The 64397-nt window shown below is 34.7% G+C and overlaps 1 protein-coding gene across 4 annotated transcripts; it reads left to right on the top strand.

Moving 5' to 3' along the window:
- Positions 1 to 4302: 4302 nt before the first annotated feature.
- LOC102524969 (UDP-glucuronosyltransferase 2A2) lies at positions 4303 to 47747 on the top strand. 4 transcript variants are annotated; one of them, XM_031689646.2, is made up of 7 exons: positions 4303 to 5115; positions 14965 to 15594; positions 38404 to 38552; positions 41047 to 41178; positions 42680 to 42767; positions 43221 to 43440; positions 47458 to 47737. In XM_031689646.2, exons 1-7 carry the CDS (start codon positions 4398 to 4400, stop codon positions 47735 to 47737), a joined length of 2217 nt encoding a protein of 738 aa, XP_031545506.1. In that variant the 5' UTR covers positions 4303 to 4397. The 4 variants fall into 4 exon arrangements, with proteins under 4 accessions (XP_031545506.1, XP_072829165.1, XP_006212559.1 ...); XM_006212497.4 differs by lacking the exons at positions 4303 to 5115; positions 14965 to 15594 and adding an exon at positions 27669 to 28392 and having other exon boundaries at positions 47458 to 47747; XM_072973065.1 differs by lacking the exons at positions 4303 to 5115; positions 14965 to 15594 and adding an exon at positions 28056 to 28144 and having other exon boundaries at positions 38408 to 38552; positions 47458 to 47747.
- The last annotated feature ends 16650 nt before the right edge of the window (positions 47748 to 64397 follow it).

The following is a 64397-nucleotide window of genomic DNA, read 5'->3' as shown; positions in this document are numbered from 1 at the left end:
GCAAAGGCAATACTCACATCAAATAGTTTCCAGGGAATTAACAGAAGGGTACACCTTTAACAAAGTGTTAATCTGCTTTTGACGTAATGGGTGGGGAATGAAAAGAGTAAAATGATCTGTATAAACTTTTCTCCAATTAAGATCGTATTTCTCATCATAAATACTTACTCAACTAGTACCTGCCTAAGTTCAACTTCTTCCTAATGGCAAATAAGCACTATTAAAGCTCTGGCTGGAAACTGCAGGTAAGAAATTTTACAATCTCCTGATAAGAAATACATAAGCAATGTGTACTATATATTTGGATTACTTTATATTTCCTTCTAAAAGAAGTATCAATCATTACAAGGTTGTGAAGGTTGTGGATTAGCTTTGGGATGTTTCACTATCCTTTGAAATAGTTTTCAGCCTTCTTTTTTTTTTTAATACCTTGATTTTTATTTTTAAATACCTTGGTTTTCTACCACCACTCCCTGCCCCGGTGTTACACTTCACAATAATTTTATAAATATTGAAGGAATTATTTTATAGAAGAGTAAATTGAAAGTTTTATCCAAATGTGAGCTCATTGGCCTCTTGAAAGGCTCAGTTCTGACATATAAAGTAACAAATAAGATTTATACTGATGTATGGTGAAGGCAAAATTAATTTTCACAAGTGACTGCTATGGTCTTTAACATAGAGCACATATAAAAATGGAGATGCCATCCTTTGGTGGGTATTTTATTTTCTCAATACTCTGCACTACATTTTTTATATCAATTTATTTTAAATAAATAAATAAATATATACACACACACACACACACACACATATACTACATATCCAAATAAGTTTTATGTAAAGTCAAATTTATTTATTAAAAAAGAAAATTTTAAGTTTCTCTAAAGAAAATCCTGTTGTAAAAACAATAACCAATTTTGGTAATGTAAATACTATGTTTGCTCCTTTTTGTGCAATTAGGGAAAGGACTTTTTTATTATCATTATCTATGATAAAAATATTTATATATACTAGCTTCTTTTCAAATATGTTAGCTTTTTCATTGAATGCAACTGGTTTTGCGCATATCTCTCTCTCTCTATATATATATATAAATCATATTTTTAGCTGTAGTCTCTCAAAAACTTTCTGCAAAGTAACTTTTAGCTTTTCAGTCATCTTAAGGTCAGAATAATTAAAGTCACAATTTCAGACCCTCATTTTTGGAAAAAACTTTTTTGACAACCTCTTTAAACCTCTTTGGTCAATATAATTTCTTCTTTCGGTTTTCTATTAAATTTATAAACTCAAACAAATCTAAAAATTAACCTCAATAGTTTAACAAATTTCTTAATACTTGTCACATTACTAAGTTTTTTTTTAAATCAAAATTTTATGACATGACATTGGTTTCCTCTGTGCATGTTACTTGTCACTAGCATCCAGATACCTCAAACTCCAAAATGAGTGTCATACACTATGTCTCTGATGAAGACTTTCCTATTCTTACCCCTGCCCCAACCCCAAAAAACTGAAAACAATCTCTGCTTTATAGAGCTCTGAACGTTTATTTTGCCTGTGTCATTTCATCTGAAGGCACTTAGCACTTTCTCTAATTAAGATAAGGAGAAGGAAGGAGAGAAAGATGATAGATTTTAAGCATGTCCTTTACTCCAGGCACTATGCTTGTTGCTTAATCAATATTATTTTATTTATTTAATGTAGGAGCCCATGATTGGGTTAATAAATTGTAACAGACCCCAGTGGCCTGTCAGCTTTAAGAACAAATGTACTTAGTAACTGCTTTGCTAGCAGGCGCCTATGCATCCGCACTCCTATCTGCTTGCCATAAAAAGCAGAGACAATGCCTTGCTTGCATAGTTGAGGTTTTAGCTAGCACTCAGCTCTTTGCAAAGCGACGACCCAGGACCTCAGCTATAAACGCTGGGCGTGCCTGCTGTTTAGATGATCTATTATCCCCAAGGCAAGGAACTGGCTGGTCTGGTGGTCTGCTTCGTAATTAACATATCAGAAGAATGTATCTTGTTACCTTCTCCCTGTGACTTCCTTAAAGATAAACTAAGCCTTTGTACTCATTGTGGATTCTCCAATCTCTATCCCACCCTGTCTTTCCCTAAATTCCTGCATTCCATCACACAGCTGTTAGTGAGTTTTCCTTTGATTGTACACAAAAAATGTGGGAGCACTTAAGAAGCTCCTGGAGTCGGTCTTGGACTCCCTCTTGATCTCTTGACTTTCCACAGAGTCTCAAGTAATTCATTCCATCTCTTTGGGACTTCTGCTGGTCAGAACCCACATTTAAATATACATTTATCTTATATATTGTACATATAATTATGTACTGTATAGTATTTATTATGTAGTTATTCATTATGTATTAATAAATATTTTATTATTTATTTTGTTATATTATTTTATAGTCACAAAAAAATCCTAAATTGTTTTTAATTTTCATTTTCCAGATGAAAAACTGAGTCTCATAAATCTTAAGAAGCATAATGTTAGGCCAAGATTTTTTGGCCTAATTAATTCTAAAAACTAAATTCTTTTCATAATGTCCAGCTGAATTTAATATACTATGCTGATTTTTGTGCTGGTTATGTATGAAATTTTCTTATCCCCTGATAGACTGTAAAATAGATAGGAGAAGTATCTCTTTGATTCATCTTTTGCCTTGTAGGGAATTCAGTGTCGAGTAGGTACCCAATAAACACATACAATCTGAATAAATGACTACATTTTACTTGTCTGAAACTGGATCTGACTCCCTGCTAGTAAACAAAGTGAGTGAAATAGCAGTACCCTGTGACAAATTGTTTATCCTAGTGGATCAACTATTTTAATAAGTCTCCTGGCAGGTAATTTTGAACCAGGTTGACAGCACCAGGCAGAAAGTTTGTGCATACCGTAGAATCCTATTGCTCAGAGCCTTGAATTGAAATCCACCCCATGAACGGTATGATTACTCTGCTAAGCTTCGAGTGGTATTTTGTGAAAGTAACTGTTTTAAAGAAGTAGTTAATGCTTCACACAGATTATCTTTAGTGATTAAGAGCTCAAAAGGGACACCAATAAAAACAAATAGGATTTCTAATTTCAATAGACTTATTAAGCAAAAAGAATCATCTCTGCTTATTCACAGACACATGCATACATATGCAGTTTTCATAGCGATTATTTTACTGGGATGACTTGCTCCTACATTTTTCGGTGCCAGTCACACAAATTTATATTGTGCAGTTTATACTGTGTCAGCATGTTTGGGGCAGTCTGTGGTTCATATAGGTAGGTGACTTGGTGCTGACACGAGGACATGATACACTCTGATGGGACAACTATCCTAGTGGTTAATACAACAGACACTGGGAGGCAAAGAGCCTTAAGGCTGCTAACACCAGTTCCTTCTTTATTTTGCTGTAAGAACTTGGCAAGTTACTCAATTCCTCTGAGCGATTGTTCCTTCTTTGATGTGGGAATAATTATAGGACTTACCTCGTTGGATCTTTATTTTTTAAGTGAGAAATAAATGAGATTAACATATATAAAACACTTTGCAAGATGTTTGACACAGAGTGAGGACTTAACTACTTGCAATTTTAAAAAGCTGAGTCCAGATGTAAAGCAGTTGTTATTCACATAGCCTGGCTACCTTTTGAGCAGCACTTTTGATAGAAGCAATTCCTTTCAGATAGCTCTTATTCACTAGTAATATTACCCATCATCTCTTGGATATATTAATTGTACACAGTTTGTTTATTTACTTGTTATTTTTTTCTCAGTGATTCATTAACATAAAATATTTCTTAAACATATTATTAGAGTAGCAACAAACATTACACTTATATTTGTTTGTACTTTGTATTTTTGTAAGTGTTCTCTTTGCAATAACCGAATCTATTAATAACTAGGAACTATAAAAATTAATTGTTGTTAATGACCTTTGTAAAATATATTAAATATTGGAAAACCTATAGCATTAGCATCTTTATATTTCTGTGTAATTTCTGGCCCTATCTGAGGTTTTGGTACCCAGGCCTGAGTGTAGATTTGAGCTAAACAGTGGCTTTAAGCAGTTAAATAGTAATAACTTAACAATTATAAGATGCAAAGAAAGGGTTGAAGGATCAAGTTCAAGAAAAAGATCAGAGAGTAAGAATAACAACCAAAACTAAAGCAAAGGTTGAGAGGTCAGACACTTTACCCCTAAATCTGTAATTATCACAAAATTATCATCATGGAGCTACCGTGACCAATATCATTTGGTAGAGAGAAGGCTTTTAAGAGTATCAGTCATTTTAATCAAAACTGAGAACTAATTTGTTTTTCTTTTTTGCTTAAAAAGCAGAGAAATTCATTTCTGTCATCTAATCTAATCTTCTACATCAAGCCACATCATGTTGAACAAGAACATTCTACTGTTGTCTCTTCAGATAAGTCTTCTAGGAACCACTCTTGGTGGGAATGTCCTGATTTGGCCAATGGAAGGTAGTCATTGGCTAAATGTTAAGATAATTATAGATGAGCTGATTAGGAAAGAGCATAATGTGACTGTCCTAGTCGCTTCTGGTGCACTTTTCATCACACCGACCTCTCACCCATCTCTGACATTTGAAATATATAATGTGCCCTTTGGCAAAGAAAGAATAGAAGGAGTGATCAAGGACTTTGTTTTGACATGGATGGAAAATAGACCATCTCCGTTAACCATCTGGAGATTCTATCAGAAGATGGCCACAGTCATCAAAGACTTCCACATGGTGTCTAGAGAAATCTGTGACGGTGTTCTCAAAAACCAAAAGCTAATGGAAAAGATGAAGAAGAGCAAATTTGAGGTCTTGGTATCAGATCCAGTATTTCCTTGTGGTGATATAATTGCTTTAAAACTGGGAATTCCATTCGTATATTCTTTGAGGTTTTCTCCAGCCTCAACAGTGGAAAAACACTGTGGGAAGGTACCATACCCACCTTCCTATGTTCCTGCTATTTTATCAGAACTCACTGACCAGATGTCTTTCAGTGACAGAATAAGAAATTTCATTTCCTACCATCTACAGGACTACATGTTTAATACTCTTTGGAAATCGTGGGATTCCTACTACAGTAAAGCTTTGGGTATGTTACATTTTTTTATTATTTGAATTTGAACAAACACTTCTTTACTTCCCTATGGCTATTATTCTTCAATCCTACATGTTGATTAATATCATTTGATAGCAGGGAAGATGATAAAAGATACTATCCTTTGGAAATACAGTGTGTTGTTTTCTAATTTTATGGACTTGAAGATATCACCTAAATTCTTTTATGGATAACAAACATATGGTGACAAATATAAGTTTAAAAATAGGACTAAATTCCCATTTAGATATTACATTGAAAATAGAAATTGCCTAGAAACTTCAGTGGGTGGGCTGTGGGGAAAGCTGGAAGAGATTCAGCTTTCTACAAGCCTATTATTATAGACATTTGTGTGTGTTTAAACCCATATATGTTTATGGATATGATTATTGCACATAGATGTCCTACTACTTACTATCTACTAGGCACTTCCTTCAACAGGGAAGTTACAACAAAGACTAAGATAAAGCTCCTGGCTTCAAGAAATTTGCAGTCAAGCAGAGAAGTCAGACATGAAAAGGAATATTTACAGTATGACTAATGTGGGTAATGGACATATGTATAAAGGACAGAGGTAGTATAAAGGAAACAGGCAAGTGAGATGAGAGAGTGGTATTCCAAAAAATTTAAAGAGTTAAGGTGATGCACAAGGAAATTTTTAAACAGTGAATATGAATTTTCCTACAAACTAAGTGTGGGGGAGGAAAACAGTATGTTCCATGTTGTGGAGTCTTAAAATAGCAGTCTCAGTATTTATGAAGGTCAAAGTATAAAGTTGGGAGGCACGGGAAAGAATGCTAGAGATGTCAAAATTGCAAGAATGAATTTATTCAATAAGTATTCACAAAGTCTCTTGCATGTCATGCTAAGCATCTTGGTTTTTATCTAATAAGGAACTGGGGAATGTTGAAAGGGATGTATTATGACTGGATCACATTTTATTTAAAATACCTGGACAGATGTGGACCTAGAGTGGAGGGCAGTTAGACTGTAGGCTACTGTATCATGCCTGGAAAGATGCGATAGGAGCACGTACTAGTGAAGTAGCTTATAAACAGAGAAAAATAATGCAGATGAGTCCACAAAGTAACAACTAGGAGAGCAGGCTGTTGATAACTGGTTCCCAGTTAGGAGTGTGTGACCATGGAGGTGTAATTAAGTTTCTTTGCACCTGCATTTATTTATCCCATCTCTAATAGGACTACTGAAAGAACTAAATTAGTTAACATATGAAAGGATTTTAAGACAGTGTTTAGGAGCTAATAACCATTCAATTAGAGTTTATCAGATAAAATTAATAAAAGCTGATAATTGGTGAGGAGTGTTAAAGGGGGGATGAGGAAGAGATTAAAATGGTTTATTTTTGTGATATAACTGACAAATAACATTGATTAGTTTTGGGTGTACAATACAATGACTTGGTATTTGTATATACTGCTACATGATGACCACAATAAGTCTGGGTAGCATCTGTCACCACACATAGTTCCAATTTACTTTTCTTTAATAAGAATTTAAAGCTCTGCTCTTTTAGCAACCTTCAAAAATGCAATACAGTTTATCAGTAACTACAGTCATCATGCTGTACATTAGATCCCCAGGACTTATTTATTTAATAACTGGAAGTTTGCACATTTTGACCACCTTCACACATTTCACTGACTCTCTACCCCTCACCTCTGGCAACCACCAGTCTGTTCTTTGTATATACGAGTTAAGGTTTTGTTTTGTTTTGTTTTAAGGTTCCACTTATAAGTGAGATCGTATAGTATTTGCCTTTCTGTCTGACTTATTTTACTTGGCATGTCCTCAAGCTCCAACCATGTTGTTCCAAATGATAGGATTTCCTCCTTTGTTATCACTAAATAATATTTCATTGTGTGTGTGTGTTTGCGTGCGCACGCACAAGCCATGGAAACAATCTAAGCGTCTATCGTTGGATAAATAAAGAAAATGTACTACCGTACGTGACTATTGTAAATAATGCTGCAATGAACATGGGGGTATAGATATCTTTCCAAGTTGGTTTTCATTTTCTTTGGATAAATATTCAGAATTGGAATTTCTGGATCATATGGTAGTTCTATTTTTTATTTTTTCAGTAGCCTCTATACTGTTTTCCTTAGTGGCTGTACCAATTTATATTCCCAACAACAGGGTGTGAGGATTCCCTTTTCTCCATAGCCTCACCAACATTAATCTTTTAGTTTTTTTTATAACAGCTGTCCTAACTGGTGTGAGTTGATATTGTGTTTTTGATTTGCATTTCCTTGATGGTTAGTGTTGTTGAGCATTTTTTCATGTATCTGTTGGCCATTTGTATGTTTTCTTTGGAAAAATGTCAATTCAGATCCTCTGCCCATTTTTAGCCTTTTTTTTTCCTACTAGGTTGGATAAATTTTTATATATATTTTGGATATTAGCCCCTTATCAGATATATGATTTGCAAATATTTTTCTCCCTTTTGGTAGGCTGTCTTTTTATTTTGTTGATGGTTTCCTTTGTTGTGCAGAGGCTTTTTAATTTGATGTAGTCCCACCTGTTTATTTTTGCTTTTGTTGCCTTTGCTTTTGGGTGTCAAATCCAAAAAATCACTGCCAAGATCTGTGTCAAGGAACTTACTGCCTGTATTTTCTTCTAAGAGTTTTGTAGTTTCAGTTCAGTGAGAATAAAAGTCTTTAATCCAATCTGAGTTAATTTTTCTATAAAGTGTAAGATAGTGGTTCAGTTTTCTTCTTTCCCATGTGGGTGTCCAGTTTTCCCAACACCATTTATTGAAGAGACTGTTTTTCTTCTACTTTCTACTTGGCTCCTTTGTTACAAATCAGTTGACCACATATGAGTGGATTTATTAAAGAGGAGTGTCAAGAAGGATGTAAGTTACAGTTGATGCATCATCTCCTCTGGATATGTTCAATAGTTTCCCCCTAATTCAAAAACAGATATTTATCCCCTGGAATGTAAACAAAGACCCAGCTGTTCTGACATTAAGAGAGAATATTCATAGCTACTATGGTGATTATAAACTACCCTCTGAAGATAAAAGTGAACAGTCAACATTGGAGGACTAAAGCTGGACCTTAAAAATAAAGAAGATAAAGAAATGGCAACTTTATGAAGCAATGAAGCTGTCAAGATCTTCAAAAACTCTTTAGTCTCCTCATGCACGTCGTTAACTAAGTGACATCTGAATACATGCAGCATCTAAGTTAATAAACTAGAGGAACGTGTATGGAGACTTCCTTGGTCACAATATATGTCCACATTTTTATCTCATCACTTATATTTTTATCAACTACTTGTTCTCAACCTTGGAATAATAATTATCAGGATTACAATGCTCCTTATTAAGTTGGTGAAATTACCCTTAGGTAAACCTTCCCCATGCTGGCAGTCTCAGAATCACGTTTCATTCTATTTTACTTGTAAGTTAATGCTGGTAATAAAACCACACTATTTTCCTAGTCCTAACACATGAGAATAATCTTTCCTAACAATTTGTTCATGGGAATGTAATGAAGATTTCTAAAAATGTTCTTACTCTCTGATTTTGATAATATCATGTTTCTAATCAAATTACAATCTTCCAACTTAGAATGACTATTTAAGTTTGTTTTACTAAAACACAATATTATTGATGCCCAGGGACATGAGCACATATATTCAAAAGATCAGGTAAGAAGTAGAAATACTGATAAGTCAGAGTAATTTATTTTTGTGCAAGACTTTGCACAAATGAAATGATAAATGAGGGTGATGAATGGACCTGACTTGTAAAAAGAGCTTATTTCCAACTTGTAATTTGAATTTACATTTCACTTTAGCTTGAACGCTCTAATCAAAGTCATTGCAACAAATCGACATCTTCTCAGGCCTCAAATTGTCACACCTGAGTAAATAAATAGAGGACAATTTTCTGGGAGATTATTTTTCTTCAAGGAATGCTATAAGAACCACAGAGTGAGTCCTTAATCTCTGCTAATTGCTAGGAATTGGATATTATGATGTGGAAATTACTTCTTTTATTTCAGGTCATGGGTATTTGGTTTGAACTCATGAATATCATTATAGTAATAGCAGGTAATATTTGTTGATCTCTTTTGCACTGGACACCATAAGTGCTTCACATATAATATATCTCTTAATCCTTGCAATGAATTTGTGAAGAGAAAATTAGTATCTAGACCAGTTTTTCTCTCCTTTTAAAATTTCAGGTGTAAATCCATTAGTTATTCAGAATATTTTTAGTTTAAACTTTCTTTGGTACTTTTCTTCTTCCTTTCAATGTACTTAGTTTTTGAAATCATTACTCTATTTCTCGCCTATTTTAATTTGCCAAATGGTGTTTAATTGGGCCATGTTATCACTAGGTAGCCTGCTCTTCCTTAAGGCATAAAACGCCAGGTGACTGTTGCCTGGGGCGATTTGCCTGAGCATAGCTTTCTGGTCCTAAGAGCCTCACTTCAACTGAAAATAAGAAAAGGCTTCTGCAGAATTTAAATAGTATTTGTTTAAAGTTGAACCAGGCAAATTCTATTTTTATGTTTATGTTAACAAAAATACCATCAAAATTGAGGAAACATTTAAGAAAATAATGATATAGCATTTTAATGCCAATAAAAATATTTATAAACCATAAATATCATCTATTGCTACCAGACAGTTTTATCCTGTGGCCATTATAAAAACAAATGGGTTTTGTTGTGAGTAAGCTTTATATATTAGATTTATACAAATATCTAATGTATTATTATATACAAATAATTAGGTGAACAACTTCTAAATTAATAAATTAATTTTTAAAAACTAATGCCATCTATAACAATATATCTTGAAAATATGTTAAATTCAGTAGGAAAAACAGCAGACCTCCAAAAAAGAAAAAAAAAATGACCATAATATTCAGCTCTTTACATGAACTAGGTACTCGCTGAGCACAAGTAATTAATGTAAAATAAAGTGTTAGAAATGAAACAAATTTGAGTGTATATCTACCTCTCCATTAGTGCTTGATTTTCACTGTTCATTTGAAAGAAGATAAAAAATGTATTGGAGTCTTTCCTTTGAAGGGCAATACATTTTTGTTTGGATCTTTCTTTTTCTTTCTTTCTTTTTTTTTTCCCCCCCTCTTCCTAGCTTTTTCTTTGCTTCCCTCTCTCATTCCTTCCTTTCTGTTTCTATTTTTTAATTTAAGTTAAACTTGGTTGGTTAGGATTTTCCAAATCACCACCGGTAGCATTCCCTTTTCCACAATTACCCGTGAGCCGGACAACAGCCATGGGCATGACATCCGAGACGGAATTTGCAGGGGGACCTGCACAATTTCCAGGGAGAGATTTCTCTCGTTATTTGCTCCCACTCATTGGAAGGGAATGAAGCTCAATCTTTATGCATATAAGCTTGAATTTTATGTTTGCTTATTTCTTAAATCACTTGTAAACTTTGGTACTGAATACATTGTTAGTAATAAATCGTTTGTGGTATGTCCGGAGACTGAGCGTGACTGACGCTCGTGAAGGGACTTGCCCCTGGTTGGCACATCCGCACCAAAGCTCAGGTGCCCCCGGGGAGCCATTGTGTGAGGGGTGGAAGAGAGGAGGTGGAACTAGGTGATGAAATCTGTTTAAACTGGTCATTTTTAAAGTCAGATTCTCTCCCTACAATAGCATGTATAGCTAACATTCATTGAGCACAAATGCTGTTCGGAAGAATTTACATGCATTGTTTCACTCTGTCCTCACAATTTTACAGGAAATACACATCGTCATTCTCCCCCACTTTGTAATCTGGAGGCTAGAAACTTGCCTGAGGTTACAATTAAGGAAGTGGTGAAGCATTTGATGGCAGTCCTGGGGCGAAAAAGAAAGCTTTAGAAGATACTCAGTTTATATAGAGTAAAACAAAGAGAAAAAGAAGAGAGCGCACCTAAATTTAAAATTTCAAAGGAATTAAATAAATGCCAATCAAGGAACTCAAATGAAATGTAAGCATTAATGTAAGGCTAAAACTATAAGGTTACTAACGACTCGATTACTCAGGTTCCTAAAACAATATGAAGATTGATTTCCAGGCTTTTGTGCCACTGGAACCACCTCCAGACCTGAGAGACAATAAGAAATGAATCAGCACAATTCAGTCCCAGCCGTTCAGCGCATTATTCACGGAGCACACGGGAAGAGTACACCGTCAAGGCAGGACATGTCTTCAGAGGAAAACTTTAATAAGAAAAACTCCTGTACAAAAATATTGTTTTGAGGATTTTTCAATTTAAACTAATAGCATTATGCATATTTTAAGAAACTTTAATATTAATTTAATTTTATACAGATGACTAAACATTCTCTAGCAGGCATTAAATACAAAACTTTATTAAATTTTATTCTGAGAACTTTATATCCATTTTATTACTATTTGAAGCCCTCTCTTTTAAAATAAACAGAGAACAAAAAGGATCACTTGATTCTGTAGGGGGACAAAACTTGCCACCTCAAACTGAATCTTTGGCTTGAGGATTATTTGGGGCTGATTTTTTTTTAGAATCAAAAGGTTCTGGAAGTCTTTCTTTTTACCCCTCCCTTAACTGCCTAAAATATTTTAGATAAAAGCCCTGGTCCAGGAAGAGCCCTCTCACCACAGATACCTACAAAGAACATGGGCTACTGTCAATGGACACTCAACAGGGCCTGGAGGCCAACGTCCACTCCTGGTCCCATCGTCTCTGTGTGGCACCAAAAACACTTGTTTACCAAATACTGTTTTTCCACCTCTGTGTGAATTGCCTTCCTCCCCTTCGAAGTCCCCAACCCTACCCACTTCTCCCTCTCTCAGATGGCATATAAGCCTCAACTGCCCAACCTATCCTTGGGCCTCATAGTCTTATGGAACCCCGTATATCATTAAATTTAGTTTTTCTCCTGTTCGTCTGTCTCATGTCAGTTTAATTCTTAGACAAGTTAGAAAAACCTAGAAAAGTTAGAGGGAAAGTTTTGTCCCTCCCTCACAATTCAAAATACAAGAACAATATTCAAATTCGTGCACATTTTCTATGGCTGATCTGTTTTTCACTCATTGTACTTATATATTGATGTTTCACAGGCATGCGTTTTTAAAATTATTTTCTGACCTCTTTGGTTATGTTTAAGATGTCACTATCAAATGTTCACAATAGGAAATGTCATGTTTTCTAATTTTTACTACTATAAAATGTATCTCAAGTATTAGATTTAAAAAGTGGAATATAGAAGAAAGAATACTTATGCATTACTAGTATTGTGACTTTCAGATTATTTAAACCTCTCTTGATCTTTTTTTCTCACATACAAAATGATGGAGTTGGATAAGCTGGACTTGTACTGTCTCTAGAATGAAAACAATACCAGAATTCTGTTATGCAAAACTTATTCAAAACTGCTGTTAGTGAATTCATAAAGCAAACAAATATGTGATCCTTTTAAATTAGTGAACTTCATTTTGTCCTGAAATTGGGCTTATTTGGCAGGAGCTATTTTTTTTTTTCACTGATAGAAATTTAAATCTAAGCTTATACCTACATTTGTCTCCAAATATTTATTTTCTATCTCTTTATAATTTTTGAATTTGCAATTATGAAACATTTCAGGAAACCAAAGAATAAATCTAAAGAACATCTACACTGATGTCAATGGGATTAAACACCTTAACATCCAAGAATAATTTGAAAACAAAAAGACATGTACATCAGCTTTCATTAATTCTATTATTTCCTATTGTTCTTTACTAAATTAGATAATTATGTTATTTTCCTGAAGAGAACACTTAACAGTGGAAGGTTGATTCCTTGAACTCTTGAATGATTTTTTTTTTTTAATTCAGGGTAATTTAGGTCTGCCTACATGCATTTGATTCTGGAATATATATTGACAAGGTTTTAAGTGCTAACATAGATATTGCTAGTGGGTAATTTCTACTAAATCATTATATTATTCTTAAAAGGACTTCAATAATTAGACAGATCCCAGTATTTTATAGATAAACTTTGGTTATCCCTTTTATGTTGTTGTGTTTTGTCATCTTTTAATAAGGAGGTCATGATGACAACAGTTTTCTTTACGAAGATATTTCTTCACTAGGCCTGTTTTAATGGCCGTCCAGATGATTCCTACCGTCCGTTTACTGCTTTGTTTCAAAACCTAATTAATTTTAAAGGTACTGCCTCTGTATCCAAATTGAGGCTAGCTCTTGGAAGGACACAAATACAATCATTCTAAAAGCATCACTTCTCTTCCCCTCTTTCCCTTTCTCTGCCTTCCTGGTTCTTTTGTTACTCAAGGGCCTGAAATTACACAATTCAAGAGTAACAGAGTAAGAAGAGAAAAACTGCTATTTAATTTCCATTCTCAGTTCCTGGCTTCTATCCTTTTAATCTCTTTATTTGTTCTTATTTTCTCTTTTTAATGGCAGCCTCTAATAATTTTAACTTTTAAATTATCACCATTATACAGTTGCCCTCGTTGGGACTGATCTTCACTAAGAGCCTCAACTAATAGATACCATTATATCCATGTCTAGCTACTCATTCTGTAGCTAGTCTGCTGATTTACTGATCAACCTTGAGGCAAAGTAATTAGACTGTTAACATTACTAAACTCTTGATCTGAGCTAAGCAGTTTGCAAAGCAGCTTTACAGATATTATTGCTAATCCCCAAGTAAGGTAACAAATTAGCATTAGTTCTCATTTATACATGAGAAAACTAAGGCTAAGAAGATATAGGTAATTCACCATCATGAAGCTTATAAAAGGACAGTTTTTGAATCTGGCTCTATTGAACTCTGGTGTCACCTAATTTAAGCTATTAAATAACACTGAGTGAAAAATCATGTGGTTCCCCGGGGTGCTGGTCCCTATTTCCTTGATTTGTATATAAAGATGTCATAGGGGAAAATTTCCCTGTAACAAGAAGACAATGATCGATTTGCTTTATCACAGAAGGAAAGGATTCTCTATCAAATATGTAGTAATTTACGCTATACCCCAATTAATCTTAAACATCCTGAAGTATTTGAGCAAACTCTTCCAAGTGACACTTTAAAAATTTTTTTTCATAAATATGTGCCATGGGGAAAGATAATAATGCTGGTCATTGTGCATAGCCAAAGTTCCTAAAACTTACAAAGATGAGGCATAGCATTGTAAAAAGCTGGCCATGAGTGGAATAAGGTTAGAATTATAGTCCCAGTTGTTCTACTTGTCAAATATGTTTCTGGGTGTGCAATTCAACATTAGTTTCACTATCCATGAAATGGAGTGAATCACTTTCACCACACAAGATTGTGAAAAGGATTGAATTAGACAATGTATGTAAAAATGCCTTGTAATAAAGGCAACCAACTGGAAAGTACTACAAATTTTGACAAAGCAGCTTTGACAATAAGAACTGTTATTTTTCATTTAACAAAATTTTGGGATATACACATTTTATAAGTCATAGTATCACAGAGAACACAGATATCAGGTTTATAACCTGCCTGCACTTTTTCTTTAAAATAGGGCCAGATTTCATTTCTTTTGCTGAAATAATTATATTAGTGCATTTAGGAATTTGAACTATATTGTTTTCCTTTCAAACTCTAGACCAATGGACCTATGAATGAGTGTAGCTGTCACATTAAATATTATTTTATAATAAAATAAAAATTATCTACCTAAATACACTTCTAAAGTTTCTTTTCATTTTAAAAGATCTGCAGTAGGAGAGTTTCCATAATGGACATCACCATGCCTAAGAAGTTTTTCCATCTGCTGGTTTTTAATTTGATGCTGACTCAAATTGTTCTAACTGGGAACGTGCTAATTTGGCCAACAGATGGTAGCCATTGGTTAAATATTAAGGTCATTTTAGAAGAGTTGAATCGAAGAAATCACAATGTGACTGTGCTGGCTTCATCAGAGACCATATTCATCAACTCCAGTCCTGATTCTCCTGTGAATTTTGAGGTGATACCTGTTTCCTACAAGAAGAGCAATATCGATTCCTTCATTGAACATATGATAATGCTGTGGATACATCACAGACCAACTCCTCTCACACTCTGGGCTTTCTACAAAGAACTAGGAAAACTCCAAGAGACTTTTTTTCGAATTAATATCCAAATCTGTGATGGAGTATTAAACAACCCCGAGTTAATGGCAAGACTTCAGAAAGGTGGTTTTGATGTGTTGCTGGCTGACCCGGTAACAATCTGTGGAGACCTGGTTGCTCTGAAATTAGGAATTCCATTTATGTACACGTTGAGGTTCTCTCCAGCCTCAACAGTGGAGAGACACTGTGGGAAAATCCCAGCACCAGCCTCCTACGTACCGGCAGCCCTTTCCGAGCTCACTGACCAGATGACCTTCAGCGAAAGGGTTAAAAATACCATATCTTATCCTCTGCAAGACTATATATTTCAATCCTACTGGGGAGAATGGAATTCATACTACAGCAAAGTTCTAGGTAAGTCTCTAAAATAGTCTCTCACTAATGATTCCAGATACCTTATTTATTCTAATTGTTAGTACAGCAAAATGCTCCCATACCAGTGCATATGCCAAGTTGAAGTAAATATACCTGTATCTCTGTAAACGTCCTTGAAAATTATCTTTGGACACATTCTTTAAAAAATAGACTGGTGGTGTTAATACATATGCTCTTGTCTCAAAGCAAATAATCTTCCCTATTTAAAATGGTAATAGCTTTTCAATGTGGCAATCAATATTCAAATATAAATGAAAGCACCTTTACTAGGATAAATTATGACACTGAGAAAAAAATACCTTGGCAAATATTTTAAAGTGATATCTGGTTTACTTTCCCTTCTTTGTTCTTCATTCTTTCTTTGTCTGAAGAAGCTTTAAGATTGGGCACTGGAAACTTGAATGTATACCCTCCTCTGCTTCTCAGTCTCTCTATCCTTAGGCTCCCCTGGGTGCCTGGGCCAGCACTGCCTCCAACTTAATTGCTCAGGGACGGTGGGCAAGCCTCAGGTTGCCTTGTCTCGCAGACTCCTTATGAGGAGCATACAAAATAAAGCAAGCTGTCAAGGCCAGTTCTGGTTGGTTGTTGATACCGCTTCTCTTTCTCACTTTTGTAAGTCCTCCTTAGTTAATTTTTCTATTTTCTTCTCTCCTGAATATATTTTTTTCTCTAGATCTATTTGTAGTAGCAGAGATGTTAATTCACAACAGGAATTAGTAGTTGATGCTGCCAGTGGTACTTTCTTACAAAGGTAGTATGACTATTCTTTTACTCACCTTTCTGCCTTCCTCCAGCCCTCCTTCCCTCCCTCTCTCTGTTTCTTTTCCTTCCTTCCTCCCTCCCTCTCTTCCTTCACTTATTTTCCTCCCATCTTGTGTAGGAAAGTTACCAAATACCAACCCAATACCTCCCTCTTTTCTAGGCACTAGGAATGCAAGCGGTAGCCAAACCCATCAAAATCTCTATCTACCCTCATGGAGCTTACATTCTAGTAAAAAGGAGACAAATGAATAAAATAAATATATAAAATATATAATAGGAGGAGAGTGTTAAGCGTGTGATATATACTATATGGTAAAATAAGACCAGATAGTTCTTAGTGTAGGGTTACACTTTTAAATAGAGTGGCAAGGGAAGGTTCCAAATGAAAGGATGACATTCAGACAAAGACCTGAGGGCAGTGAGGGTGAGAACCAACAGGATCCCTGGAGGAAAAGCATTTCAGATGTAGATAAGAACAGTGCAAAGACCTGTGTTAAGCCATAGAAGCAGGATTTACGTAAGGATTTACAATAAAGATTTATTGTAACTCGACCTTAATCTGACCTTCCACAAGTAGGATCTCTAATTTTTTTTCTTTTCTTTTTCTTTTGGAATACTCTTTAACCAGTGTTCCATCACTTAAACTTTTAAACATCTTTGTAGAACTGATTTAGACGGAAGACACTAAACATACCACACGTATAAATGAAACATACAGAAGCTAATTAAAATCTGCATATACCTTTGAAAATATGGTAGAATTTTGAAGGCAAAATTCAGTGGTTTTGTATTTTTTATAATGTAACGTAACTGTATTTTTTTCCTGGATTTCAAATTACATAGGCCTCAAAAACATACTTAGCTTTAAATGTAGGTGTTATTCACATGATTACTCCCCAAAACATTTGAAATATGTGCTATAATAATCATCACTGAGCATATATGTATCACACACTAACGACTGCAGGTTTGAATGACATAGCAGTCTGTATTTCTTAAATAGGGAGCTGCAAAAAGTAAAATAGTGAAAGTTCTCGCAAAGCACAGGAGATTCTGTGTTCAAGTTCCACTTGCTAATTCTGTGATCTCAGGCAGATAACTTAAACTCTGAGTCACAGTACATCCTTCTCTTTAAAGTGGGGTAATTATTTCACTGTATTACTATTTTTTAATTGAAGTATAGTCAGTTACAATGTGTCAATTTCTGGTGTACAGCATAGTGACCCAGTCATGCATATATATATACATATATTTGCTTTCATATTCTTTTTCATTAAAAGTTATTACAAGATATTGGATATGGTTCCCTGTGCTGTACAGAATAATTTGTTTTTATCTATTTTTTATATATAGTGGTTAACCTTTGCAAATCTCAAACTCCCAAATTTATCCCTTCCCACCCCCTTTCCCCCTTAACCACAGATTGTTTATTATGTCTGTGAGTCTGTTTCTGTTTTGTATTTCACTATATTCTCTAGGATGATCATATGACAGTATATGTATGGCTATTCTGTAGCAACTGAGAAGGATTATACTTATGTTGACTGTCATTTACACCAAACTACATGAGAACTCTGCAGTGACAATGCCCTAATTACACTACCACAGGGCTCTGGTACATAGAGTAGTCAGTAAATATCTATAGAAAACAAATGACCTCTGGGATATACTAAATCTCCTCTCTCAAAGGAAACCATGGCAAATTATATAATGTGTGAAAAAGGCTTTGTGAAACAGAATGTTCCTGATTTCTCATTTTCACAGGATAATAATCTAGTTTCAGAAATCCCACTTATTAAGAGATTAAATATCTTATTTACTTAAAACCTTTACGCTCCTCATGTTACTAAACATAGTTAGACAACAAATAACTACCTTGAATATTCTATTTCAAATTGAAGTACATTTTCAAGAAGAACTGGTAAAATCCAATCTGTTTTTTGTTTGCAATTACATTCTTAAAGTATTAGCAACACCTGTTAACCGTAAACTGATGCTGAAACAGGGCAGGTACCTTGTATTCGATATTATTATCTTTGAACAAAAGAGATTTCATAACATGTCAAATATCTCTGTGTTCCCTTTTCAATAGCTATTCTTCATTTCTGTGAGAAAAAAATTAGAAAAATAACATTTAACTGTGGTAAAGAAAAAAATGATACAGATCTGTTTTCAAGGAAACAGAAGTAAGTAACAAGGAAATATCTAATTGCACCGTTTAAAAATCCTATTGTATTTATCAATGAGAAAATCATTTATGGATGAAGCAGATAAAAATGATGATCAATTCCATTTTAAATATGCATCTAACTCCTAATGGAACAAGCGTGTCTAGGTATATGCTAGTCGCTGTTATTCATATCCAGGAGTGACTCTATTCATCTTGCCCTGGCTGATTGTCCTGTGGTATCTTCAAATTGCCCTGAGCTGGATCTCTCCCTCCACCTCAGGGAGATCTGCTGTACATACAGCAAAAGGATAGTTCTCATGTGGGCAGGATTTGGGACCACCCTTTGCTGCAGCTATAGGAAGACCAAGGGCTTGAAAGTTGCAGTGAAAATAGTGAATTCGGTAAGGAAACTGGATGGCTGTCGGAGCCAGCCGACAACGAGCAGGTCCAGAAACCTGTGCTACAGGACTGAGAAAAGAAAGACGACACTAAAAGGTGGGGTTGAGAGGGTCGCACTCTAATAAGTCTGCAAGACGCAAGACCAAGAATGGACGACGAGTTTATTTTCAGCAGTTAATTTATACAATTTCAACCAGCTAGAGTGTGCATTCCTTCACGTAGGCAAAGGCATTGTCTTCTAAACTTAAGACCACCTGATAGCGTGTAGTAAAATCATTAACTTGTGTATTGTTCCCATAAACCGCCATAGGCTTAGATCAGTAACTTGTATGCTGATTGTATCTTCTTGCCCAAAGGCCATTAGTGTCTCATTAGCATAGGACGTTCCTGAGGTTTTAAGATTCCTTGGCGCAAACATCTCAAAGGGGTGGTGGGACAGAGATTGTCTTTGATAGATCAACCTCAAAGCCTGACGCTAGCACTCAAGATTTATTATCCTGTTTTGTGCCGGCCGTCCTCAGGTCATGAGTGGCTCCCCACAGATGGCCTCATGTTGCCTGTGTCTTTTGGTTTCCTGGTTTGTCTCCATCTTTCCCAGCACACTGCAGAGGAGGAAAGGAAAGCCCAGTGCTAATCTACGCGCCAAGTGTAGCCTACTCTTACCTGTCAGTACCACGTGGGCTCCGTGTTGGTCCCTCTTTCCTGACTGCTAAATTGTGGATGGATTCCTTAGAACTAAACCTTTCCCTAGCTTTCCCCAAATTTCCTGGAACTGAGCTGCACTACTCAACATTTTTATATTTGATCCTGGCTACCTTTCTGGATCTAGTATTTTGTTTATTTGCTTCTTTTTCTGTATCCCACTCCCATTCTAATCCCCATTGCCAACCTCTCATCCTTTTCCCAGAAAACTTGGATCTCTCCGTTAATCTGTCCTCACGTAAGCTTTTAATTCCTCCTCACATACCACTTTCCTGCGGTCAGTGCTGTGAGATTTCTAAAATTCTGTGTAACCTTTCTTTTGAGATTAAACGTAAATCATAAATTGTACAGCTCATTGCAGTTTTGCAATATAAACCCATCCATGCAAACCAGTATCCAAACCAAAAAGCAAAACACTACTACACTCATAACTCCTTACTGTTCTTCATACCAGTCCCTACAACTCCTGTCTGATGGATCGACTTTCTTGACTTCTGACACCACAGATTAAATTGCCTGATTTAAACTGTGTAAATGAACCACACATTATGGCTCTTCTGTATTTTGCACCTTCTGCTTAATGTCATGATGTTTATATTTGTTCAAGTTGTTGCATGCAGGTATAGTGTGTTCATTCTCATAGCTATACGGAGTCTAATGTATTAATATACATTTTACTTATCCATGCTACTGTTGGTGGACACGCAGACTATCTTGGTTTTGGCTATTTATGATAAACACTGCTATGAACATTCATGTACACGTCTTTTAGTGAATATATATGTGCCATACTAGGGGGTGTATACATGAGAGTGGAATTGCTAAGTTGCAGGGCATGTATATGTTTAGCTTTAGAAGATGCTGCTAAATTCTAGTTTCCCAAGGGCTTGTGCCAGTCAATAATCTCATCAGCCATTTCCAGCTGTTCTCCATTCTCATCACCAGTTAGTATTTTCTTTTTGTTCTTTTTTTTATTGTAACCATACTATTGATGTGCAGTGCTATCTCATTATTATTTTTTACTAAGGGCTAATTTACATTTTCTTAAAAATGCTACCTCAGTGCCCTTTATAACGTACCTTTCTGTATCTGCTTCAGCTCATTTCAGTTTAACTTAATACAATTCAATACATTCAGTGACGTAAGACAATCTGCCAGGTATTGTCAGATATATAATCTGACACACCCTTGATCCCCTAAGGGAGCTATAATATGCAATTTACACATTAGTAAATTATATATACATTTATAACAACAATCAGATTAGATATAATAAAAGTTGCCTGAAGAAGTACACTAAAAATTTTACCTTTAGCTAGCATGCATTTTTTCATTACCTATTTATACTTTTACTATTTGTACTTGCTTATTTTACATACATATAGATGTTTTCAGATTCTTAAAAAGGTACATATACAATGTGATTTGTGTTATCAAATGTATGCACCTTTGTAACCAACACATCAATCAATCTCTAGGATCCCTTCCTAACATAGCTGCTCTCCAGACCTTTTCAGATACTTATCAGACTGAATAACCTCACCACTCAGTTTTCATTCCTTTTATTTACATCCATTTTTCTTTTTCTTACTGAAGTATAGTTGATTAATAATATTATATTAGCTTCAGGTGTATGACACAGTGATTCAAAATATTTATAGATGATATCCCATTTAAAGTTATAAAATAATGGCTCTATTTCCCTGCTCTGTACAATGTATCCTTATTGCTTATTTATTTTATACATAGTAGGTTATAACTCTTAATCCTCTAACCGTATCTTACCCACTTCCCCCTCCCCACTGGTAGTCACTAGTTTGTTCTCTGTATCTGTAAGTCTATTCCTGTTTTGTTGAAGATACATTCATTTTATTTTTTTAAATTCCACATGTAAGTAATAAATTAGAGTATTTGCCTTTCTCTGTCTGACATTTCTTGAAGCATAATATCTTCTAGGTCCATTCACGTTCTTGCAAGTGGCAGACTTTCATTCTCTTTTATGGTTGAGTAATATTTCATTGTATACGTACACCACATCTTTTTTATCCATTCATCTGCTGATGGACACTTAGGTCACTTCCATAACTTGGCTATTGTAAATAATGCTGCTGTGAACATCAGGGTGTATGTATCTTTTTGAGTAAGTGTTTTTGTTTTCTTTGAACTTCGGCTTTTCTTTGGTGGGTTTCTTAATGCATTCTATAATTGTTTTTTAACTGTAGAAGTAACATTGTCATGTTGTCACTCATGTTCAGTTTGTGATCCATCAAGCATCCATCACTGATCTAGTTTTCTATTCAGTGATTCTGCAGCTAATGCCCTTCCTAGATGTACCATCTGTACATCTAAAAGTGAGTGGACTGGACTCCATAGAGGAGGTGTAACCAAGGGAAGAGTGGAGGTGATGCCTGTGATCCCAGCAACTCAGCTGCAGAGAACATGGTAGCAGCAGGGAAGCCAGTGCACAGGACTGACTCCTGCCTCCTGGCAGCAAGGCACTTGCAGCCCCAGCTAACTGGGCGGCAGTAGGAGCTGGGCCTGTGGCTCTGTCCCTCCAGCCATGGAGGAACCCACAACTCCAGTCCCTGGCCCCTGCTGTCAGTGGCAGTGCCTGTGAACCCAGCAACCCCAGGCACAGCAGAGGCACCTGTAACCCCCGCTTCACCCCATCTTCCCCCTCTCCCTGTGCAAACCAAGCCCCTCTGACATAGGAGACCCCAGACACAGCAGCAGAAGTGCCCATCATCCTGGAACCTCAGGCAGAGAAGCCAGTGACACCAGCAGCAGCAAGGCTCCAACGACCCAAGAGGCACAAGCAGTGCAAGGAGGGCACCAGGCAACAGCTCTGACAGTTAGTGGAGGGTGGAAAATGCCTACTCAAATATAGTAGAGTAAGAGAAACCAAAAACTTGTGCTATAGTGTCATCTACTGGAAAACAGTAGAAAGACCTTTAATTTCTAACCAGCCAAATCATTAGAATCAAGTTTAAAAAATTTTGGTTAAAGAAAATAGGTGTTTGCTATTTCAAATGTGCCAGCAGAGGAACAACTCATCAAGCATCATGAAGAGCCACAGTAACATTGTACCACTAAGAAAATGACTGTTCTCCAGAAACCGAACTTAAAGTCACAGATCTGACAGCTACAGTTAAAAACCTCAACAAGCCACAAGAAAATTCGGCAAGGCAATTCAGTGAGCTCAGGAATTAAATTATTAAATTAATTAACAGAAAGAATACTTTACATGGGAGATTTAAACTCTAAAAAGAACCAAACAGAAATTCTGGCACTGAAGAATTCAGTAAGCTGGAAGTACCACATACCCTGATTTTGAATTATATCACAAAACTGAAATAATCAAAACAGCATGGAATTGGCTGAAAAACAGATACATAAATCAATGGAACAGAAGTGAGAGGCCAGAAATAAACCCACACACATATAGGCAATTAATTACTGACAAAGGAGCAAAGAACATTCACTGGAGAAAGGATACTCTCTTCAATGAATGGTGTTAAAATACTGGACAACTACATGCAAAAAAATAAAACTAAAACATTATCTCACATCATACACAAAAGTCAATTCAAAATGGATTAAAGACTTATATGTAAAACATACTATAAAACTCCTAAAAGGAAACATAGACATACTTTTTAGGCATAGGTATTAAAAATGTTTTTCTGGATATGTCTCCTCGGGCAAGGGAAACAAAAGCAAAAATAAGACAAGTGGGACTACATCAAACTAAAAAGCTTCTGTATAGCAAAGGCAAATGCCAACAAAATGAAAAGACAACTTACATAATGGGAAAAGATATTTGCAAATCATGTATCTGATAAAGAGTTAATATCCAAAATGTATATAAAGAACTCATGTAACTCAGTAACGACAAAAAAGCAGCCAAACTAAAAAATGGGTAGAGAAGCTGAGTAGACATACAGATGGCCAACAGGCATATGAAAAGATGCTCAACATTACTAACTATCAAATGCAAATCAAAACCACGAGATATCACCCCACGCCTGTTAGAACTGCTGTTATCAAAAAGGGAAGAAATAACAAGTGCTGGTGAGGATGTGGAGAAAAGGGAACCCTCATAAACTGTTAGCAGGAACGTAAATTGGTGCAGCCACCAAGGACAGTATGGTGATTCCTCAAAAGATTAAGAATAGAATTACCATATGCTTGAGCCATTCCACTTCTGGTATTTATCCAAAGAACACTTCATAGTCTTTCTGTTTGTTATTCATGAAGAGCACTGGCTAGTTACTTTTTAGAATATCCCTTTTTTTTTTTCCTGGTGTTCTCTGGTGATTAAGGTGAGATTAGGCTTCAGGGATAAGAATACCGCAGAGGCGGTCTTGTGTCCCTCACCACATGGTCTATCGCAGGTGTACCTATTATAGATAGAAAGGTATTACTAGTGACCATGTTTTAATCACTGAGTTAAGATGGTGTCTGCTAAGAGTCTCATGATTTTACCCTTTGTAATTAACAAGTATCCTGACAGGAGATACTATGAGACAATGTGAAATATATTAATTACATGTTTGCACATATTTTTGCAATCCTTTACAGTAAAAAACAATATTTACAGAAGGAGTAATGGAAATAGAAAATCACCATTAGGCAAACTCATAGTAATAACTATTGCAGGGTATACAAAAATCTCTATACTTAATTTGCAACTTTTTATGTCTAAAATTATTATTTATATAAAGATTTAAGATAATTGGAAAATTTTGTTAAAAGAACATGAATGAAGAGCTTAGTTGGGCAGTTTGGGTTGCATGAAAAAGGCACAAGCTTTAAAGAGTGAAAAAAGACTTGGAGAAAAGGCATCAAGTAGGCAAAACCAATAGCTAGAATCAGACGTCTTAGTCTATTCTCCATGTCTCTTCACCATTCTATCATATTTCCTATTCCATGTTTTTTTTTCTTTTTATTCAGAATGTAACTCTAAGTAACATCTTCAGATTTCTCTTTTGCGTCACTGTTTATTTCTACAGTTGTGCTTAATCTACTCTTCAATCTAGCCCTTGAATTTTAAGTTTCATGTGTTGAATTCTTAATTTCCAGTAATTCTCTTTGTTTTTTTTAACAGATTTTCACAATTATTCTTTTTAATCCCTTGTTCCTTGCTCATATTTTCAGACTTCTCTTTCATACCCTTAAAAATGTTGTACAAGAAAACTGTATTTTTTGTCTCAAACAATAATAATATTTCTAATCATTATGTTAATATTTCTGATTTCTGTTGCTTGCACTGTTTCTCAGTCATGAGGTCTTGTTTCTTTGCAAATTATTTACTCTGGAATTTTACCTGTGGGAAGCCTTTGAAGCTGGGGTCAAAGTTTCTTCAAAGAGGCTTTTCTAATTTGAACTGAAAATCAAATTAGAAAATTTGAAGGTTGACTTTGTTAAGAATTCTAAGGGAAGATTTTTTTTTTATCCACACAAAGCCAAGAAATTTTCCCTGCTATAAACTTCTCTGTAAGGGAACTCGTTTGTAGAAGTGAGGCCAGATCTTGGGAATCTAGCATTATGTGAATGTTATGTGGGGTGTGGGGGTCTTAGATAAGCCTTGAGACTTTCCTTCTCCCCTCTCCTGCCACTTTACTGTGTATTCTTCAAAGAAACATCAAGCTTGAACATCAGAATCCCTGCTTTGACTTTGTCTAGGGATTCTGCTGATTTTTTAACTTCCTTGCCAAATCAAAAAATGACCTAATTTTATATTTTATCCAAAATTTTAAATATTTCAGTTTGACGTAAGTGAAAATATGCCTACACTTTTAAATTTATGCAAATAAATCTTTCCTCATAACCTGAACTCTTAGTTTTCTCATAACAAAGTAGCTAGAAATATCTCTCTAATAACACATACATTGTGGAGTCAGTTTCTGAGCTGTATTATGTATCTTTGCTCGCTCTTTGGCTTTGTTTAAACTGTTTACAGTATTTCATGAACTTTGGCATAGTGAATAGATAAATTTATCAGTCTTTTTTTTAATCACTTCAAGATTATTTACCCTGTATAAAAGAACTTTCACCCTCTAAGATTATAACGTTATCTCAGTTTTCTTCTAATGGTTTCATGGTCCTGCCCTATCTTCCTATTTTCTGACTCTCTTTTGAACTCTGCTTTTTACCAATTACTGTAAGAACTTATGCAAAGCTTAATTATGCAACACAGCACCACTCTCAATCTTTGATCCTGGATTTATCTTGGCATCTTTTAAGCAAATGTACTCTAGGTTTTCATTTTAGCAAAACAGAAAAACTCTTAATGGATTTGAAATTTTAATATGGCTCTTTCAAATTATTGAAATGAATATAATTTTGTAACTGAATAAACCCCTTGATATAACTATGTTACACTTCGTAGAACACACATACATTAATATTCTCTTTTACTTGTAAGTGATAATTTTCAAATTGCTAGACTCTTAAAGACTTAGCTAACTCATAATTTCATCATTCCCTTCCTCTCCCACGCAACCTCCTTCATGGGCTTTGCCCCTCTGCAGTTCATCTCTCCTTCTTAAGATCTATCTTCCTTATACTTGTGGAATTAGTATTTTTTTAACTGGTTTATTTTCTGTAATAATCTGTGAAATCCCTTTGGATTGGAACTGTATCTTACTCGTCTCTTTATGCCCTGTGTATAATATACAATCTGGCCTATACTAAGTGCTAAACACAGCTTGTTGAAGGTATGACATAGCAAATGATTTGGACAATAATTGTAATTGGATTGAAAGATGGATGGATGATTGGACACAAAACCTCTACTTCTAAATTTTACCCCTCCCTTGTGATTCACAGGCACACGCAGTCATTCATGTACATACTGCTTGTCGTAAAATCTTCCCATAGCTACTTCTCCCTTAGTGTTTCATGATTTTGCTGGAGTCATTGTCACACTCTGGTTGCTCAAAGTACAAACCGAGCACTTCCTTGTTAGCTACTGGTCACCTCTCACTTCTCATCAGTCATAAGGCTCTCCTTCTGGGCCCCCCAGTCACAAACCAATATTATATTCTCCCAGCGGCTCTCATCAGATTTTGCTTTCCTAATATTTAATTTTTAACACTTACATAGTCTTTTTTCTCTGCAACTCAAATCCTATTTAGTTGCCAAAATGGTTTTATTAAAGGACATAATAATCATTTTCTGAACCTGAATTAAAAATTTGAATGGACACCTTTTCATGAAGATTAAAACTGAACCCAGAGTATAAGATTCAAAACTCTCCAAAGTGTCCTATTTTAACCAATATTTTCCTTTTCTGCCCTGCTCTGTGTTAGCCTCTGCTCCATACACACTGGACTAATAACTGTATACTTAAGTGACCATGACTTATGTATCACTGATTTTTTTCTCCTTTTTGTCCATTCACCTTCAGAATCCATCTTTTGTAAACTTTACTTCTGGATTTAGCTGAAATGTCCCCTCCATTCTGAAGCTTTGTCTGATTTTCTTTACATTGGAGTGACAGCGTCTTCTGAGGCCCTGAAATGCTCTACCTTTGTATGATATTGAGTAAAGTCCCCCTATTATGATGTGACGTGTGTGTCTTATCCACATACTAACATGTGACCAACCTTATTATAGGACCTACATTTTTGTTTCCCCAAATTACTAATCATTAAGTCCAGTATTATTAAACCTAGTATCATTTACTAGACTCACTTAAATGGGTTCTTCTATCATATTTTAAAATTGTCAATGAAAAATATGTTTTATACTTTAACATATTTAAAACAAACTATAATGGTGCAATAAGAAACTAAAATAAAGTTGCAATTATGTCCTCCAAAATACATAAATATTTTATACCTCCTCCTGAACAAATATCGAATATTGTATATTGGGCAAACATCTCCGTGTGTAAGGGTCATTGCCTAACTCTAGAAGTTAATTTTTAACTTGATAGATATCTAAAGTACCACTTTGCTTCTATGCCCAGCACATGGTCAACCTCTGCAGAGTAGTGTGTGAGGGGATTGCTGTCATGGTGTCTGAGAAATGGGTTTCAGCAATTCTACTGCTGCAGCTCTGCTCTGCTGGCTGTGGATTCTGCGGGAAGGTCCTGGTGTGGCCCTGTGACATGAGTCATTGGCTCAATCTAAAGGTTACTCTGGAGGAACTCACGGAAAGAGGCCACGAAGTGACTGTGTTGGTGCCGCCACAAAATTTCATCATTGATTTCAAAAAGCCTTCCGAGCTGAACTTCGAGGTGATCCCCATGTCCCAGGACACAGAGACCGCTATAAATACACTAAATGCCTTTTTAGACTTAACTGTTAACATCATGCCATCATTGTCAGCCTGGCAGTCAGCCAAAAAACTGCAGGATTTTCTTTTTCAAGTTACTGGAGATTATAAACTTCTGTGTGAGGGCGTAGTCTACAATCAGTCACTAATGAAGAAGCTCCGGGAAAGCAACTACAACGTTATGATTATCGACCCTGTGACACCCTGTGGGGAGCTGATTGCTGAGTTGCTAGAGGTCCCTTTTATGTACACGCTAAGGCTCTTCATGGGTAACACGATGGAGAAATACTGTGGGAAACTCCCTTCTCCACCCTCCTATGTGCCCGTTGCCATGGCAGGACTAACAGACAGAATGACCTTTCCAGAAAGGATAAAAAATGTAATGTTTTCCATTTTCTTTGACTTCTGGCTCCAGCAACATGACACTCGGTTTTGGGACCAGTTTTACAGTGAAGCACTGGGTAAGAGACTCTACTTTTCACTCTAAAGTACTTAACAGGAGCAGCTAAGGAGGTTTAAGAGAAGTCTAGGACAATGAAAGGAACATATTTTTAAAACTTGCACGTCCACATAAAAGTCTACGAGTGATAGCCATGAACTGTTATTCAGTAACGAATTGGGAAGGGTTGCCATGGTTACTCTTTCTTTACTGTCATCTCTTTTGGAGGGTACTTCAGCGCTTAAGAGATTGTTAGCAAAACAAAATGAAATATAAAATACACCAATACATGTCAATCCGGGAAGATGTATTTTTTGTTGGATGTAAGATATCACAAAAAAGTCTAGTACGCTGAGTTTTCATAGTGGAGGATGTTTGATTTCTTACTGGTCGAAAGATGGTGACATATGTTGAAAGACAAAGATAATCCTTTTGCCTGATTCCAGTAATAAACTGAAACTTGAGCTATATTAACAATGGGACAACAAAGCTGGTATATGATTTAGTCTGAATATTGCTTTACAAATTTTGAGAATCATGGATAATCAGATTCAAAATTGATACCATTCTTCTGTTGGACCAGAGTACCTGCTATTCCTATCTTGCTCATAAAGTTGGATGTAAACTGCTTCATCACAGCTGCTCATCCTGAAAAGTTTCTTAGGATGCTTTATACTTCTTGTGGGAGTATTATACAAAAATCTAAAAAATCGGATAGAAAACTTAAAATCATTTCCAGCTTGAGGTGTTAAAAAACAGTTTATTTTTTGCTTCACTAGTTATGTATATTCTATTTTTAGTTGCTTGCTGTTTCTAATAAAGAATGGTTTTGCTTTGCACTTTTCACATATCCAGCTCTCATCTGATTCCATCAACTGAAGTGGGCTTTTACTCCAACTATTTTTTGAGAATCATGAAGATGAACTAACAAACAAAAGATCATATTGGGTGTTCATTGGAAATATTAACTCAGTTACCATCCTTAATACATTAGTTTGCTAAGGCTGCTACAGTTAACAGACCAGGGGGCATAAACACTAGAAATTAATTTTCTCATAGTTCTGGAAGCTGAAAGTCCAAAACCAAGGTGTTGTCAAGGCTAGTTTCCCTGGAAGTTGATCTCTCTGGCTTGTACATTCCTAGTGTCTCTTCCTCTTCTTGTAAGATCTGTTGTGCTGGATTAGGGCCCACTCTTATGACTTCATTTAACTTTAATTACCTCTTTAAAGGACCTATCTTCAAATCGAGTCAGACTTTAATAAATTAATATTAGAGGAACATAGGTCAGTCCATAACACTGATTTTCAATATATACATTGTTTCACAGAACTAATGTTCAAAAAATCCACTTTAAAAATCTTTAGCTTTACACATGGTTTTAAATTTACACTGCACTGGTTTCACAATACATAATTTAACAACCAGTAAGAACTTCCTGAGTGTAGGCAGTGTCTTACTCTATGGATTTTAGGTTAAAAAGACCAGGACCTTGGCCTCAGTTCTACGCTTAGAAATATACTCTGATAATTAGAGACGCTTCCCTAACTCCAATCAATAACTTTCTAGGACGTTTGTCATATTATGCATAATTAGAGGAAAGGTAAAAAATTCTGCATGTATACATGTTATGAAACAAATGTAGTCTCAGGATCTATGGCAAATTTTTAACTCTTATATTTAACAGGTTTTTCTTTTACTGTAAGTACTTTCATTGAGTTTCATTCCTGTACTCTCTCATGTTCTTTAATGGGCAATTCTGAATGCATTATGAGTATAATTTCATTCTTGATGTCATAATAAAAACAACTAATACAAATGGCTAAAAAATTCAAATAGAACAAAAGTATATATAGTGAATGATAATTGGCTTCACATTTCTCTTATGTAAGACTATTCATTTTTCTTTTCTTTACATCAAAATATTGTCTATATAATATTAAACATAAGTATATATAGTTTTTCTTTTTTACCAGTAGTAACAATGACTAAATATTTATCTTTACTTCTTTTTTATCACTTAATGTAGATTTGATATCTTTCCACACAACATTTTAAGATCTACATTATTTCTTATATTGATTTAATAATATTCAATTGAATGGATATAACAAATCATTGGACTTTGGTCTAGTGCTGAAAGGTATACTTGGATTGTTCCAGCTCTGGTATTACAAAAAAAAAGGTTGCCCTAAGTTTATTGTACCTAAATCTCTGCCGCAATGCCTTCTAAACGTTTTGAACCATTTAGCTTTTATCCTCAGATCTTTTCTTGGGTGACCAGCAGGTATTCCATTTTCTTTTGGGCTGTTTATCCTATTGACCTCCAACTGTCCTGGCATTTTAGGGAATTTAAAGCCTTTTTTCCCCTATAATATGCATTACAGACATCTTTTTAAGCTCATCAGTTGACTTAGGAATTTTAAACTAATTTATTCCTACATAAAAATATTTTATATATATTTTAAAATATTATGCATGTCCTTTCAGATTTTAGAAAATATAACAAAAAGAAGCAAATAAAATGTAAGTATACAGTTGTAAGAAATAATAAAATAAACTTCTGTATGCCCTATAACCAAGTTGAGAAATAGACTGTTGCCAGTATCTTAGAAACACCCTTCTTCCAGTAGAGCCCACCGCCCTGACTTTGGTGAACATTTTCTTGAAAATTTTATGTCTCCCATTGTATATGATTTCCTCAACACTTTATTGTCTAGTTTTTTAATAGTCTACAAATACAGGCATAGATACGCTACTTATGCCTGATACTCTATAGGATGCAATCAAGTGTTTTCTTTCTTTATTTCCTTTTTTATTTTCCTAAAGCTCTATAGACAGTGTTCTGTTGTGTGACAGCACCATGACATTCTGTGTATGGATGACTAGCTGTTTACAACTTTTTAATGTAATGCTGCTATTATGAACTTTCTTGTATACGTCCTCTGTTGTACAAGACCAATAGTATCAATAGGATATAAACTATATATATATAATAGTTTGTGTGTGTGTGTATATATGTGTGTACACACACACACACACACACATCTGTATATTTCCCCCTATTGGGTAATTTTAGACTTTTCTCAAAAAATTATATTCCAACCAAAATTATACAAATTTTTACCTTAACCAACAGGGCTTTTTAATCTTCATTGTACCACATCCTCACTTAGCATATCATTGAATGACCTTTATTAACAGTTGTATTGAGATGTAATTGGCATACCATAAAATTCACACATTTTAAGTGTACAGTGATAGTTAGCATGTTTACAAGTCCAGTGACTATCACCATGCTGTAATTTTACAACACTCCAAAGAAAGGATTTTTTAAGTTTCGTCAGTCTGGCAGATCTGAAATTATATCTTAGGTTTTACTTAGATTTCTTTGATTATTACCAAGATTGAGTAACTTTTCATATTTTATGGGCTGTTTCCATTTATTTTTCAGTGAATATCCTGCTCACGTCTTTTGTCTATTTTTTTCTAATGCGTTTGCTTGTGTTTTCATTACTGATTCAGTAAATTCTGTATATATTCTAGACAAGCCTTTGTCAGTTTTATGTATTTCAGACATTTTCCTGACAGTTTATGAAGTGCTTCTCTTTCTCTTAAGTATCATATGAAGACTTTCAGGTTTTAAACTTAATAGAGTCAAATTAATTAGCTATTCCTTTCTTTATGCATTTGAGGAAATCCTTTCTTACTATGAAAGCATAAAGATTTCCTTTCACATTGTCTTCCAAGAGGCTATGTTTTAGTTTTTCCTTTGAAGGTTTTAATCTACTAAATATTTTATTTTTGTGTATTTTGTAGTTTAGGCTCAGTTTCTTTTCTGTTTAACTGTTCACCCTTCTTCCTTCTTCCCTGCCTTGTCTCTACCTCTCTCCTCTTTCTTCCTACTCTTGCCCAGGGATAACGAGTTGTGTCACTACTATTTATTCAAGGCTTCTTTTCCCTGCTTATCGGCAATACTTACTCGGTCGTTCAGAAATTTCATTACTTAAGGTTCTGCTTCTATTCATTAGTTTACTTGCTTTCTTCTTTATTTGCTCTATTTTTAGCTTTATTAAGATGTAATTGACATATAACTTTGCATAAGTTTTAAGTGTACAGCATGATGACTTAAAACACATGTATACATAGCAAAATGTTTACTACAATAATGTTAGCACATCCATCACCTCACATGCTTACTTTTTTTGTGGTGAGAACATTTAGTATTTACTCTTAGCAACCTTCAAGTATATAATACAGTATTGTCAATCAGAGTCACCATGTTGAATATTAGATACCCATAACTTACTCATCTAACGACGTAGTTATCTACAGTTTGTACCTCTGACCAACATCAGCCTAATTTCCCCACCCTCCAGGCCCTGGCAACCACCAATCCACTGTTTCTATGAGTTTGGCTTTTTTTAATATTCTACATTTAAGTGAGCTCATACAGTATCTGTTTTTCTCTGTCTGGCTTATTTCACATAGCATAAGGTTCATTCATTTTGTCACAAATGGCAAGATTTCCTGCTTTCTTATGGCTGAATAATATTCCCTTGTATGTGTATACCACATCTTCTTCACTCATTCATCCAAAATTATGATTCATAATCTGTAGCTGGGAGGGGCTCCCAGTGTAGGACCCTCAGGATCTCTGACACCACAGACAGTAATGTCTCCTGCTGGGACCCTGGGCAGGCAGGTCCGCTAGTGGACTGTAACTGTGTTGAGGTTGGAACTAAGTAGGGAGCCCATCAGGGTCTCTGGGGACACAGCCTGGAGTGTCTTCTGCTGGGTCCACATGTTAGCAGGATTGTTCACCCACTGTGGTTGGGAGGAGCTGGAGCCAAGTTTGGCAAGCTTGCCTCTGGGGGCTCCCACAGGGGCTAGGGTAAGTTCATGGGCCACTTCAGGGTCCACAGCTGGAACTGAGGTCTGCATGCTTATTACTCGACATGCAGGCAGCATGACTCTTGTTGGGTTCCTTGGCTTGTGGTGTTGGTGGCAGAACCAAAGAGAAATGAGCTGTAGCTGAGTTCTCAGGGTACAGAAGTTTTTCCCAAGTCTGCAGCCAGAAACACACTCTGCAAGTCACTCATCTGGTTGCAAGCCTGCCTTCTCAAAAGGTCTTTCCTCTGTCTTGGACTGCACACAGATTTCACAGTCTCCTACCTGCAGCCCAAGGCTTGCACAAACGCACATTGTCCATGGACAAATACTGAACTGTTGTTGAGGTAGGGATACATCAGGGGCAGGTTTTTTGACTATCTTGCAAAAAACTGGTTCTTAGTATCTGGAAGGATAATATCCTCTCCCCTTGTATCTCTTTTAGTGTACCTTGATTATTCTTAGCTCTTTGCTCTTCTGTGTAGATTTTAAAATTAAATTTAAAATTCTATAAAAATTGTTGTTTCATGAAACTTGGGATTTTGATATTTTAAAAGGAATTATAAAGAGTCTGTGGATTTATCTGGAGAGAATGGGCACCTTTATAAATTTTGATTTTCCTGTCAATGAACATGATAGCTCGGTTTTTCTGTAATGAGCTTCAATAAGACTTTATCATTCTAATCATAAGTAGTTTACACAAGCCTGACAGTTATTCAAAAATTGTAAGCCAAAGTATACTTTTAATTATATTTTCTTTTATTCATGCACAGAAATTGTGGTTGCTGTTTCATATTCTTTTGTATCCATCATAATGATCAAACTCTCACATTCATTCTACTGATATATCTGTATATTCTTTGGAAATATACAGAGAGTCTCAGCTTATCTGAACAGATACTCAAAAGCAGAGATTCTAGTGGAAATAATCTCAGGAACCAGTGTCTGAGTAGGAACATCTGAACTGTAATTGATGAATTACTGGAGGTTCAGTGTGGACAAATCTGAAGTTAGAAAAATCCAGTGGGACCCAGTCACAGCGGGGTCCCCACAGTATTGTAAGATTTACTTCCAGGAGCTCAAACAATTTTTGTGCAATAAATATCAAAGAAAAATCCTTTGCTTTCAGTTAGAGGAGGGGGAAAGGAATCATTTTTAAATAAGCCAGAGTATTCTGTTCTTCTTAGCAAGGTGTGCTGTCAGGGGAAACCAGTTAATCAGAGCATAATGTGCTGGGGTATTATCAGAGCCTAACTGATCTGGAGAAAGAAAAATACAACTCCAGGCCCCCCAGATTACCACATGGGGAAAGGAATATACCCATCTCCAGACCCTCTTTCCCCATGTAAAATGGGGGGAAAAATTAGAAATAGTTGTGAAGTTCACAGTCTAGAGGCACAGACTCAGTAAAACACTGAGATCAATCTTAGGACTAGAGAGTGCCTCCCCCTCAACAACTAATCCCCACATTAAAAGGCCTATTTACAATAATTTTTAAGCAATACGTCATGTCTGGCTATCAAGAAAAAATTACAAGACATACCAAAAGACAAAAATATATTTTGAATAGACAGAACAATCATCAGAGCCAGAGTCAGCAAGAATATTGTAATTACCAAGACAAGGATTTAAGACAATTCTGATTAATATACTAAAGGCTCTAATCGATAAAGTAGACATCATGTAAGAAAAGATGGACTGTGGAAGCAGAGATATGCAAATCCTAAGAAAAACCAAAAAAGAAGAAGAGATTAAAAAAAAATCTGTAACAGAAATGAATTCAAAGATGAAATTATACTAATACTTTATAGCTATTTTTAGAGGATAGAAGCAGAGGGAATAATTTCTAACTCATTCCATGAGGATAACAGTACCCAAAGGCCAAAACCAGACAAAGACACTGCCAGGGAAGAAAGCTATAGATAAATATTCCTCAAAAACATAGATGTACAAGTTCTCAATGAAATGTTCGAAAATTGAATCCAACAATATACAGAAAGTATTCTGTTCTGTGAAAGACTGTCAAGAGAATGAAACGACAAGACACACCTGGGAGACAATATTTACAAAAGATATATCTGATAGACAACTGTCATCCAAAATGTTTTTAAAAACACTAAAACTCAAAGAGAAGAAATCATGAAACTCATTAGAAAGTGGACCAAAGACATTAACAGATATGGCACAAAGAAGATACATAGTCGGCAAATCAGCAAATAAGCATGTAAAAAGATGCTCCAAGTGATCTGTCATGAGGAAAATGCGAATTAAAACATGTGGAATCTAAACAAAAAGGACACAATGAACTTATCTACAAAACAGAAACAGACTTGCAGACTTACTGAACAATATTATGGTCACTGGGGAAAGGGTGTGGGAGGGGATAAACTTGGTTTTGAGACTTACAAATCTTGGCCACTATATATAAAAGATTTTAAAAGTTTCATATAGCACAGGGAACTATGTTCAATATCTTGTAATAACCTTTAATGGAAAAAATATGAAAACAAATGTATGTATATATACATATGACTGGGACATTGTGCTGTACACCAGAGACTGACATATTGTAATTCACTATACTTCAATTAAAAAGAAACATGCAATGAGACACCAGTACATATCTATTAGAATGGCCAAAATGCAGACCACTGGCAACATCAAACGGTGGCAAGTTGTGGAACAGGAACTCTCCTTATTAATAGTGGGACAGCCACTTTGGGAGACACTTTGTGGTTTCTTGTAAAAGCAAGCATAAACTTACCACAGTATCACACTTCTTGAAATTTACCCAAAGAAGCTGAAAAACTTATGTTCACACAGAAACTCGTACACAGATGTTATAGATGCTTTATTCATAATTACCACTACTTGGAAGCAACCAAGATGCCCTTCAGTGGGTGAATGGATAAACTGTGGTAGATCCAGATGATAGAATATTATTCAGCACACACCAAAAAAGTTATCAAGCTATGAAAAGACATGGAACCATGGAGGAAACTTAAATGCATATTACTAAGTGAAAGAATCCAATTTGAAAAGGTATGATTCAAATTATATGACATTCTGGAAAAGGCAAAACTACAGAGACAAAAAAAAATCTATGGTTGCCAGGGGTGAGATAGGAGTGGGGGATTAACAGGCAGAGCACGGAAGAATTCTCGGGCAGTGAAACTACTCTATCATGATGGATACATATCTTTATTCTTTGTCCAAACCCACAGAATTTACATCAGGAGCTAATTATAACGTAAACTATGGACTTTGGGTGATTATAATGTCTCAAGGTATGTTCATCAGTTGTAACAAACATACCGCTCTGTTCAGGGGTGTTGATAATGGTGGAGTCTATGCATGCGTGAAGACAAGGGTATATGAGAAGTATCTCCACTTGCTCCTCAATTTTGTTGTGATCCAAAAATTGCTCTAAAAAAGTAAAGTGTTGATTTTTAAAAAGTGATACAGAAATTATTTTTCTCACATGCCTTTAAAAGAAATGAAAAATCTAGGGAGCCTAGAAAAGTTATCTACAGATTGATATCTAAAGCCAGCATGACTTACTACTGGGAGATTGGTAACTGTCCTCCACTGAAATTCGCTCTCACCTACATTAAAGCATTTTGCCATAAATTCAGGCTACCTCTAAGAATTCTTCGAAATTAAAAGGTATCTCTGTAGACTCATCATGTAGGATTGGAATAATAGATTCAAGCAATAAGAATATTTACATGGCAAATCAAATTTAATAGTCATTTATCCATTTTATGTTATTTATATAATCTCCGCTGTGTTCATAGTTCATTTTGTGTAATGATATAACTATAGGAAAAAGATTGGTGGTAAATTTTAATTCCCTATTTTCTGTTTTATAAGTCTTCAGTATAACATTTGAAATGTCTTACAAAATTATTTAACAACTTGTATAGTTTTGCTCAATTTCATTCTCTTCACATTTAATTGGCTTTCTACTTGATACTGTGGATAACTTGATACATTCACATAATTTTAGTGAATACTTTAAGTCTTTCTTAAAATGTGGTCTACAGGTTATGCAAAATAATTCCACCTAAGGAGTCAGTAATCAAGGCAGGAGGATGTCATATACATGGAGCAAGACATCCAAAGAACACAGACATATTGGTAGGGAAACTGTGAGTTAGTGTTCTCATCCAATCTCTGGCAATTTCAAGTGAGTATCCTTGGATAATGTTTCTTTATTATCACACTAAAGCATTGACTCCATAACCTCAGACTAATAGGTTCAAACACTACAAAGTAGTAATGATTCTTAAAAAAAGGCTATCGAATCTGGGATATATGTGATCATCAATTTGAATATAATCCTTAAAAGGAGAAATCTCATCTGCATTTCTCTTTACTTAGTTGCAAAACATGTTTTCTGTGCATAAAAATGACTGACTTGGTCATTTGCAAGTAATACTTCTTCTCCACAGTCTCCTAAAATGAATACTTAGAGTCCGTCCCTTTCAAAAAACATCTTTTAAAGGTAACACTAAAATAAGTGTGTGATATTGATAATGCATACGTGTATACTTCAAATTCCAAAGGGGGCTGTATTGGGTATAAAGTATTCAGGGAATTCCTGCTGAGAAAATAATGGCAAATCAATTGAATTGAAGGGATCTGACTCAGGAAGATAAGGTAAACTGATACTGGTGAGATTCAGAATGTATAATAAACTAGAAGGGAGAAATATAGTCCTGACTGGAAAAAAGAAAAATATTGAGAGTTGATTTGGTATTCATATGACGGGGCTAATCTGTCATGTGCCATTTAATTGGAAAGAAACAATTGATATTAAACTCATCAGTACTTGGAGTTGTGGTTAAATTTTTCATTAAATTCATTTTGTACCACTATTTTTATTAGATTTTATTGAATTTATTTTTATTTTACACATTACTGTTCTTTTACTACCCATTCTCTCTCTTCCTTCCTTTCTTCCTTCTTCCTTCCTTATTTAAACTCCCCTTTCTTTTAACATCTAGGTGTGATAAGTCATCTACAGAACCTAGATTTATTTTTTTCCTTAATAGCACATCGGAAAAATCACTGGTATAATTTTTCCACAACAAACATATATATACACTAATAACCCCCAGCCAACTTTCTTCATTTTCTCCAGGAAGACCCACTACATTGTGTGAGACTATGGGGAAAGCAGAAATTTGGCTAATCCGAACATACTGGGATTTTGAATTTCCTCGTCCATACTTACCTAATTTTGAGTTTGTAGGAGGACTGCATTGTAAACCTGCCAAACCGTTACCTAAGGTAGGTCTATTATGGTGGAGGGCTTTGTGGTACCTTATAATAAAAGCCTGATTTGCCTTTAAAGTTTGCAGGATTAATAACAGAGATACGCTGCTGGTTATCTTCAGTTTGCTACTCCAAATCTATTTTCAAAAATCACAGGGGTCTCCTAGGAGTGATATTACTTTTTTTTTTTTTTGGACTTGACCTTGATATTTAAGGAGAAGAATGAAGGGACAGGAAATGTGAGTCTTGGAAATCACTAGGGAGACTGCTGCAGAGATGTCCTAAAAAGCATGATGGAGTTATGAATAGAGACATTCACTACAATTGTTTGAATGATAAAGATGCTTTCCTGAGGACTCTTGGGAAGATTCTTGCTGACAAACTTTGGTCAGTAAGAAGTTAAGTGTTATGGAAGACATGGAATCAGATGGGGCTTCTTGGATAGCAGTGACCTTTACTGAGCTAGGAAACAATTAGTGGAAAAAACTTTTTTGAGATGACAATATGAGTTAAATTTCAAATTTACTTAAAGAAGTTAAAGGAATTTTCAGGTGGAGGTTTCTAGAATTCATCTGGGTAATACAAGGTTTCAGTCTCAGCAGAGAGCATTAGAAATAATTGAGAGTCGTCAACGTAGGTAGAAATCATAAAACTAGAACCCCAAATGTTGAATTGGTTCTTTATGACCATGATATCAGGATGTTTTAAGAAAGAAAACCGTATGCCATATTCCAATGTCCTCAAAGAATAAATATGGCCTGCCAGAAATATTGGAAGAAAACAATATAGAGAAACAAAACAGAATAATAGGTAAACACAGTAAGAATATCGTATTTAAGAATCTTTATCAATAGGGAGTGAAGAGACAGATCCTCATTTGCTTAAGTTGTAGGTAAAGGAGCATAATCTCTGTAGAAGACAGCAGGTTAAATGGTGTTCCCAGGACAGGCCCTGATATGTTTAGGGTAAGATGGGTATCTTAAGCCTAAAATTTCACTTCAGGATTCTGAATATGCTTTTCATACTAACCAGGTTATAGCTGCAAACAAGCTGTAATGAGTGTTATTGTGGGAGATAATAAACCAGTATCTAAAATAAAGGTACAGAAAAAGACATGTATTCCCTGGCTCACTAGATAATACCTTGCCATACTATTATGTTTGTCCTTCCACCTCCACTTTTCACATATAGACAGTTACACAAAAATGACTCAGGCATGCTTTACAAGAGAGAAAATTATTCCATCCTAAGCCGACTTATTAACTTAGACATTTGGGCAATATGAACACCAATCATGGTTTATGTCCCTGATGAAAGAATTATGCCATCACTGGATTATGCCATTCACAGAGTAGAAGAGCAATGAGAGTTAAATCAAGAATCCAAATCAAACAGGTAAGTGTGTAAGTCTTTATGTACCTGTGTGTCTGTGCCCTCGTGTGTGTGTGTGTGTGTGTGTGTTTTATTCAATCACCATCTGTTTAGGGAGATGAATCAAAATGATAAAACACCAATTCCTGGGACTTCAGAGATACTCTCCTAACATAAACTAAACTAAAAATAGAAGTCTACTTTCATTTATGGCATCTTCCTTCCCCTAGTAATTTTACTAGCCTTTAATTGAGAAACATCAGTGATTTCCATCTGACCACAAATGATTACAAAGATAACGCATGACACATCTCTAGAGAGTGGTATTTACATAGATTGTGTGAAAGACCCCAATTCCAGACTTTACTGTGCCCAACTTGCCCACTGTAAGTGATGATCAAGAGAACTCTATTTGTAGACAAAAGTATATTTTACTTCCATGCTAAGGCTCAAATTACAGACATGCAGTCAGTGTCGCACTCTTATGGGTAGGCAGAGAAGCACTCTCTCATAAATGTTATCATGATTATACCAGGAGTTTAACTGAATTATCATCTTTTAAAAATCGATTTTATTTATCCCTTTACTAAAAAAACCAGAAAACAAAAAACAAACACAAACAAAAAACCCTGCTTTTTTTAGTCTGATTAATCAGGGAGAAAATAAACATGAGAAAAATATCCTGAATGCCTAACAGAAAGTTAGTTCAAGTTATTCATAATTTACTGGCTATAAACAGCACACTAAAAATTTTAAAGGTCTAGTGCAGAACCTTTATTTGAGCTTCCTTCCAAGGAATATTTTTATGAGTTTGCAAACAACTCTGTTGGTTCATAAAATTAAGCCTTGGGAGTAATATTTCCATATACCACAACATTTGCCTCTTATCACCTATTCATTTTGTATAATGGTTTGGTTCCAAATATTTATTTGTAATCACTCTTTATTTATTTGTCATAGTTTTCAGAAACATATACACTCTTAAAGAGACTAGATAGTTCTATATGGCAGAAGACAGAACCAGTCTAACAATGTCCCTGACGCTTCTCTTGAGTTTGCCTATTTTGAAGGGTAAGAGAACTTTTTGTTTCCCCTGTGATCTTATACTTGTATAATAGAGAGAATTTTATCTCTTCAGGAAATGGAAGAATTTGTCCAAAGTTCAGGTGAAGATGGTATTGTGATATTTTCTCTGGGATCAATGGTCAAAAATCTCACGGAAGAAAAAGCCAATCTCATTGCCTCAGCCCTTGCCCAGATTCCACAGAAGGTTAGTATAAACTCCAGTCCAAGTGGGCAGCCCTTTTGCCAACTGGGAAGAGAGTGTGGCTAATAGTACTCTTTCCAGATGAAAGCTGAACCCCTTTAAGTGGAAATTTCTCAGGACATTAAAATGTTGTGTTTTGGGCACATTTTACCATTTGCCTACTGAGACTTCATATTTCTATGAAAATGCATCTTTTTATGAAGTCATTATTTTCAGTGAAATAGAGATGAAAATGTTATGATCCCAATAACTTTTTACTATTTGAAATCTTGTGACTTGCATTGACTATTCCCCAAAATTTTCAAGTGTGTTAGCTCCAAGGTCCAGGAAAAGAGAGGTGATACGTAGAGTAGAAGGAACTCATGCTCAAGTATATACTTTACATCTCTAGGTTTTACTAAGATGCAATTAAAGTGTAGTTGGTTTAGGAGTAGAAGACTAATATCTCTAAATTGAATATTCAACAATCAAACAGTAACTCTTAACGTTATTGTCAAACAATATATTTTTCTAATTTATGACACTTAATTTTAATTTTGTTGTCATTACAATTCTAAATTTCTACTCCTTATATACTCCTATTCATGAAATATCCTAGGTCTCTTTATTTGTATATTAAAGTACATAAAACTCTAGTAAGTGTACTAATTAGCCATGTTGAAACTTTGAATTTTTATTTCTAAACTTTTCTGCTAAAGAGTTTGCCACCTATTAGTATTTAATCTGAAATTCGTCATACAGAGTTCCCCCAAAGAAAAAAAAATAAACCATGTAACAAAAGGTTAACATCCTAACAAGGTACTTCATTATATAATAGAGTATAAGCAACTCTGTATATCATCCTCCCTTAAAAACTAAAAAGAAGGAGAGAAAGAGACAGAAAGAAAGAAAGAAAGAAAGAAAGAAAGAAAGAAAGAAAGAAAGAAAGAAAGAAAGAAAGAAATAGAGAAAGAAAGGAAGGAAGGAAGGAAGGAAGGAAGAAAGGAAGGGAGGAAGGAAGGAAGGAAGGAAGGAAGGAAGAAAGGAAGGAAGAAAGGAAGAAAGGAGGGGAGAAAGAGGAGGAAGAAAAGACAATCTATTACCAAAAAAGCAGACAATACAATTTAAAGCTAATTATACTTTTGGAAAACATTCCATTTGAAATATGGCATAAGAAGGCCTCATGAAAAATTTACATAGTATTCATGTTTGTTTTAATGTTTTTAATCTTCATATGCTGTCTAAACTAGCCCTGTTCATTTTCTATTTCTTCACCTACAATCTCACCTCCAAAAGATTTTAAATGGTGATACTATGCTTAATAGGCTGTCAGTAGAAGCCTTTTCAAAAGAGGTAAAGGCAAATAGTCCTACCTTCTCTTATTGTTCACAAACTACCTCTTTCATGAACTCCTCTCAACAGTTACATAAAGTAGGGTGGGCTATGTGATTTCTAAATAACTCTACAGCCTTAAAATGCCTTAGCTTTGTGTTTTTATTTACAAAACTGAAGTATTATTCCACAGGTTTTATGGAGATACAAAGGAAAGGAACCAGCCACATTAGGAGCCAACACGCGGCTCTATGATTGGATACCACAGAATGATCTTCTTGGTAAGACCAAGGGAAAAAGGCTGTACAGTTGGATGATGGACAGGTTAAGTAACTGTTTAACAGCAAATGAACTCAATAAATATTTAAATTTCCACATCTTACTTCTAGTTTTAAAGCAGATATAATTCAATAACTTGCCTTAATTGTATAGATCCATGCTTCCTCTGGCTCGCAAACAAGCATATTCAGTTTCAGAGTCTCATCACTCCTCGAGTTGCAATCTCAGTTCAGATGTTATCTCCTCAGTAAAGCCAACGCAGAGGGAGTTAATTCCACCTTTTTCAGGGATCACGGTTTTCTGATATAGCAATACCCCATGTGCTCAGCTTTTGTAGAAAATACTGCCTCCTTCATTAAGTTATCCAGTAGCTATCCCCATCTCTCTCTGAAATTATGTTAGTATATTATGTATAACGAAATTCTCACCCACTTCTCACTGGATCTCCAATCTAGGTCATCCCAAAGCAAGAGCTTTTATCACTCATGGTGGAACCAATGGAATCTATGAAGCTATCTACCACGGGGTGCCAATGGTGGGGGTACCCATGTTTGCTGATCAGCCTGATAACATTGCTCACATGAAGGCCAAAGGAGCGGCTGTGGAGGTGAACATAAACACAATGACAAGTGCAGATTTGCTCAGCGCCTTGACAACAGTCATTAATGAACCTTCGTAAGTACTTCTGCTTTTAAAGGCTTAGCATTATGTTACCCATCGTGCTCAAAAATGTCCAATGTTTCATGCATTATTAATTGGTTTATTTTCAAACAACAGCCATAACATGACCATATAAAAACCATTTTATTATTTCACTTCCCACATTGCTGAAGTGATTGGCTAATATTGAGAAAAAGAACACTAAGATTTCAAATATTTGATTAACTTTTTAAAGATAAATAATGTTAATGATCACATAAATTCTCAGATATTTTTCTGGATAATTTGCTTATTTTCTAAAAAAAATCTATGTTTGGCTAAGTATTATAACTATTCAGTAAATACAAAAATAGATGTGGTAATTTACCCAATATTAATCATTCAGAAATAATAATTGTTAATGCTGAGTGTTTATCTTTAATCAATATATGCAGATATACAGGGAGGAGAGATTGGAGTAGTTAATAATTTTATAAATATACATTGATGCTATATATAGATATTTAACAAATTTTAAAATTTTATCAGATTAGGCTATAGATAAAGTAAATTTATAAACTATATAAATTATATGAACCTTAGATACATATGATTATGAGTTTTTTCTCTGACAGATCTCATCAAGGTTAAGAATTTATTATTTATTTATTTATTTATTTATTTATTTATGTTGGGGATAGGTAATTAGGTTTATTTATCTATTTATTTTTTAATGAAGGTACTGGGAATTGAACCCGCCATTGAGTTATGCCCCCTTCTTAAGGCTAAGAATTTATATATTTTTAACTATGTGTTTTAATTTTAGCCTCTAATAGCTGAAGTTGGAAGTAATCTCATCTCTAATATGTATTACTTAAATATTTAATTTGTCAATATTTATGGCAGAACGTTTCTCACATCTACTTATTCTTTATATTTTAAGGGAATCAATGTTCACAATTGAATCAGATTTTTTGTTTCAAGTTATTTTGGATTCATTCTTAACTGAAACATATCACATGAAATTTTCTTGCAGTAAAGTCTCACGGACACTGAATTCCTGAGATCATGGTTAGAAACATTTGCTCATTGCCTTGATAGGAGAATGACACCTATCTGAATATAACATACTTAGTTCTCATTTTCTTTCCTCAGAACTGTATAATATGACTAGCTTTAACTGTTGCTGTAAGATTTTGAGGACTTTTCTGATCAGTGTTACTTTTTAAGAGTTTTTCAAGAACTGGAAATAGTCTTTTTTTTAATTCAGAAACTTAATTATGGTATATACTTATATACTTATACTTTATTTTCTACATTTTCTTGGAATTATAGTGTATCCTTTCAACACTGTTAATCTAGGATGAAAATTATTCAATTTTTCTTTTCACAAATTAATTTTTGTTTGTCATTTATTAGACTTTTAGTTCCATTTTTTAATCTCTTCAGGGATATCAGATTTTAATGTTCTTTGTGTTTATTTTATTTTGTTTCCTTCCTCTTTTATTTTCTAATTGTTCTAATGATTTTTTGCTTTTCTCAATTCACTGATTTTCCTCAAATAGTTCATAAATTAATAAATTAACTTTTTCATAATGAGCATTACTTGCTATTTGTAATTTCCTTAATTAAACCTTGAAAGTGCTATTGTAACAATTTATTTCGTCACCTCACCTGTATCTTTTATTACCTCTTCTTGTTTCATAATCTGATTTTTGATCTCTTATTCATAGCTCTCACATTCTTACTGTACTTAAACTCTCCTCTTCTTTGGAATTATGAATTATGCCTAATTGCATTCTGTCATTTTTATGTTTTTCTCCCCAATATTGTGTAAGTTGTTAACACTGCATGTTTTTCATCTTGTTTTCAGTATCTGTTCTGAATTTGTATAGATGCCTTACAGTTAAATTAGTTTCCAGGTTATGTCAGACTCAATTATTTTTATTCAAATGCAAAACTTGAAAGATAGTTGTAATAGTCTAGTTGTATTACTGAAACCTGATATTCAGGTGCTGGGGGAGAAAGTGAAACTGGTCTGTGTAAAACCATCTGTTCAAAGCCCTAGTAGCAATGCTTTCTAGACAAAGTGGTCAATATATTCATTTCCAAAAGGGAAGACATTCAATATTTTCCTTGAATGCATCCTAAAAAAATCAGCCAGCCCTGGTGGTCCATTTTCTCCTCCCACCCACATTCTAATCAAAAGATTGTCTTTAAGATGCAAGTTCAAATCATAATTTTCAGAATATTATAGATATCATCTTGAGCTGGAAGGAGGGGTTAGGAACTTCAGCAAGGCTTACTACAATCTTTCATTTTTCATAAGTGATGATGTTGGTATCTAACCTATTAGGCTATTCCCAAGTTGTTAATTGCTGATAATTTGGTTCATTTTTACTAAATGTCAGAGTAGGTAAATTCTGTAAATTTTTAAAATTCTACTTCATTCTAGAATGCTCACTAAATTTTATTGTTAACTTGAAAACTATTGATGCAAAAAATTATACTCTTAGAATTTTCCAAGATAATACCTAAAATTATTTATTTTAAAATACTTTAACATTAACCCTAAACCTAAGTTTGAAATTATCTGGAAACAAATGTGTTTAGTGTAGAGTATATATATACAATGTACTTATATTTTGTTTTCTTATTCTTTATGGGAGTTAAGGAACACAAATATTACATCTAAATACATAAATCATAGTAATTTCAAGTACTCATGATATTTTAAGATAACAGTAATAAAACAATAGCATATAGTAAAATATTACATCATCATTTTAAATATGAGCATTGTCTTTTTTATCCTATCTCATTTGTAGGAATTATACTTTATTTTTATTTGGATTCACATGTGCAGACGTACCTATCAAGTGTTAGCTTGTTTCAAATTTTAAATCTCTATCTAGAGAAAACCTTGAACAAAAATGTGATTTGGACAGGTAGGCTCTTATCACCATTGTTGTTTGCTTAAAATGTATTAGGATGAACCTTGTGAAATTACTCTTTTGGCCCTACCTATACTTCAGTATTTCAAACCAATTGAAAGAGAGTATGACTATTCTTTCTCACTGCACACAAAAAAGAGCACAAGTAAATTACCTCTTTCTGCTGGACCTTGTGTACCATGTTCACTGATGAATGATGATCTCATTTCTTCTCCAATCCCAACAATGTCCAACTTGCACAAGGACATCTCTTCACAAACCACTTACCTTATGTCATCTTCATGTCTCCAGGTTGGAACTTTATTTCACAAAACCAAAGGGAAGCATACTCATTTTGGCTCAGCCACCAGGAAATCTCAAGTGAAGGCATAACTAGCTTTTTGAATACATGTCTATATCCATTGTTGCTTTAGAGACCATTAGAGTTGTTAGGTGTTGTTGCTGTGATGCCACATTGATTATGGGCTTTAATTCTAGTGAGATATTTCTTTTTACCTTAAAAACTCAAAATCTGCATCCTTGTCATTTCTAAAATTACTCCAGTATCTTCATCCAGTCTTGACACTGCCAATATGGACATGGTCTTTTCCATCACAAAGACCCGAGTGTATGCAGTGGAGAAATTATCACAGTGCAAGATCTCAGAAACTGCAAAAATGGCTCACTAATATTGACTCTCAGTCTCCTATGTCTGTCATCATTAACTAACCAGACATTGAAGACCATGCTTGTGGACTTTTGAATGGATATTTTCTCTCAGTATAGAGTTTTTCACAATCTTGGTCTTGGAAAAATTCTGGCAACTATACTTCACACAATATCAAAATTCTTTTTTGGAAAAATGAGGCTATACATTTACAATTGGCTTATTACATTTTTTATATGTTTGCACTTCACCACATTCTGTTAGGAATGTAATTCTTCCACACCCTCCCTTCACCACTCTTAAAATGCTATGCAACCAGCAAAATTCATGTCACAGCAAGAGTTAAATTTTTTTCTCAACATACCTAATGGATTGCATAACATGCAACATGTATCCCATACTTACCTTTAATGAAAACAAAAACTCTCTAATTTCTATGTTTTTGCCTACCAGTTATAAAGAGAATGCTATGAGGTTATCAAGGATTCACCATGATCAGCCAGTGAAGCCCCTGGACCGAGCAGTCTTCTGGATCGAGTTTGTCATGCGCCACAAAGGAGCCAAGCACCTGCGGCCAGCCGCCCACAACCTCACCTGGTACCAGTACCACTCTCTGGATGTGATTGGGTTCCTGCTGGCCTGTGTGGCAACTGCTATATTTTTGGTCACAAAATGTTGCTTGTTTTCTTACAGACAATTTGTTAAAACAGGAAAGAAGAAAAAGAGAGAATAGATCTTTCTAAGTGTGGTAAAGGCTTCAATGGGCAATTCTGTTCTTTCTAGCTACAGTAACCTTAATGAAAGCATATCATCTCCATCCTGTTTTCAAAATTCTCATTCCTCTACCTCCTTATACCAGAGATAAAGTTTTTAATTCAATAATATCATTAATTAGTTAGCATGTCCTATTCATCCTTTGTCTTCTCCCAGCTGGCTTTACCCTCTTTTTCAAACTTTCCTGATAAGGACACACTAGTAATTTTATGTATATTCTATTCATATTATACATTTTTCTCTATTTTTAACCTTAACTAATATGCTGAAAGACAATTTGGTGAATCCTGGGAAACATACAAGTAGAAACTGAGGCTGATAGATTCAGAGAAGACAGAAGACTAAAATTTACAAGTTCCCCTAGAACATATAAATTAGGAGACCATCATAGGAGGCTAGTGTGTTAATAAGAAGGGTAATGATTTCATTTGTCATAAAAATAAGACCTTTTGACTTCCCAGTGTTCCTGGGGTCAGAGCATGAATTGAACTAACGGTGACGGTTCATCACGCCAGGAAAGGTCTACAGATTTTCATTGAAAACATAGATAATCACACCTACATTCCTGCCTTAAGTCAGCAAGTATTCTTGTGTGTCCTTGAGTGCAAGAGTCTGGGCACTGCCTTCAAACAAAAGAGACTGACTGAGTCCTTGCTTTTTCTCGGGGACAGAAAATGTCAGCAGAATGTTAAAGGTGAATAGATGATTTTTAGAGAAAACAATAAATATAGAAAAAAAGTTTTAAAGATTTATGAAATGTTAAAAATACAATTGATAATCTTAAAGTCAAATATCAATTCATTATATTTAAATACATTAATGCTCAAAATCCATAATCATTATTTATAATCAAGGCTTTGTTTTCTGTCAAAAAACAAATATTTACTTTGAATGTAAAATCTTTATATTGGTTTTCAGTCTCTATCCTCTACAAATTTAAATTCATCAATTAATTGTTATGCCAAGGATATAAGATGTTAGTAGACCTCTCAATCAAGCATATGCTATAGTATATTTTTATTAAAGCACTAATTAAAGACAAATGTTCATATTCAAATCAGTTTTGATTAATTTAATAAATAGATTAAAGATTGCACTTTCTTTTCCCCTTATAAACTTAATGACATGTCTAACTAAAGTTTTAATTTTAGTACTTGATATAGTTGAAGAAATAAATAACATCCATTGTCTTACCGAAATTTTTGAAATTCTTATTTATTTCAATATGGTATATTGAAAATGTTTTCCAATTTGAAAATAATTGTATAGTGGTAACACAAGTATTTCTTCTTGAATATGTACATTACTGAAAATGCAAATAAATTCTACACATTTTTTTGTGAAAATTGAAATTGTATTTGCTAAATGTTAACATTTGTAAAAGGTGATTCATGTTGATGTGTTTTGACTTTTACAATTTTATTGTTTTGAGAAGAGCTGTTTATGTTTGCTCTATGCTCAGTTTATTTTCTGTAATTAGAATGCAGCAAATGGCTAAGATGGAATGAGAGATGGGCTGCCATCCCTGGCACTGAGCATTACCTAAGTACAGGCACCTATTTGTGTCCTAAGACTGGACACCCCATTATATACAATGCTCAGTAGCCACTGCTCACCTGATTTCTCCTTTTCTGCTCTCTGATTATTTACAGGGTTCTTCCTTTGCCTGAATTTCATCAGAAGCCAGCTGGCAAAAAAATTCCTGGGTGATACCAACTGTATTAGTTAGAGTAACTGCAGTATATACTTGAATTAAAAAAAAAAAGTCTTCTCTTAGCAGTCATTCACAAAACTATTCATTCTAGGAAACTCTCATCCCTAATAAGGCAGAAACCAAATCCCACCAGCCAGAGTATTTTTGTACAGATCTTACATTCTCAGAACTTAGAGATGCTCAAGAGGCTGAATTTAATGCTTTTGCTTATTTTGTTCATAAAGATTTCGTGTGTCCCTTATACTGGGCAGCATCTCCTCTGGTGAGGATTCTTTACTTGGTAGGATGACCCAAATCTTTATCTACTTCAAATCAAAGTGCTAATATATCTTGTCTGAATGATTTGTCATAGCGCTTCATTGACCTTTACTATTGGAGATCAGAGTATTGTGATGTGCCCCAGCAATCTGCTGGATACTAGACATAATTTTGCCTACACTTATCATATGTCAACAACCTAGTTCATCTTTGGTATTTTGGATAAATTACCACAGCTCAGAGAGTAATGATTTCTCTAATTGAATTATGAAGCAGAGGAGCCCAAAATATTCAAGACAGCTTCCAAGCTAAGAAAATTATGTCTATATGCCTGGGTGGAATCCTTGCTCTCTTGAGAAATGCAGTCTCCAAACTGTTGGACTCCAAGTTGTAGTAATAAAAAACAAACTTATCTCAGGCAAATTAGGAAGCATACTTGTTAGAGGACGCATTCCCACTTTCAGTCCTTTGAAATCTTAACCCATGCATTCAAACTGAAATACAGAAGGCGTCTTACATCAGGCCATGATTTAAAGCATACACTGCATCCTTTAAGCCAGCACCTGAAATACATAAGGTATTATCTCCCAGCTAAAACCCTGAAAAGCTTTCATTACCTAGTGGGAAACTCGGTAAAATAAGCAAATTTCATGAATATTAGATTTTGCTGCATTTCCTCAGCTGTAAATACATTTCCTGGTCATATACAATGTTAATACCAATATCATGACTTTTATTAAGATTTTATGTCCACAGTTTGTGATGCTGTCAGAAATACTACAGGGAGATGGGGTGGGCAGGGGCTGGGGGAAATTCGTTATTTGGAAATTATAACTTACATCTGTGAAAGAAAATTTTCTTTCCTCTAGAATGGAAGTGATCAATGCAATCTTCTACCTCTGACTGGCTAGAATCCTAGGGATTGGTGCTATAGTGGGAAGGAGAAGGTTGGGAAGATATCCTCTACTAACAGATAAAACATTTAACAGCTGGAGTAGCCAGATGAGCCTTAGTGAGGCGAAGTCCATACTGTATATTCATGTATAGTTTCCATACCATTCTCCTTTGCCCCTCTGTTCATAAAGGTTCATGATAAAATCCTGGAGCATCTGGAAAAAGACATTGGCATCCATAGGACTGCTCATCCAGAACACATTGTCTGTTGCATTTGATTTCTGGAGGAAATTCCCATGGGATATGAATAGCTTTATACTCTATGAAAATTCCAAGAGGCTTATCCACATAATTCTACCTCAGACCTTGTATTTAATCTTCCCTCTGACTCTTCCCAAGTCTTTGATCAGTCAATCCATCCACTAACCACACCACCGATGAAATCTGAATATCTGTAAAACAGGACATTTTTCCCTATAAAGAGGAATTATCCAGATGCACTGCTTGACATTCTACTCTTTGTGAAGGAGTTGTTTCACCATCTTTCAGGGACACCCTTGAATGGGACTTTAACAATGCTTACTTTCTGCTGCTGCAAGAATACTGTACATCTCTTATATGAATTGGCCTTGAGGATGTTTTTCCTGCTTTCAGCTGGGAATTCCACTCTAAGTCTGAAGATGGAGATTGACTAAGATTTATTTTAAAACATTGGTAGGTTCCAGAAAAGTCTTAGCCACATGCAAAGACATTTACTTGTTTTTCTGGATCTGCTCTGGTCTGCTGTCACACATACTGTATTTCCTTAATTGTAGAACGTTGCTGCTGAATATTCAGTTATATTTTTGTTTTTACAACATAATGGTCATTGGAAGTAGCATAATCACTTGGTGCCCATGACCAGGTGTTCGGTCTCAACAGAGCAAAATAATCAGTGAAGGGCTGTTTCTTCTAATGGAGAAGAAATGTCAGAAAAATAGGTCATAGAAATGCCCAAAATCCTAGGATTTTTTTGACGTTTATCAAAAGTTTATTTAACTGTCTGCCATCTATCTGCTACAGGCACAGCAGATACACTTGGATTTTCTTCTTTTTAAATTGTGGTTTAAAAAAATGAGATCTGCCCTCTCGTATTTTCACCCGTACGGAACAGGATTGTTAACTATAAGCACAATGTACAACTGATCTCTAGGACCTGTGCAGCTTGCACGGCTGAAACTTCCACTTCCTGAACTGCAACTCCCATTGCGCCCTCCCTCTGTCCCTGGCATTCACCACTCCACTTTCTGCTTAATTGAGTTTGATTACTTAAAATACCTCATATAACTAGGATCACACAGTACTTTTTCTTCTGTGACTGGTCTATTGCACGTAGCATAATGTCCCTACGTTTCTTCCACGTTGTAGCATGTGACAGAATTTCCTTCTTTTTTTTAATATTCCATTGTATGCATATGCCACAGTTTCTTTTTCCATTCATCTGTGAATTTGCTTTTAGTTTCCCTTTATAGCTTAGTTATTGTGAGTAATGCTGCAATGAACATGCTAGTGCAGATATCTTTTTGAGATATTGACTGCAATTATTTTGGATAAGTACCCAGAACAGGAATTGCTGATCATATAGTGCTCAACTTTTAGTATTTGGAGAATCTCCTTACTTTTTTCAGTAGTGGACACACCCTTTTACTTTTTCATCAACAATGCACAAAGATTCCAACTTCTGCAGATCCTTAGCCATACGTGTTATTTTTTGTTTCTTTCATAATGGCCATACTGACAGATATGACAAGTATTTCTAGCTATTTTGTTAGGTAACTAACATATATTTCTCTAGTACTTACAATGACTCCATGATGCAGACATGTACATTTTAGTAGAATGAGTAAGAAAGCCATATGCATTTAATGGAATTTTGTGGAGATATATATAATCATAAGTTTAAAAAATAAGTGTTTATATAAATGTATACATGTAATTCCATATATATTTGATTTTCATTTCAAATTATACATGCCAATGAATAATAACTAGAAAAAGTATAAAACTTAATTCAATGTTTATTTCACTCTCATTTATTCAACAAACATTTTTAGAGAAAATATGGAAAAATTTTGGAGAATCATTGTGCTATTATAAGGGATATAATAGTTAATAAGATTAACACTGTATTTTTCACCTAGTAGGAGCTCCTAAAGTGCACATAACATAAGCTTCATTGCTGATAAATGAATAGCAATAGTCCTGGTTATAGTAGACAAATGCAGAAAATCATGGTTCCAGACAAAGGACAAAGGAAAGACTCATAATTTTAAGAAAGTAGAAAACTAATGTTGAGAAGTTTATTATTTGTAGAACCTTTCAAATAAGCCAGAATGAATAAATATTAATAGGGCCAAATCACTCAAGCAATATAAGCCATATGAAGCTGTGGGAATTTGTCCTATAATTAACTCTTGAACTTTAAGTCTCTCAGAATCCAGGTATCCCAAACAAAAGGGTAAAATATGAGAAGTCCCAATGTTAAGATGATGAGGAGGAAATTTCCTATCCATCTCTTTAAGACAAGTTTATAATGTCTTTTTGCATATACTGAATTAAATGGCATATTTAGGCAAAATAGCCCAGCACTCATCAAATTTAGGCTTTTTGCCTTCATTGATGTGATTTTGAACATGAAAAGAAACAACACAAGCACAATGCCATACAATGGCTATCTCTGAGAAGGAGCTGAGCTGAACTTCGACTCACAGGCTCGAACCTAACAATACTTAGATAAACTAATTTTTGCAACAGCTCCTTTTGGAGCTATTGAAACAAAGACACTTAAAATATATTTGGATATTTTCTTGTAAAATTGATTTAAATTAAAAAAAAATCTCCTTCAGGAAATGCTGTCTGGATGTGTTAATTTTCTATTTCAAAGACACTCAATCAAACAGCATAAAATAAATGCTGTTAGAATCCACAAATCTGAATCTAAATTTCATATGATCTTTCTCACTCATATCAAGGACAATGCCAACTACTAGATAGCAAAGCAAGTGATATTATGGAAGCTCCTAAAGCTTTTCTCCCTGTGGGAGGATGGAGAGGTTGGATGGCGATGAAAGGGAGAGAAAATTCAAAGAGAACATTCCAGGGTCATGCTGTTTCCTGACTGAAATCTTTAAGGATGAGTAGGATTTACCCAGTGTGTACAAAGCTTAGCAGGCAGTGATTACAAGTATAAGCATAAAGAGATGGGTTTATATTTCACTTTTGGAGATTTTTAGCTTCTTCAATAATGGAAACAAGAATATGGCTCCTTGCTCTCCCCTCTGTACAACCACGTCAATATTTCCATGCCTTGAGGTTCTCATATCAAAAGGCGACACCTTCATCTCAGTGACTGACACCAAACTTTACGCTAGTCCTTGTTTGCATTCATTCCTTCCCACTTACACCTGCATGCCAGCCAGCCTTGAGTCCTTTTGGTTTCTCCTCAAAGGCACTCTTTGAATCCACCATGAACCCTCAAGTGGACGTCTGCAGGGTCTCCTAACTATACTTCTTTTTTCCACATTTCTTCTCTTTTTCATCATCCATCCTTCAGCCAGCAACCAGAGTGACCTTTTAAACCTCAAATCAAATTTGTCACTGGTCAGTTCCATATTATAAGTCACAAAGTCCACCTCAATACCACGTCCCTCAAGCACCCTCCTGAATGAGGAAACTCTGATCTACCTCGCCTGCCTGCCCCACCGCTATTCCTCTAGCACGTTGTGCTCCTGACTACAGACACTTCCTTTCCCACCAGCCAGAGAAAAGCTCACACTGAGGTTTTCTTTTTTAATATTTTGTCCCCTTTTCCAGAAATACCTTTCCTAGCTCTTGTGTAATCCTTTAGAGTTCAGCTTAAATTTAGTTTTGCTTAAAGTAGTCCTTTCCCACCCTATATAATTCCCTTCCAAAACAATTCTTTTTATCTTATTTCTTCCTTACATTTGTATTGATTAATAAAATATAAATAATGGAAGGCAAAGCCCCTTATCTTGTTTGTTATCAGATTCTCCAGTACCTAGTGGTCATCTGGGTATATAGCAGGCATACAGTAAATATTAACTGATATAGTGAATAAATAAAGAATACATATTTATTGACAGACAGAGGCTGCCATATTAGAAAAAGAGACTGGGAGTGAATAGAAGACAGTAGAAAACCTCAAGTGTTGGTGAATCAGAAAGCACAAGAAGAATTTCAGTAGCTGAAATAAAGTAGAGTTGACTTTTAGGCCATGTAAGTAAAATGACTGAAGTTATATTCTTTAATATGATTTAGGAATTTTGCTGCTCATCCTGGTATGAGCTATTTCCATGAAATAATAGAAAAAGAAAATATAAGATAGATAGAAGATAAGGAAATGAGAGAAAATGTATAGACAAATTTTATAAAATTTAGTTGCAAATGGAAAAAAGAGATAACATGAAACTTGAAGATACTGTGTCAATATCTCTATCTCTATCTATCTATCCATCCATCCATCTAGCTATCTTATATAACATTGTTCAGTGTCACATGCTTGGCATTATTCTAAGTTTTCTAAATGTATTAACCCTATTCCTTCTTCCCTTATAGGAAGAGGGTATTACTTTTAGTACATTTTATATGTAAGGAAATTGAGGCACAAATAGATTAATAATTTTTAATGTCATATGGCTGAGTCGTGTTTGGGGAGGACTTACCATAAGCACATGAGCCCAGAACCCATACTGTTAAAAATTACATTAGATATTTTTGATTTATATATAGCTCTTTAGTGAGGAAGAGCCATTACGGAGAACAAGTTGAAGATATAAGAAAGGAGGGGGATAATATAGATGAAGTGAGGACCTCAGGAAAAAACTGACCTTGACAAGAGTGAATCTCATGGTAGTAATTCACTAGATGTAAAAGGTGAGGAAGAGGAAAGGAAGTTTTGCTTGTAGGCAAGTTTGTAGTATTCAGGTTGGGAAGTAAACAATTTGATCCCACGCAAAGATAAGACAGAATATAAGTTTTTTCACATTTATTTCAAGTTCTACATGCACTCAAGTGTTTTACACTCAAGCTAATCACTACTTATGTTCTTCCATATACTAAGAAACACTCTATTCATCTTATCTGCCATCAAATTACACCTAGCAACACTTCAAAAACCTTCCAGTGCTCTTGGTAAACTCAGTGTCCCTTGCCTCCTATAGGGAGAGACCTCTTCTCCAGTTTTACTGGAAGTGTGTCCAGGCTTTGTGTACCACTCCATATTCCTCTGTCTCCATCTACGGCCCCACTTCTCTTTCTCCCTATACAGCCATCCTCGTGTACTGGTGGGAAAGATTTGTTCCAATTGCAGTCACCACTCGTAGTAAATGATTAAGGGCCCCACAAAACAGAAAAATTATGATTTCCAGCATCAGAGATAAGGACCAAACACCTATCAAAGTGAAGAAAGTAAGTCCTCTTCGTATAATCTTATTTCTTTCCCATCATTTCCCTAAAACGTCAATGTAATCCCACATCTAATTCAGTGATAATTCCTGGGAACATTTGTTAGAAGTTAATACTACCCTTTCAAAACTCTTCCACTTTGTTTAGCTTCCTAACTGCTGTCTGTCCTGTTTGTTTCCTTGGATATAGAGGCTGGTCCTAGGCATCAGCTTTTGGAAAAACAAATGAAATACTTGCACGGGCCACAAAAGGACAGATACCACTACATCAGAGACTATAAAATGGAATTCTTTATATCTTACTTCAGACTTACTCATTTGGAGTTCTCAAATAGCAGAGATGTGACCCTTGATCTCCTTTCAGTATCTCCGGCTGAGGCAAAATCTGTGTGGTTTTGCAACTGTGACAACAAAGCAATTTGATCACAAAATATCACACGTTTAGTATACCTAATATATTCTCTGAATTATTTACATTTTTTGCATATGACTGTAGTTTGTTCATCCTCACCGTTGTCATATCCCATTACATCAATATACCACAATAATTTACCCAAATGTGTGTATAGCTGCATTGTAAATCTAAAACATATTTCAATACTACCTTTTCTTTACCACAACACAGTAGATGTAATCAAACTATCCACCTTGAATTTTCACTTAATTTTACATCTTTTTTGTACTTCTACTTGCTTTATAGTTTAAGGTGGTGATATTAGCTGCATTCACATAATTATTATAGCTTCCTAGTGAACTGAAATTTTTAATATTTTTTTCTCAGTAACTTTTATTTTTGATAATGCTTTTTAGTTGGAATAAATTATTTTCTAATATCAATATAACAATATCTGTATTCTTTTGTCAAGTATATATATATTTTTCATATATTTACTTTAAATGTATATTTTTTAATGTTTTGATGTTTTTTTAATTCTGAATATAATTAGATATTTTAAAATCTACTGTTTATGAATATTTTCTAAACACAAAATTTTCATCTACTTTTATTCATTTGGAAACTATTATATTTCATTCTCAATATCTTTTCATGAGTTTTCTGAATTTTAGATTATATTTCCCCAACTTTCTTTTGTTTTTAAAACTGGATGCTTAGTGTTTTGCTGTGCTTTTCTATTTTTCTCTTTTATTACCTGAAAGTTACACACCAGACTAATATTTAGGTGTACCTCTCTTAACCAGTGCATAACTGAATTTTTATAATCAATGTAAGTTTTACATCTTTTATGTGGGAACTTTTACCCAGTGATAAATGCTAGTGAAACTGACATATTTTACTTTTATGATCATTTTGTATATTTCTATTTCTCTGATTTTTAAAAATTCTTTTTTTCCTTTTGGCTTTTTATTATGTTCCCATGGACTAGTTGAAGTTTTATTGTATTTTGTATTAAAGTATAAGTGAATTACAAAGTTATACTTGTTTCAGGTATACAACACAATGATTCAATATTTTTATGCATTTCTAAATGATCAATATAAGTCTAGTTACAATCTGTCACCATTCAAAAATATTACAATATTATTGACTATATTCCCTATGCTGTAATTACATACCTTTGATTTATTTATTTTATAACTGAAGTTTGTACCTCTTAGCCTCCCTCACCCATTTCACTGATTTCCCTAGACTTATCACCTCTGGAAACCACCAGTTTATTTTCTGTATCTATCAGTTTATTTCTGTTTTCTTGTGTTCGTTTTATTTTTAGATTTTACATACAAGAGAATTAAACAGTAGTTGTCTTTCTCTGACTTATTTCACTGAGCATAATATCCTCTAGGTCCATCTCTGTTGTTGCAAATGGCAAGATTTCATTTTTTATATAGAATTTACTACATAAATCATAGATAATTGTGGGTCTCTCAAACACTAGAAATGTTTTATTATCTTAGCACTATTCTCAGTGTGGCCTGCTCTAAGTAAGAAAGTGCACATTCGAGTCACAACTGCAGAGATAGTTTCCTCACTTTTGGGGGGGGGTGGTTAACAACAACAGTGTTTAAAGCAGACTTGCAAGTAAGTAGTTTCTTTCCCAGTGGTGGATAAAATCTTAGGCCAAGCATTCATTAAGGAATGCAGATTTCCTTAACTAAATCTTGAAGAATGGGGAAGAATGATATTATACAGGAAAAAGGGGGACTGGTTGTTTTCTGGGCCAATTTGCAAGGCTAGTTTAAAGAGCACAGGAGGTAAAGTTATAAAAGGGCTGGACTACTGCAAAAATTACAAGTAATTAGATCAAGGCACTTATAGAGGCAGGTTTTGTCATGTAATTTACTCAGTATTAGAGAAACAATAAGGAGTATCAAGTATTTCTCTCAATTCTTGACAGTGAAAAACTCACAACTGACTTAAACCTTTCCTGTTGAAAAATTGCACTTCCTGTTCTGGGTGCTACTGTTAAACACCCTGGTACTTTGAGTTGGCGTGCACAACATCAGCGACCGCCTTAATAATGCAGCAGTCTGCGTATTGTCATTGGCTGGTAGACTAAGCGCTGAGTCACCTGGGCTCAGTAATTTCAGTAAGTACATTTTTTGTTGGTAGTTCCCCTTTATTGAAATACAGCAAAGGTACTCTTCTGTCTCTTCCATTTATAGTTCTCTGGGAGAACTTTACTTATTTATATTTTTGTCTTTTTTGTGTGTGTATGTATTTTATTCTACATTTTAATAATGTTGTGTAGATGCTTGCATGATATAATCTAGTCATACAGTTCCTCAAAAGGTCTTGCTGCTATTAGGTGTCATGCACTATACCCATCATAATTACATTAAATGCAGCTTGTATGTAAGCAAATACAGGACAATTGGCCAAATAATAATAACAATAAAACTTAGAACACCATATTAGATAGTATGGTGGAGGGAAACCTTCCCAAGAAGGAGAAGTTTAAGATGACATTAGAAGGATGAGATAGAGACCAAAAGAGAAAACCTATCATATGATGTCATTTATATATGGAAAATTTTTTAAAAATCAAATTTTATTTACAAACCAGAAATAGACTCATGGTCATAGAAGACAAACTGTGGTTACCAGGGGAGAAAGACAGAGGGAGGAATAGATAAGGAGCTTGAGATTAAGAATTACATATTATCATATGTAAAATAGATAAGCAACAAAGACCTACTATATAGCATGGAGAACTATATTCAATATCTTACAATAAACTATAATGGAAATGAATCTGAAAAAGAATCTATATATGCATATATATAACTGAATCACTTTGCCTTACAAAAGAAATTAATACAACATTGTACATCAACTATACTTCAATAAAAAATAAAGATTAAAAAAATAAATTCAAAAAAATTTTAAAAGAAGAGAAAAAAAGCAATTGTAAGGGTACTGACATAGACCAAGATTTTGCCCCTAGCTTTGTCGAGGTATAAGTAATAAATCTGTGTAGATTAAAATATAAAATGTGATGATGGGTATGTGTATACATTGTGAAGTATTAAGCACAATCAATATGATTAAAAATTTACCACCTTACATAGCTTTCTTTGTGTGTGGGGGCAGGTGAGGGGAAATCCTTCAGATTAATGTGAGAAGACTCAAACTTGTAAATCAACTCTACTTTAATTAAAAAAAAAAAAACTCAAACTGCTGGAGACTTCTTAGGCACATCAATGTAATCCCTCCATCACACAGTCTCTTGGCCTCAGGCACTCCGGGTGTGCCCCAGGTGAGTGGATAGAGGCAGAGAGAGAGGAAGGGAAAGAGAGTGAGGGAAAAAAAGTCAGCAAGAGAGACACAGAATTACCGCCTTTTCCAACCAAGCTTGGAGGCTAAGGTGCATCACTTCCACAGCATTCTTTTTTTTTTTAATTGAAGTATAGTTGATTCACAATGTTATGTTAGTTTCTGGTGTACAGCAGAGTGATTCATTTATACATACACATATATAATCCTTTTCATATTCTTTTTCATTATAGGCCATTACGAGGTGATGAATATAGGTCCCTGTGCTATACAGTATAAACTTGCTGTTCATCTATTTTATATATAGTAGTTAGTATCTGCAAATCCCAAACTCCCAATTTGTCCCTCCCTACCCGTTATCCCCATGGTAACCATAGATTTGTTTTCTATGTCTGTGACTCTGTTTTGTAAATAAGTTCATTTGCACCCTTTTTTTTTTCCAGATTCCATATATAAGTGACAGTATTTTTCTTTCTCTTTCTGGTTTACTTCACTTAGTATGACAATCTCCAGGTCCACCCATGTTACTGAAAATGGCATTATTTTATTCTTTTTATGGCTGAGTAGTATTGCATTGTATAAATATACCACAACTTCTTTATCCAGTCATCTGTCAATGAACATATATGTTGCTTCCATATTTTGGCTATGGTAAATAGTCCTGCTATGAATATAGGGGTGCATGCGTCTTTTCAAATTAGATTTTCTTCTGGATATATACATTCTTTTTATTGAGACAGCTGCAAGCTTTTCCAGAGTTCAAGGGGAGGAGATATGATGGGAGGATTGTCCAAGCATTTGTAGTCCTGTCTCAAAATCACTACAGGTATAATATGTTGAATTAAGCCAGCAGAGTTCACCAAGCCACAATAAAATTTATTAAATATTGCCATTAAAAACTCAGCAGTTGCTAAGAATTATGAGCCTTTAGATTTTACAACTATTGAAAATTTTAAGAAACATAGTAATATATTTATTCTTAGATATTTTAAATAAGAAATCATACCATAAAAAGGGACCCACTTCAATAAAATGGATAATACACCACAGAAAAGTAATCGTGTTTTCCTAAATCATCTTAGGAAAAAAGCAGGTGACAAAAGTGAGGAAGATAGTCTGCTATAGGAAAGCCTGGAGGTTAAGAAGCCCAGTCAAGAGCTACTGAACATTTATAGATGAGGCATCATTAGCAAGGCTGGTGATTCATTTATCAGTTGTCAACAAGAGATGGCAGTAAAGAGAAAGTCTTTGGGAAGAACCTGTCACATTGCAGCAACACAGTTTCAGTTTTCTTAAATGAGTGATAAAAACATCTTTAGTCTCAAGGAAAACAAATTTGCATTACTGAGGGGGAAAGGGAGTTGGAAGGGATAAATTGGGAGTTCAAGGTTTGCAGATTCTAACTACTGTATATAAAATAGATAAGCAACAAGTTTATACTTTATAGCACAGGGAACTATATTCAATATCTTACAGTAACATATAATGACAAAGAATATATGTATGTGTATGTATGACTGAAACATTATGCTGTACACCAGAAATTGACACAACATTGTAAACTGACTATACTTCAATGAAAAAAATGGAAAAAAATTCTCTCTTCTAATCCACATGTCAAACAATTCCAGGACCAGAAATTTTTTTCCTAGTTCTATGTTAGGTAATACTGAGACCCAGTAAAAATAGCTTAGTAATTTGTCCCAGGATGATAAGTTGTGGCCAAGTAAAGTAGCATGCTTACTAAAACACATAGCTTTCTCTCTAAGGTAAGAGTCATACCTCACCTCACAGTATCCAGCAATCGGAAGTTATGTCATGAACTCTGCCCAGTCCCAACCAGTTCCTTCCTTTACAAAATTTCCTCATATCACCAGCCACACCCCAGCATCTTAGAATTACTTTCCCTCTTCTGAAGCAGTAATTTGGCTCAAAGTGCTGTTCCCCCTTCCTGTAATAAATCAAATGACTATAGCCTTGCTTAACCTGTATTTTTTTTCCATTGTTGTTTGCTTTAGGTTAGTGTTCCTTTGAGGAATTAGCACATAACCCAAGAATTTAAGAGGATCTGACCTCCTAACAGAATTCCTTGAATAAAGTGGAAAGCCACTGTAAGTAGCCTTCCTGACTTTGTATATCACTCTATGTCCAATATATTTACTAGTGAATTTATCCGCGTTTCTTCTTGGCGGTTTTCAGGAAGTCTCTCTAGGTACGTAGGTTTTCCTGAATATGAATGCTATACAAGAAAATATAACCTGACTATAGGGTGTCATATAATTGCTTTGGTAAAAGAAGGAAAGTGGTCTTGTTAAATCATCTCTATGTACATTGATAAGAACTCCCAATTTGCTAACCACAATATTTTCCTGGTGTTTCAAATTCTCACTACAGATAGGCTCCCTAAATTAAGCCTCTGGTGAGACTGATATATTAACTTTCTTTTCTGGTGAAACTACATTAATTAACTGAGAGAAGGATTTATGAAAACAGTTTTTTTGGTCAAGGTTTTATATACTTTTCCTTCTAGCACGTGCTCTGATGCAATAGATCATGTTATATTGATATCATCTCATATTAAGAAAACAGCTTTTTAAAACCTCCTGTAGTCTGTTTTCTTCCTATTTTCAAAGTCCTACTGAAATTGCTGTATATCAATATTATTTTAATATCAAATGCTTAAATCTTGAATATAAATTTGATACTGTTTCTAATCCTTACTCAGATATTTTAAGGGATCTAAAGCTACAATTTATAATGAATATGACAAATTTTACCTGTAAACTATTTATATAGGGTAAATTTTACTGTCAAATTCCACCCAAAATAAATAGGTAAAGAAGTAAATGAGTTGGTGGGTAAAACATATGATCAATCTATCCATGAACTAATTGGGGTCCACAACATAAAAGTATAGAAAATCTTCCTTTATATTTTTAACATGAATGCCTGTTGTGTAAGTTGATACTAAACCAAATGTTACCTCCCTAATATCTTACTTTTTCAGGCAATTTAAATGATTGAAATAGAATTTCTCTTCTCTAATATATGCATTTCTGAATGATTTATAATGCACCACTACAACTAATTCCTGAGAGAGGCTTATTTTCATGAATAATATTATCAGGGTACAATAATCCTGATCTCTGTTGTGTGGTGAAGTTCTTTGATCTCAGGTAGGAGCAGACCAAATGCTGGAGTGGAGTGCATTCCCAAAGTTTTTGGAAAAAAATATCATGAGTTTGCCAGTATATAATCAGATATATATATATATATATATATATATATATATATATATATATCTGATTTTATATATATATATATATATATATATGTGTGTGTGTGTGTATCAGAAGGAATCTCTCCAGTCTTGATACTTGTGAAACTGCTTAAAGCTTCAAATAGAATTTTAACATTTCTTTCTTCTCTTCTTCTTACTTTGGTTTCTGAGACAAATTTCTCTTGTCAAAAGGGCACTAATAAAAGTTGAAATCACATAGCTAGTTTTTCTTCAGTGCTATACTCTTGGCACTATGTAGGGGCTTTATCTGTCTGGTCTATTCTTTTATTCTCAGTAGATATGTTCTATAAAGTTGCTGTGATCACGGCATTAGTGAGCACTGAGTCAGTGCTCCTAGGTTCCCTCAAGCCTCTTGTCCCAGTATTTTCATCAACTGATAAACATATGACTTTGTTTTATGTGTGTTTCTGTTTCAAAACACCTTATTTGATCTATATTGCTGATTCATTAACACTGAACTCATAGCCAACTGTGCTATAACTCAGGAACCGAATGAAATTTATCTAGAGAACATATTTTCTTCCTGAGGCACATCCCAGCCTCCTTACTTCTTCTTAAGAAAAATAGAAAGCACGTCAGCACCCTCCTGGGGGCCATTCTAAACAGTGAAATCGGCAACAAAAGGGCACAAAATACAAAAAAATAGTAGCATTAATGAGACTGGAAAGGGACACTTGTTCACAGTCTGAGAGCTGCTACAACAAGGCAGAGTGCTGCCTTGTTCAAGACTCACCTGGGAACGTGCGTTTTGTGAGTAAATGTTTTTATTGTTCTCTGTGTGTGTCCATAAATGACCATGAAAGCACCGCAAGCACTGATTTTGGGGTTAGAAATAAATTTTAGTGAGTTGGCAAATTTGAAAATACAGAATCTGTATATAATGAGGAATGGCTGTACTAAACCATTTTATTCTCATGCAATCTAATGAGATAGGTGACTAAACCTCCTCCCCCTCAATTTTGCTTCTTTTTTCTTACACATCTATATTTTATAGGAAAGGTACAATAGGCATGTTTGTGGTCTTTGTATATTTCCTAGGTATCATAGTATTATATAGTAAATCACCAGATTCCTGAGCCTTTGAATATGCTCATATATTTCCACTTTTAATATAATATGATCAGAATTTGATTATTTTAAATACCTCATTGCAAATTACTTGAATAGACTACAAGAGGTCTCATATCACTTCAATCTCACTTATATTATTTGTACTTTATTGTATATAATTACATGCATTTGATTAATATTTATAGT

Source organism: Vicugna pacos, chromosome 2 (genome assembly GCF_048564905.1).
Source record: "Vicugna pacos chromosome 2, VicPac4, whole genome shotgun sequence".
Classification (NCBI taxonomy): domain Eukaryota; kingdom Metazoa; phylum Chordata; class Mammalia; order Artiodactyla; family Camelidae; genus Vicugna; species Vicugna pacos.
This window is presented reverse-complemented; position numbering and strand designations above follow the sequence as displayed.

Excerpts from the sequence above, each read along its gene's own strand:
- LOC102524969 (XM_031689646.2), top strand. The coding sequence starts at position 4,398 with ATGTTGAACAAGAACATTCTACTGTTGTCTCTTCAGATAAGTCTTCTA. Across the intron at positions 38,553-41,046 it reads CTGCCAAACCGTTACCTAAG|GAAATGGAAGAATTTGTCCA; the intron begins GTAGGTCTATTA and ends TTATCTCTTCAG. Across the intron at positions 43,441-47,457 it reads ACAGTCATTAATGAACCTTC|TTATAAAGAGAATGCTATGA; the intron begins GTAAGTACTTCT and ends TTTGCCTACCAG.